The 67,500-nt window shown below is 42.9% G+C and overlaps 3 protein-coding genes across 3 annotated transcripts in view; 2 read left to right on the forward strand and 1 right to left on the reverse strand.

Annotated features, from left to right (window-relative positions):
• Positions 1–20,980: 20,980 nt before the first annotated feature.
• LOC310777797 (zinc finger protein 654-like) lies at positions 20,981–46,472 on the forward strand (the record flags this gene model as incomplete). The annotated part of the gene is made up of 12 exons (XM_083638156.1): positions 20,981–21,106; positions 23,929–24,074; positions 25,829–25,910; positions 28,613–28,748; positions 29,185–29,387; positions 30,554–30,690; positions 33,563–33,704; positions 34,321–34,605; positions 37,946–39,154; positions 40,813–41,636; positions 44,296–45,413; positions 45,992–46,472. 12 exons carry the CDS (start codon positions 20,981–20,983, stop codon positions 45,994–45,996), a joined length of 4,413 nt encoding a protein of 1,470 aa, XP_083494282.1. The 3' UTR covers positions 45,997–46,472.
• Positions 46,473–53,152: 6,680 nt separating this feature from the next.
• On the reverse strand, positions 53,153–61,354 carry LOC310778064 (alpha-aspartyl dipeptidase; the record flags this gene model as incomplete). The annotated part of the gene is made up of 8 exons (XM_083638384.1): positions 53,153–53,275; positions 53,909–53,991; positions 54,939–54,998; positions 57,922–58,095; positions 58,537–58,616; positions 59,125–59,199; positions 60,441–60,529; positions 61,260–61,354. The coding sequence occupies 8 exons, from the start codon at positions 61,352–61,354 to the stop codon at positions 53,209–53,211; spliced, it is 723 nt and encodes a 240-aa protein (XP_083494510.1). The 3' UTR covers positions 53,153–53,208.
• A 3,422-nt stretch (positions 61,355–64,776) lies between these two features.
• Positions 64,777–67,500, forward strand: part of tgfbr2l (transforming growth factor beta receptor-like) — a gene marked incomplete at its 5' end in the record, with an annotated part of 26,206 nt that continues 23,482 nt past the window's right edge. Inside the window, one exon of the mRNA XM_083638157.1 lies at positions 64,777–64,816. Within this exon, the coding sequence (XP_083494283.1) occupies positions 64,777–64,816 (40 nt within the window). The remainder of the gene's footprint in view (positions 64,817–67,500) is intronic.

The raw sequence follows: 67,500 nt of genomic DNA on the forward strand, positions 1-67,500 counted from the left end.
ACATCATAGACATACAGTACAGTATGTACAAATGACATGACAGTGAACAATGTCCAAGCCAAATGACAGATGTGCAGTTTATATCTGCAACTGATTTTTTGCACTTTACTACTACAATTACTATTTACATTGCTGTATATATTACTGTTTGAGTATTTTGTACATATCTTACATATTTCATACTCTCTTATTCTATAGTACTTGATAAATATTGTAGAATAATTTGTGTATTTAAGACATTTCATTCATTCTTTTTTTACATATTTTTTATTTGATCTTATTCTATTTTTACTGCTTTTTATGATTTCCTTATGCCTATATTATTTCCCTACTTGAATATGAGCAACTGCAGCATTATTTCCCCTCGGGGGTCAATCAAGTATTTCTGATTATGATTACAAGAATACAAAATACAAGAATACAATTCTAGGTTTGGGGACACTGAATAAGTTTTGTGTAATTGATGGCCTGGAAATTGTCTGAAATGTCAGCTATCAGCAGCATTGGCTTTTAAAAAGCCCATATCAGTCGAACGTGACTTCAGAGAGCGCAGCCGATCATGTCATCACCAGTCAGTCACTCCAGGCCAAACGAGCAGATTTCATCATGTTTCAATCAGCTGATAGGTCACTTCTCGACAGGGGTTTGGAAACTGATCAGTGTTGGGCAAGTTACTTTCAAAATGTAATATACTACATATTACTAGTTACTTTCATTTAAAAGTAATAAGTTACTTTACAATATTACTTTCTGTGTAGAGTAACTCATTACTTATTACACTACTTTTGCATTACTTTCACCAAAACAACAGCAGCAGCAGAATGACATCGCCACCCCGGAACCATCCCGCAAAATAATTTCAACCGCCTTGAAGTCAGTGTAAACAATCCAACATTTGAAATGTTATTCTTTTCCTTTGTGATTGTCATCTATAGTGGTTATTTGCATAAAAACACATAGTTGATTAGATTAGGAAATGATTGTATCTTTTTAAAATATGTGCTTTGATTTAATAAAATGTAACTCAATTTGTAACTTGAGTTACTTGACAAAGTAACTGGTATAATATTACTGAAATCCTATAAGTAATAAGTTATATTACTGAGTTACTGCTAAAAGTAATATATTACATGTAATATGTTACTTTTGTAATGAGTTACCCCCAACACTGAAACTGATGAAGCCGCGTGCTGAAAGCTGTTCACTTCTCTTACCAGCAACACTTCTTAACAGCACATCAAGTTACAGTGTTTGCCCTAGAATTGTTTTCAGGCCTGGTGGTACCCACCAAAAACAAAACCTAAATTGATCTTCCCGCGGCGGGATGGCAAATTGGCGCATAGCGGTCGGCTTTGGTCAGATGGTGCAGCAAATTCAAATTTTGGTTCACTCGGTAGGCCTATATTCCACACATAAAAGAAAGTGATCACAAGGAGAGGATGACTTAATAAAGTGCATTTATTGCTCAATCAATAATAAGCTGTGTAACTTATTGCAAAACATTACAGGGATGCAAACTCACAGGCTCCCCACAAACAAATGCTTATTGAGTTGCATGAATGTATATTTGGCATTATTTAGTGCTCATATATTATATTACTGTCAACAATATACATTTTGTTGCATTGTAATATTAAAAGAGGAAAAAGGCCAGCACTCCAAAATGTCCTTTTAGATTTTAATACTGGGAATTTACAAGCCGTGAACAATGAACGCATTTCAGCAAACATCCTTCATCAGCGTTGTGACGTTGTATTGTAATATGCCATAAAGATTTGTATTGAAAATTGTAAAAACATTTTTTTCTGGCCTGGCGGGGGTGCTTGTTGGCCTGCGGGCCTGCCAGGCCTGTAAAATTGTAGGGGAAACACAGTTATTTTCATGAGCGTGGACATTAATTTTGATCGTGCATCATTCAGTTGATTAAGTGATCCCATTTGAGTTCACACCACAAAGTGACCCAGTGATGAAACTACCTTCATGATACAAATATGTGGAAACCATTGGTGATCACTCAGTCACAGCAAGGGAGAAAGGTAGTATTATGCAGTTTGCAGACAGACTGAGGGCATATCTACACCGGGGAAAGGTTTTCAAATACTTGGACGACTGGATTTCATTTGGCACTGGAATAGTTTGAAAAGAGACACATAACACACATCAGTTAAGTTAAGTTAAGTTATCCTTTATTTATCCCCATGGGGAAATTCATCCTCTGTATTTGACCCGTCCTATAGGAACCTTCCTAGAACTAGGAGCAGTGGGCAACTGCAGTGCAGCGTCTGGGGACCAACTCCAGTTCTTTTGCCATTGCCTTGGTCAGGGGCACTGACAGGAGTCTTACATACATGTATTTTGGTGGTGGGAGGAAACCGGAGCACTCGGAGGAAACCCACATGAACACGGGGAGAACATGCAAACTCCACACAGAAAGGACCTGGGACGGACCAGAGTTCGAACCCAGGACCTTCTTGCTGTGAGGCAACAGGGCTAACCACTGAGCCACCGTGCCATGAGCCACCGTGCCATCCTGATAAAATAAGACCCTCACGCTTTTCAAAAATGTCCACCAGCTATGCACAGACCTTGACAATCAATTTAGATGTGGCAACATTCAATATTGGTAAATTCGACCAATTTCATGCCGAAAAATTCCAAGGGTTTAGAACTTTTTTTAAAGCTTTTATCCGAGTTAAATGTTCTAAACCAGGGGTTTTCAAATTGGGAGGCAAGCCTCCCCAGGGGGGCTCTAAGCAGTTTAGGGGGAGGCTCAGTGAAAGGAAGTGAAAAAATATATTAGTTATTACATTCGATATCAAAAGGAGATCACAAGCAGTTTCGGGGGAGCCTCAGTGAATGGAAGTGAACAAATATTAGTTAGGGTTAGTTTAGTTACATTCGTTATCAAAACGAGATCACATGCCTAATGTGTGTGATTTTGTTAAAGAGATACAGTGGTTGTGTTATATCCCACTTTCCCAGAGTCAGATACTAATAAATGCCTTCAGACAGACCTTTTTTATGTATTTGGTATAGTCTCAAGTATGTAAATAAACAGCAATATAAGGCTATCTTGGCTAAATTGTCGAGTGTCTATCTATGGCATCAAATAACATAATCATGATCCCATATAGGCTTTGTCTGGGGGAGGCCCTAGACTTTGAAAACCCCTGTTCTAAACTGGTCTCGCCTGATTCTGAATATAGCTAGCTAGTAAAAATCTCTCTACTTTTGTAAGGATTTTACAAAATGTCTACTCTATCTTACCATGCTGAACCCGGAAGAGGGTGTGACTTTGGCACTCTACAGTGGTGGGAGACAATGATCATGGGCCGCATTTTAAACATATTTGACTCGCCAAATCTGAAAGCAGGTAGTCCAGAACAATTAGCAACTGGCCTAACGTCTTTATCTTCACAGCCAGGAAAGCAGCAGCACCCACCATTTCACTCAGTGGATAATCTGCTGTCAAACTCTACTGTTTACAATCTGACCTGACCGTCTAAACTAGATCACTCTGCCAGTAACAAGCTTTCACCCTGCAGCAGTCTGTGCTGCAGCTGAGAAAAATAGTTCCATGATTTCGTCATTAGTGAAAGTGTGCGTAACGGAGGTATTGTGTCATGTTTCCTCTCAGCTCCCCTGTGGAGCTAAACACTATCACAACTTTTTTGACACTACAACTACATCTGGACTCATTGTGAGCAAACATGGTGTTTTGTCTGACAGCTCATTTTCGAGCTAATATTCTCTGTATGGGTCCAATAGTACTATAGGTATGTTAAGAGAAATTATATGTACTGTGCGTCCAAATTGCCAAACTTGGTCCAGGCTGGACGGCTCTTATTGTATTAAGTGGACCTTTGGTTGCCCAGATTGATTGACCCAGATGTCACTTTTGACAATTTAACTTATTTTCTTTGCTTTTGTGGGAAGACTTCTGCACAAGCAACAGTGTGCAGTTGCTGGCAGGTGACTTGTTGATAAGATGCTTTCCCCACATGTTGGTTTTTGCCTCTCAGTAGAATTTACTGTCTATGTGTGGTTGTGTTTTGTTGTGAGATTTGTGTATTTTGAGGTACAAGCTGAGGTACACACTTTCCCAACGGCAAAGCCAAGGCTTGCTCAAGACAAGTCATTTAGCCTGAACCAGTGTTGTAGTCGAGTCGAGTCCTGGCCTCATCAGGACTTGTGACTCCACTTGGCCTTGAGCACTGATGACTCGGACTCGTACTTGAGCATTCATGCAATTGGACTTGGAAGTTGGAGACGAGGACTTGATTACATTTTTTGTTTTTGTTTTTTTGTAATAGAATTTGGCATAAGATTTTGATAGCTATATTACTTTAATACCATTACAATATTCAATTTTGTGCAGGCACGTGTGTTCCACATACATATGGATTCATGCTCATGTTCAGTAAGTCTGGATTGGGACTCAGGTAATGGGGACTCGACTCTGACTCTTCTTTGGTGACTCGGACTTGGACTCGGACTCGAACACTGAAAGCTGTCTAGTGTTATATTTCTTAGCTTTTGGGTTTGGTTATTGTGTTTATTGCCGTCAAGCTATCAAGGACCACAATGAAAACAAGTCTGTGACTTTGTGTCGTAAATTTTAAAGATGTATTTGTCTATTTGCTTTTTCATCTTTGTCAAAATAAACTAAACTAAAGACTCAAGACTCGACTTGGACTCACGATATAGTGACTGGACTACAACACTGGCCTGAACAGAGCTTTGACCTAAGCTTGAGCATCTCCCTCAGCCTCTCCTCCTGATCGACAGGAGGAAACGTTGTGATAATGGTTGCAAAAGCAACCTGCCCTTCGGCCAGCAATTTTCCTTTTAACCATAAAAGATGTGGATATCTTCAGTTTGGAGATGTTCTGAAGTGATCTTCAGTCTGGAGGCGTTGTAAATGGTTTCTATTGGGATGTGGGAGGTTGGGTTGTTGTACTGTCCCTTTAGGGACCAATTAGGTTTTATCTCTGTTCATAGTTATTTCAGGGCACATCTCAGACTGGGAGATGTCGTAGTTATTTCAGGGTAGAGATGTCGTAGTTATTTCAGGGTTCTCCTCAGACTGGGAGATGTTTTCATCTCTGGTTATAATTATTTCAGGGCACTCCTCAGACTGGGAAATGTCGTAGTTATTTCAGGGCACTCCTCAGACTGGGAGATGTTTTATCTCTGCTCGTAGATATTTCAGGGCACTCCTCAGACTGGGAGATGCACACAGAGGAGAACGCCAGCACACTCACTCCTGCTCTCCCAGGAGCCTCCTGCAATAGAATGCAACCATTCCATCAGAATCATCAGACTCATCAGCATCGCTGTGGGAATGATATTATGTGATATAATGTGTGTGTGTGTGTGTGTGTGTGTGTGTGTGTGTATGTGTGTGTGTGTGTGTGTATGTGTGTGTGTGTGTGTGTGTGTGTGTGTGTGTGTGTGTGTGTGTGTGTGTGTGTGTGTGTGTGTGTGTGTGTGTGTGTGTCTCCCCCCATCTCTCTCTCTCCATTTCTGCACCCTTTCTGCTTAAAGGGACACTCCACAGAAGAACAATGCTGATTTATTTTGCACACAATCTCACACATATCTGAAAACTGTAAACAGTTTTGCAGGATTTCATTGAGTTTGACAGTTATTGAGAGTTGATTTGAGTGAAGTTGTGGACCGGTGATGCATTCATGCACAAATGACATCACTGGTCCACAACTTAACTCAAGATTAGAGCAATCTGGGCATCCAGAGTCGATCAGTCTGATAACTAATAAGACTTTTTCGGGGGTTTCCGGTGTTGAGCGGATATGTCCGCGCCAAGACATCCTCTTCCATACGCTGCGTCCATTGTTTGTAGTCCAGTTGACGCAAGAACGGAGTTGGAGCTGATCGATTGTAGGTGTTTTAGGTCCAGACAGCATGTCGGCTGATAATATTATATAGCTGCATATGAGACGTCATCGCACTGTAAACAAGGACAGAAGCAGAAGTCTTGGGGTGGACATATCCACCGCTCAACACTGGAAAACACAAAATCTTGGCTCTCTGTCCCAGAGTCTCGTGAGTCCTCAGACTGATGTGTGCGCACTTATGTGCACGCGCTTGCACAAGTGTGTGCATGAGCGCGGGTGCGCGCGTGTGTGTTCTAAGCCTACTAGGCCTGCTGCTCCCGCGTCCCTGAGAACGAGGCCAATCAGACAGACAGCAGCGCCTGGCAGCAGACAGACATTCCAGACAGACGTGAGGCGGGGGAATGAAGCGGGATCGAGTCGTTTAAAACACGACATTCCCAAAAAAGGCCTTCAGGGCCCTGAGACTACCCAGAAACATCCCACATGACTCAACCCTGCTGGAATTACAGCGCTACAGGGTCATTGACATAGTCTCTCTCTCTCTCTCTCTCTCTCTCTCTCTCTGTGTGTGTCTCTATTTCAGTCTTTCTGTCTCTCGTCATCATTCTTTCTCACTTATGAGATAATCCTGTGCTGAAGTGTCTGTGGGGTGTTTCTATTGCTTTTTTATATGGAGCTGGTATTGTCCTCAGCATCACTGTCAGTCAGTGCCATCTACTGATGGATGTGATCAGTTTGTTTGATTGATTACATATTGTAGAATATGCCCTGCAGCTCGCATATACAGATCAGCCGCTGCACGCCTCACCCTGGCTGCTCCTTGATGGCATACAAGGGATGCTGGATCACCTGTCGTGGAGCTGAGCTGGCAACATACAGCTGTCCATGGCTGAAGATGGGAGTCTGCCCACTTCTTTCAGTGTCTGGCCCTGGGACTTGATTTAGCTCTTATGACATCACCGATGACATCATCAGTGGGACTCTTATGACACAACCTCTTATCACATCACTGATGATGTCACAATGCCTCTGACATCACTGATGATGTCACAATTTATGACATCACTGGGACTGTGTGTGTGTCTGTGTGTGTGTGTGTGTGTGTGTGTGTGTGTGTGTGTGTGTGTGTGTGTGTGTGTGTGTGTGCGCGTGTGTGTGTGTGTGTGTGTGTGTGTGTGTGTGTGTGTGTGTGTGTGTGTGTGTGTGTGTGCGTGGGTGTGTGTGTGTGTGTGTGTGTGTGTGTGTGACTGACTGATGATGTTATGAGTGGGACAGACAGAGAAACAGAGAAACAGACAGAGCCCGAGCTCCCTTTTATACACCACTGAGGTGCCCTTGAGCAAGGCCCTTAACCCCAACCGGTCCAGCGGGCCCGGCGCCACAAGGGGGCGAAAGGGGGCAAAGCCCCCTCAGTTCAATTTTCTGCCCCCTCACTTGGATTTTTTTTTTTGATAGAATAGTTCATCTATAAATAGTCCAGTAAAAATGTCACTTGACCTCACACTAATTGCAACAAAACCAAACTCAACTGATTTTGTATCCTCAATATGTCCTCAATGAAGGAAAAAAAGTGTTAAGGAAATGTATGAAGGGAAATTTTTGAAAATGACCCATATGATGCAACCAAAAACGTTTTTTTATTTATTTTTTAACATTTTTATTTATTTATTTATTTATTTATTTATTTTCTCTCCTTGAAGCAAAAAACACATACAGCATATAAGTGATGAGATTTATGGCACATTAAAAAAAAAAAAAAAGGCTTCCATAGGCTTCCATAGGCTACCATCATATTTAGGTAATTTTCAAAACTTTCCCTTCACACATTTCCTTAACACTTTTTTTCCTTCATTGAGGACATATTGAGGATACAAAATCAGTTGAGTTTGGTTTTGTTGCAATTAGTGTGAGGTTGACCCACATATTTGCGTAAAATGCCTGGACTAAAAGGCCAGTTAGGCAATGTTTGTACCTGACATGTTTCGGCTGCTGTTTCTGCAGTCTTCATCAAATTTGATCAGTTTAAGTTGATGTAGGCTATCCCCTATAAACATAGCTCTGTTGTTTCAGAATTGGCAGGGAAGCGCTATTTGCTGTGCTTTGGTTGTCACAAGGTGTCAGAGATGTAGCTATTTATTAAATTTGAACCTCACTGCATGCTGTAGTGATCATGACGTGATTAAAACACACACACACACACACACACACACACTTGGGCTCACTTTGGACTCCACACTCTCTTTCAAGAGTCATATTAAAAGGGTATCGAACACTCTAAAATTCAATCTCTGCAATTTTAGGCAGATTAGAGCATCTCTGACTGACAGTGCGGCCCTAACCTTTCTTCACTCAATGATTTTTTCACATATAGACTACTGCCTCACGAGCTGGTCCTTCTCAGGAGCAACCACCTTGAAGTCCATCGAGTCTCTATATAAAAAGGCCCTGAAAATTTTGGATAAGAAACCTATATCTTACCACCATTGCAATATACTTCTAAAGTTTAAGCTCCTCAGCTTCGACAATTATAGAAAATTTAAAATTGCTTGTATGATTTATAAGGTTCTTCATGGGCTAGCACCACCTCCTTTAGAATGCTTTATCAAACGGAGAGCTACCCAGAACGTCACGCGAAGCTCGTCGAGAGGCGACTGTGAACTACCTCTGAGACGGTCCTCTATCGGACAAAATGTTTTGTCCTATGGGGGCAGCAAACTATGGAATAGCCTACCACTGTCAGTCAGAGAGAGTAGCAGCTTTCACACCTTTAAGGGGCTGTTAAAGTCATGGCTCAGATCAAATCAAACCTGCGATCACATTTAAACCTTTTTGTTTTATGTGTTGTTTTTGTATGTCCTTGAAAGTCCTGTGTCCACCTTGGTTAATATCCCTAATGTTCCCTGTTTTTGTTTCATTTGTGTTGTGTTGTTTGTGTTTACCCTATGTGTATGTATGTGTCATTTACATTGCTGTATGTCTATGAATGCCCTACGTATGCACTAATTTTCTTATTTCTTCTTTTAAACTTTTCTGTACCTCACCTGTCGAGGGACTGCGGATGGAAATTAGCTAAGGCTAATAATCCGGCACATTTACATGAAAATGTTCATTAATGTTGCACTGTCCCTGAAATAAATAAATAAATAAATAAAAATAAATAAACACACACACACACACACACACACACACAGAGAGAGAGAGAGAGAGAGAGAGAGAGAGAGAGAGAGAGAGAGAGAGAGAGAGAGAGAGAGAGAGAGAGAGAAATCAGCTGCACCCAAGCACACAGCATGCCATGAGCAGAAAGATGGAGACAACGCATCTGATCACTTTATTTCTTTAACTTAATGAACCTGGCACTGACTGGCTATTATTTTGTTTATTTTTTTGTCGATTTTTGCAGCAATTGTTTATTCTATGACTTTTCATATAGACATATATGTTCAGAGTGCTCCAGACAGGTCCCGCATTTCACGTTATGCAAAGCTCAGCTCTATTAATGCCTTAATCTGCTGCTGTGAAAGAAATGTTTTATTTGATTTTGAATAGTAGTCTTTCTTGTGTTGTTATTGCGCTTTTCAGAGGTTATTATGGTTAAAAAGTCCAGAAATAGGCATAGCGGGTTTATATCCTATGTTTTACGATATAAAAACATCATATTAAAAAAAAAAAAAAAAAAAATCAGCCCCCTCCCCAGTTATAACCGCCCCCTCAGTCATTTCATCGTGGCGCCGGCCCTGCGGTCCAGTGGAGCTGCTCATTGGCCAGCAGATCAGACTGTGGTTGTACTGGTCAGATTCCAGGTATGAATGTGCGTGTGAGTGTAGCAGGGTGCTTCTGAAGAGAGCATTGCTCAAACCCCTGTATAAATAAAGGTAAAACAACAACAACATCAGAATAAGAATCAGCTTTATTAGTAGCCTGTGTGTGTGTGTGTGTGTGTGTGTGTGTGTGTGTGTGTGTGTGTGTGTGTGTGTGTGTGTGTGTGTGTGTGTGTGTGTGTGTGTGTGTGTGTGTGTGTGTGTGTGTGTGTGTGTGTGTGTGTGTGTGTGTGTGTGTGTGTGTGTGTGTGTGTGTGTGTGTGTGTGTGTGTGTGTGTGTGTGTGTGTGTGTGTGTGTGTGACTGACTGATGATGTTATCAGTGAGACAGACAGAGAAACAGAGAAACAGACAGAGCCCAAGCTCCCTTTTATACACCACTGAGGTGCCCTTGAGCAAGGCCCTTAACCCCAACCGGTCCAGTGGAGCTGCTCATTGGCCAGCAGATCAGACTGTGGTTGTACTGGTCAGATTCCAGGTATGAATGTGCGTGTGAGTGTAGCAGGGTGCTCCTGAAGAGAGCATTATACCTCTGTATAAATAAAGGTAACAAAACAACATCATCAGAATAAGAATCAGCTTTATTAGTAGCCTATGTACACATACAAATAATATGGCTGTATGTTGTTGTTGTTGTTCTTGTTGTTGTTGTTGTTGTTTGTTGCTGTTGCCCTTAATGTACTTACACAGAATGGACATACAGCTAAAAACAAGAATAATATATTCCTGTGTGTGTGTGTGTGTGTGTGTGTGTGTGTGTGTGTGTGTGTGTGTGTGTGTGCGTGCGTGCGTGCGTGCGTGTGTGTGTGTGTGTGTGTGTGTGTGTGTGTGTGTGTGTGTGTGTGTGTGTGTGTGTGCGTGCCTGCGTGCGTGCCTGCGTGTGCGTGCGTGTGAGAGTGGGAGTGAGTGAGTGGGAGTTGGGGTCAGAGCCCACTGTTAATGTATTCAGCTCCTATAGAGGCTGATGGCTGCTGTGTTTTTAACAGGGGGGATTGAGAGGAGGGCAGGGGCTTCACACAGGGGGGCTTTGACTGACTATGTCGAAGTTTCAGAGGGGTCCATGAACCTGACCTACTCATTTCCACTGTTTCCCCGGGAGGTTGCACATATCGTCTCAGAGCAAGGGTCATTCAAAGCCCCCCTCCTGTGTCTTTGGTCATTTTACTGTAAGGATCATTCCATTCCAGCTATATGGGGGTGCTGAATGTCTGATTTTACACAGAATTGCTTGGTTTCTCCCAATAGATCATGATATAGCCTATTCTGGTATATAAGTATCAGTATATTACCGTAAAACCAACTGCCAATTAAACAAACAAATCAAACAAGCTCATGCCAATGGATTTTCTGATTGCCAGAAAGTCTTATTAAAAAAGAAGAAATTATTGTCAAATATTCTTATTGAACAGCCAAATCTAATTTGGTACAGCCCTATAGTCCGGAAAATGCTAGTCTCGCTGGCCAGCCTCGCCTCCCTTCCGGGAGAGGAGTCTGGCTGCATGGAAACAGGCTGCTGGCATAATAGCCCTCCCCTGCTCTACAGCTGCTCTCCCATTGGAGGCGTCGATTTCAGACGCTTCCGGTCCCCACTTAAGAAGCTCTGTCATTGGCTCCGATCATGTCAATCAGAGCGGCTTCCCCCCCCTTCTTTCCTTTCGTTCAAGGCAACAAGAACAAGTGTTCCTTTCACTCTCGCCTCACACAGCAAGAAGGTCCTGGGTCTCGATTCCTGCCTGGGATGCTGACATGCTGTTGACACTGGGAGTATGTCTCCCCATGCCTTCAGTACCTGGTGCCCACTGCCCAGGTGGGCTATCTCGTGGAAAGGGCCTTTCTGTGTGGAGTTTGCATGTCCTCCCCTGGGGTTTCCTCCATAACATCAATATGAAACCACACTAAAAACATGCAGAAGATGGTCGTCAGCGGCGGTTGGAAGAAGTTGGACCCCGGGCGCTTCACTGCAGCTGCCCCCCACTCCTGCCCTGACCATGGAGGAGGACGAGCTAGGATGGGGCAAATTTCACAGTGCCTCCAATTGCATGGGTGTGTGTGCGTGTGTGTGTTTGTGCGTGCGTGCATGCGCGCGCGCGTGTGTGTGTGTGTGTGTGTGCGTGCGTGCATGCGTGTGTGTGTGTGTGCGTGCATGCCGTGCGTGTTGTACTGGCTGCCGTGCACGTGTGTGCATGTGTGGTGTGTCGTCTGTGACTAAATAAAGACGGGGTTTATCCGTCCGGTTTCTTCTTCCTTAATTGTGTGCTCAGATTCAAAAAATTAAGTTAGATGACATATGACTACTAGTCATATGTCATCATTGTCAGAACTACTGTATAGTCATACATAATGACAATTGCATTCTGACTGAGGATGAGGTGGCATGTTAACTAGCTAGCTACCTGTCAGCTATGTTAGCTAAGCCTGCTGCCTACTGTTGTAACACAAAACACTAGTCACGCTGATTCAATGGGGCCATCACTTTTGAAATCTGTCACCCGGTTGTTGAGATCTCAGCAATAATGTGGCTATTCCTTGCAGCCAAGCTACGAAGCGAATACTGTTTCCGGTGTAACTTATGTTCTTTTTACAGGTGTATCTCCTTGGTGTAGCTTAGTAGCTTACGCAAATACCGTATCACAGAATCAGGTATGGTCTGCATTTAGATCGAACACGAGACTGAGACTGAGAAAGAGTGGAAGCACGTGTCAAGCTCATTTATAACGGCAGAAATAATACTTCACTTTTATTGCAGCCCAGCACATTACTAACCTTGCTTGCAAGATGGATAACCTCGCGAGATCAAAAGAGATTCTCTCGACGTAATGAAACGTAATGTGAAGCTAAACCGTCCATCTGGCAGCGTCAGGTTAGCACATTACCACTACAAACAATACAACAATAATAACAATTCAAAAACCTTCAGTCTGCAATACGATGCCTTCCAAAAGCTGTAAAAACGTTGCCACTGTTATTCTTACCCAGTTTAACAAAGTCAGTAAATCTCATTTATATTTCAGCACTGGCATGATTACTCTAATCTAAAAGCCATTGAATAATTAAGACATTTTCAGACATTTTCATTGCAAAAAAAGGGGGGGGGGGGGGTTTGAGGGCTTTCTTAAGAGGATTGACTTTGCCCGCTCTCCCCGTATCCCCAAAGGCCTTGTACAGGGTAAGGGCTAAACATTAAAATATTCATGTATCAATTAAATCTATACAAATTAACCCAATAAATATAAGCTGACAAAGCTATTATGCCTCTTAAACATTGAGGGTTATTATGAGGATAAATCGTGCAGGGCTCCAGTGGCGATGCTGATGCTATGAGTAGTTTTGGGACAGGTAATACAGCTTTTTCTACAATATAATAATATAATTACCAAACATCCAAAAATTGCATTCAGTTTAACATCATGTCATTAAATGACACAGTCACCCCATGAAGTAACGGTATTTGTTTTTTTATCACATCTGTTTATTCTTATAATAATCCTCATGGAGGCTATACACATGTCCTCGTAATGTGTTTTATGATACCTTATAATGCCTGTAATGTATAGGCTTAATACGACTGGCTTAAGAGTACAGCTCATAGCCAGTTGCCTAACATTTTTAAAAGCCTATCATATAGTGTCATGGTTTGGTTAGGTGCCATGTTTGTTATATGTTTTGAGCGGATGATTGGCTGAGTTGACTTGAGGGCGGGCCTAGTGCTCAGGGGTCATTTCCAGCAGGAAGTGAGCGGTGGCGAGTTGGGCGTTTGAGAGTTTGGCAGAATGCCACGCGGACGCTGACCTCTAAGCCGGACCCCAAACCGAAGACAATGGCCTAATTAATGGACTATTGACTATTCACACACACACACACACACACACACACACACACACACACACACACACACACACACACACACACACACACACACACACACACACACACACACACACACACACACACACACACACACACACACACACACACACACACACACACACACACACACACACACACACACACAGACAAGGTGAAAACAATACCAGCCCCACTGTCGCAGCTGGTAATCATCACCTCTGACCCAATATACAGTATTTTCCCTACAGTCAATGGTCCCGGAGTGTCTATATTGACTTTATTGTGTTTGTTCCTGAGACGCATGTCTGTATTTCATGTGTTTTCTTTTAACCAAACAAAATAAATCAAATCGCCTTAACTGTCAGTGTGGTTCTGCCAAAGTTCCCTTGAGCAAAACACTGGAATCTTCCTGCCTTCCTAGCAACAGTTGTGCCTTGTGGGGCGAGGGCACAACTGGTGGCTAAAGACTGTGATAGGTGGAGCAACATTATCGATGCCTTAGGGCGTGTGTTGACATAGCACCTGCTGTCAGCATCTTCCTGGAGTGGAAAAGGCACTGCCTGGAGCAGATGGAAGCAGATGATAACGCCTGCTGACAGAGGCACCGCGAGGCAGACCTCCGCAGATTGCACGCAAGGTCCGTGCAGGCACCGATGTGTTCATGGTCAGAGCTGCAGCCAAGTAGAGTCTATAATCATCATGTTACCTTGTACAGTGATAAGTGAGAAACGGCCCATTAAAGTGACAATGAAAAGCTATTATGTGCAGTACTGCAGTTTCACTCTGAAGCTACCGTAGCACGATGACGTCATTTTTGGCTCGCACCTGACTCACTATATTCACCTTATTCTTTGCCCATACAAGGACGCTTCTGCATGACGTCATTTCGTAATCGTCTTTCCGGTTTTAAACACGGAAGTAGAGTACGCCTACCGCAGTCAGACTTGCCAAAAAGCTGTTTCCAAGCTAAAAAAAAAAAAAAATGTTTTAAAGTTTTAATATTTGTCGGGTGAGAACGTAACATATATGTGACCAGTTTATCAGAATAATGCCTATTGGAAATCTTTAACGAGCAGCAAGGGCCGGGAGCGCTGGCTGTGCTGACACCGGTCGGACTATATCTGTCAAACCCTACTGTAGGCTACTGGCAGTGAGAAAACACTGTCGACGTGCTTTTGTAACTAACGTTAAATGCTGCAGCAGTAACGTTATGAACATGTAACTGAAGTTGGCCGCAGTGTAGCTTAATTCTGAATGTTGCCAAACTTCATTCATACTGACGTTTTATTTTGAAAATGGCCGCCAACTAGCGCTGAACCGGAAGAACAAATACGTTGCGTCGAACGCGGAAGAGAGAAAAAGTGGGCGTGGTGAATAGTGACCATGAATTGGGCCTTACCAGCCGCACTAACCACCTGGTTAACGTTAGCCCTTCTAGCAGTAACGTTACTAACAATGCAGTGTTGTAGAACAAGCAATTACTAGATGGCAGATGATAACCCATATAGTGCCTTTATGATCGCAACGTCAATTCAGTGATTAGTCTACAACGTCCTATTTCTCCATCGCCCAACTGGAAAAAGCGGTTCACGTCAGCCAGTGCTTTTCTGATTTCTTTTTACATTCTCAGCTTTTGAAAGCGCTCTGCTCTGAGGGGGGGAAACGCCGGCTGCAGCGCTTTTCTGGAGCGGACGCCTTTCCTGCACCTTGCAGACACTTCCTCTTCCTTTTATGTCACCTGCTTTCATATCAGAGCTCTGATGAGTTGGAGGAGGTGGTGTCTAAAAGGCATGTATTGAGTGATGTGTGTAGTTCTTCATAGATCTAGCTAGCCTCTTAATCTTCCCCTCAGAGTGCACCAAATTGGTGCATTTTACTTTAAAATGTAAAAAGAAATCTTCCGGGGGGGCATGCCCCCGGACCCCCCTAGAGGGTCAGCGCTCCACATTTTATTGTGTCCCTCCCACTTGTGAAACTAGGTATTCGCCCTTGCATAGTTGTGCAACTCAAACAGGCAGTTATACGCAGTTCTCTTTGCCTTCAATCAACCTTGCCCAGTAGCCGATCATTCTTTTTTGACAGTGACACAGAGTGGGTATCTCCCCAGCTACACGTTGTCGTTTTTACTTTTAAAATGTACTTGAGAAATCTGAGGTGTAGCTTTTCCAATATATCTATTTTTTTAAAGCCCCAAGCTTCCATTTACCGGATACGTGTGCGCCAGAAAAATCTTCCGTGTAGCTAACATTAATTAGCCAGAGCCTGATAACACGATTGAGGTGACTAAAAAGTTACATAGTACATAAATGTTTTAAAACAAAACGTTGATGCAATATGGCATCGCCGCCACCGTCGCCATTCGTGGTGACTAGTGTAGCCTACACAACTCGAATCGGCGTTTCAACAGGGGAACGATAAAAATGTCTCACGTATCCGGTTTGCATATTTCCTGACCTCTGATAGATTCACATTGCACTGCATTGCATTTGCAAATGAAAGATGAGCTAGCTGACAGATTCATTGGGTTCCCAGGCTCGACTTCTGACCCCTCTGCTAAAATATCAACATGTACATTATCTGTCTGTCAGAGAGATATGCATAAGAAACAAATTCCCAACACATTTTTAATAAGAGTCAATAACAGCTTTATATAATGACAAGCTAATGTCAGTCTAACCCTAAGGTAGTCATCGGGCATATCATTTTTACAGGCTTATTACTGCAGATAAAAATAGATTTTCAATATGAAAAAGCTTGTAAAAGGCATCAGTCTGGGGGCTCGTGGCACCCAGGAAGGGGGTGTCTTGGCTCTGAGGCAGTGTAATTGCGCAGGGGCCCCCGCTGACCCCCACTGACCCCTGGATCCGTCTTTACACCTTCCATTAGCATACATAAGACCACTCTGTGGACTCACAGAGTCATTTAGCATACATAATATCACTCTGTGGACTCACAGAGTCATGCCAATTGAAAAGCAATCATTTTCACAGCGGAGCCCCCACCATCGCCACTTTAATTGAGTGTGTGAGGGTGTTTGCATGTGTGTGTGTGCGCGCGTGGCTTTGTATCAAAAGACACCAGATAATTGCTTTTGCGGATGAACGTAGCAAGATGTTGCTAATTCAACGATGGGACTTGATTGCTTTTGTCTACTTGGATGGATCCCCCGGGCCGGTGCAGCGGGCTCGTGTGTTTGTCGTGTTTGTCAGAAAGCAGAAGGCACAGACGATAACTGCCGACCACACACACACACACACACACACACACACACACACAGGCATGCACGTACACAGAATCAGTTTAACTGCATGCTAAAAACAGGGGCCCTCGAGGGTCCATAAAATCTCTGCTACAATAAAGGGGAGAATTGAACTTGATATGAATGTCCCACCGCTCAACGATGATCAAATCCAATTATCTTATCTTATCATTGCTGCTTCTGGATTTTGTCAAATTGCTATGTGGAGAAACAGACATGTTTGTACTCTCAACCCCTTTTCATCTAGAGGACCCCTAACTAGACCCACAGAGCCGCCCATTTGACGAGATTTTGTCTCTGAGAGTCAGACCCAAATCTGAGAATATATTTATTGTTTGATATGATTTAGTCCAGAAGTCCGTGACTGTCTGTATTGTAGGAAGAGAGATAACAGAGAAACTATGGTCAAAATAGTCATTCTTACATTCTCTATTCTGTTAACTTATATGAAAATGAGTACCGCAGGAATGAGTCCTATATGACCTGCTTAAGACCGGATGTTAGAAATGTTGAGGAAACAAGGAACAATTTGTGTTCAGCAAGATCATCTTCACAAATGAGGACCACTTTTATGACTTTTGAAGCGTTTTCTCAAAATAGTGTTTAAAAAATGCATTTACGCTTCAAAAGTCATAAAAGTGGTCCTTATTTGTGTTTCATAAACTTTCGTTAACCACAGACCTTACTTCATGCATTTAACCAAAGTTCCCATACAAAAATCCCATTGCCTTTTACACAACAGTAACAGCTGGAAGTGCACATCCAGGTCTTCCAGACTCATTCCTGCAGTACCCTATAGCAGTAGTTCTCAAAGTAGGGTCCGGAGACCCCCAGGGGTCATTGAAGGGGAATCGTTTATTTTCAGTACAATTCCATCCAAAAGTAATACAATGACAGAATATAGGACTATTTTGCTCATGGGTTTCATACACTTTCGGTAATAAAACATCCAAATTCTTATCAGATGGGGGACCCTGGTACAAAATTTTATCAAATGGGGGTCCATGGTCTTATTTGTGTCAGTTTAATGGTGCTTCATGTGAAAAAGTTTGAGAACCATTGCTCTGTAGGATCACTATAAACTCTATATTAGAGGTTATAGGGTTATTATAGGATTTTTTTTTTTTGGGGATATCCAGAGATTAACCATATTGCAGCCTATCCCAATCTAGCACATTATTTATTTCAAGGTAGGTTTGGCAGCAGCAAAGTCACTCTAGACTTGAATAGTCTAGAGCTTTGGTTTCAAGATGAATTCCCTTTCGCTAATTAGCAACCACTGCCATTAATATGCAGCTCTGTCCCTGCAGGCCTAGATGGCTGTTAGCATCTGTCCCTGCAGGCCTAGATGGCTGTTAGGAGAAATTAGTTGATGAGCATACTAACACTGATATCCATTACAGAGCTATTTGCTTTGTCCACTTTGCATGGAAATTACTGTTCTGTTAATTGAGTGCATACTATACTGTCTACTGGAGATAGGGCAGTGCCATTCAGAGCCACACTGCCACCTCTGGCTAAAGGGAGACAGTGTTGGACTGTGCCATGAGCAGTGACTCTGTGTGTGTGTGTGTGTGTGTGTGTGTGTGTGTGTGTGTGTGTATGTGTGTGTGTGTGTGTGTGTGTGTGCGTGCGTGCGTGCGTGTGTGTGTGCGTGCGTGCATTTATGTTTAAGGACATGGGAGGGGGGGGGGGGGGTGCATTGTCACTTATTCCCAAAGTTAAAAAATAAAATAAAAAATAAAATCTGTAGTACCCTCTGGAGGTAGAGGGAGTACACAGCAGGAGGTAGAATGTTTGAGGGCGTACAGGACTTTAAAGTTTAGGAACCACTGCAAAACAAGCCAATGATGGAAGCCTGACTGAGTGTCTGATGAGGCACTGACACCTACTGGCTGATCGGTGTAATTCCACAGTGGCTGACAGGAAAAGCACTGGATCCATCTATCAGAAAGACAAGTAATGAGTTTCCCTCTGAATGTCTCACTCATTTAATTAATGTATCTATTAAAACTGGGAAGTTTCCCGATGGGTGGAAAAAAATCCAGAGTTATACCCATCCTCAAAACTGGAGCGGCTGATCAAACCTGTAACTATAGGCCGATTAGCATCCTCTCTATTTTCTCCAAGGTTCTGGAAAAAATAGTGGCCTCACAACTAACTAATGCAATATCTGGAGATACATAACCATTTACACCCTCTACATTTCGGTTTCCGCTCTAATTATTCCACCGAGAGCGCTAACTGTTTCTTTGTGGATCAACTTAAAGAGCATGGTGCAGGTAACCCCCCCACCCCCCCCCCCCCCCCCCCCCCCCACAGGCCCCCAGGGTATAAATATGGAGGAAAGGGTGGCATTTTATAAATGGGCGTGTGACATAACAACAGGAGTGACATCACAAGAGAATGTTCTGCTGGAGCTGACACAGGGATGCAAAGTCATGTAGAGTGAAAAAAGGTGACAGATACCAGGGCAGACATAAAACCAGCCCTGACTTCTCTCTTAATTTATTTTTGCAGGTTACGCAATTCCAGGGTATTCCCCCTCTTTAAAAGCTTTGTTTTTCCTCTGAAGGAGTGTTTTGAGGGATTTTGAAACCCACGGTTTAGAATTGGGATAAACTTTAACATTTTTAACAGGGATGACAATACTTTCACAGTATGATATCCAGCTTGTAACGACATCAGTCAGTTCATCAATGTCAGCAGATGATTCAGTAAACAAATCCCAGTCTGTGGAGTCAAGGAGGCCCTGGAGAGTCTGGCAGGCATCTTCATCATCCCAGTTCTTAATGTGGATATTCTGCACTTTACCTATTTTTAGTGCAGTGCGGTATACTGGAATGAGGTGTACACAGTTGTGGTCGGATGCACCCAGGGGCGGGAGGGGGAATGATTTGTAAGCATTTTTGACGTTACCATAGCACTGGTCTAAGATCTTGTTGCTCCTGGTAGGACATGTGACTATTGGTTAAAGTCTCTTAGTGTTTTTTTCAATGAACAATGATTCATGTCACGAGGATAAGGTTCGGTACGTCCGGGGAGATTGATTGGAGCTTCTGTGTAACTCGGTATATTTGCTCACAGGCGCTACTTATATATAATATATAATATAGCCTATATATAATGCAAATAGCAGTTAACTTGCTTTATATAGCCTACCTTTGATCGCAGTCCTTGTTTGTTGTTTTAGCTTGTATGCAAACCTTTTCTTTTCCTTTGAAAGTAGGCCCTGTATCTCTACATACTTGGCCAATAAAGCTGATTCTGATTCTGATCATGTCTGATCATTTCTCCCTGTACCAGCGCTGCGGAATGGCGGTGGACAGAGAATACATTTTTTATCCCGTTTGAATTGTGCCACGGGGTGCCAACGCTAATTTTGTCAATTTACAACATAACTTTGCATGTCAAGAAAGTCGCAGTTTGTCGCCAAACTGTTGCACTAGCAGTTATAAATCAGAAAGACTATACTGTCGCCTAAGTGAGGTCACTTTCTCTACCGGCAAAGCTGAAGACCGGCGACATGCCACGAGCTTCCACAAGCTATGTAGTTTTTATACAAAACTAACCCCTACGTTTCAGTTTGATGACAAACTGTGACTTTCTTGACATGCAAAGTTATGTTTTAAATTGACAAAATTAGCGTTGGCACCCCGTGGCCTAATTCAAACGGGATCAAAAAAGTAACCTTATTCTGCGTCCACCGCCATTCATACTTTTTGCAGCGCTGGTACAGGGAGAAAGCAGGAAGTGACGTTTCACTTTGGCTGCAATTTCATTTCTGGCTACGCCACTGGGTTGGCTGGGCATTTCTGCCTTCAATACAACTTTGCCATCTGAAAGCATAGGCAATCAACCCCCCCCCCCCCCCCTACTTAATCTTCAGATCAAATGAGTTTCGATGATTCAAACAGTCACAGATACAGATCAATGTGTATTTATCTGTAGCATTATATACAATCAATGTTTTAAACTACAATGTTTTAAACGCGAATTTTCCCCAATTCCTTTGTAAAAAGTTGATCTCTCAGCAGCTTTGTGAATAGTAGCCTGGGACGCGAGGTTAATACACATTGCAAATGGCAATATAATCCCGACCTGTGCGAGGCAGCAATGTGCCGCAATGCATCCAGTCTGCCGGAAAGTCAGAAGAAAAAGAAAAGCAGCTTTGAGTATGCGCTGGATGCAGGAGGCAGTATGGCGGACAGCGAGAGTGATTGTGAAACAGACAGGCTGGAGTCTGCTCTGGACGCTTTGTTTCACACACACTGCAGCGCGGGCTCCTCTCTGAACAGCAGAGACTACTGCTCTGACTTTTGTGAGGTAGGTTAGTCCAACATGTCGCGTCATAGTCTTTGTTTCATGGCCAAGCCGAGTCGGTGATTGTTAGCTTAGCTTGCTAGCCACCAAACTAGCGTTATGTAGACAGCAGCTGTTGTTGTAGCATTCCACATCAAAAACAAAGAAAGATTAAGTAATGCAGCTAGATGTTAGCTGGACACATAGCGAATTATGTAAGGTTAACCTAACCTCACTCTACTTTGCAATTGTGTTTAGTTACGAGCTTTCACTTAGCTTAGCTATTTGGTGTTGCTTAACGTTAGCTTGATGGGTGAGTGAAGCTAACGTTAGTTAGAAGGTTTTCTTGAATTAGGGAGCTGATCCTAATCTGTTTCGATTGCTAACGTAACCTAGATACCATTAAAACATAACGTTCGGTTAGAGTTTCCAACTTGGGAAAACACATCAGAGCCTGCTCCCCAAAAGGCCAGTATTTCAGCAGGGTAACTGACGTAACGTTAACGTGACGTAGTAGCTGTGATACGTGCCATTATTCTCTCATGGTTTGGGGAATGTCACGTCATGTAACGTTGCCTTGTGCCAACCTCTAAACAGTCTAAAGCAACACTGAAAACCTCCTTTGACTCCTTTGAACCACATTTGGCTCGTATATTGTAACCCACAATATTTTTCTGTCAAAATATACTGTTGGGGGCGGCAGTGAGCTATGTAAACAAATTCAAAAAGTTTTGATTTTATTGCAGCAAGTTAAAGAGCTGTTTGGTGGATCAATTGTATGCCACATTTACCAGCTTTTAACGTTTAATACAGACTCAGAAAAGTTACCATTTTACCTTTACAATCATACAGGGAGAAGTCCATGGTATATAGGCAGATATACAATTTTCTCAACCCTCAATAGCCCAGAATGAGAATCCAATGTAGCTAGTTGGCTAAAGACATGTTGCACTTAGGGTGCCATGGCACGAGTCCGATACCTCACGAGTCCGACACCTCACGAGTCCGAAAAAAGAGGCTAACTTCCCCCAGACCCTAACCCAAAACCTAACCTCTCCCACCCCCACGCCTAAACCTAACCTCCCCCAGACCCTAACCCAAAACCTAACCTCTCCCACCCCCACGCCTAAACCTAACCTCCCCCAGACCCTAACCCAAAACCATGAGGTGTCGGACTCGTGAGGTATCGGACTCGTGAGGTATCGGACTAGGGGGCAGTCCCCGCACTTAGTAGGGCACAACTATTTTTTTCTCCACTGGAAAACCTCTCACTTAGCCCCATATGTTCTGCTGTTCTCCGTTCCTCTATGATCCACTTTGAAAGAGCGTCACACAGCGTAGCATAAGGAAATTGGTGGGTCGAGCATTCAAAACGCTCTCCTACCCGTCTCCGACGTCCGATCGCAGATCCAAATATATTTAATATCCCTACGGAAGCCAGTAGTTTAGGCGGCTGAGTTAAAATGATATTCTTGTGTGAAATAACCGTTTAAAAGCAGTCTTTCCACAGCCTGTGCCAAATTTAGGAGAGGAGAAGCTTCCTAGTGCCGACAGGAACCTTGGGAGTTTGAGTATTTCATGACATGTTTTGCTTCCCAGGTGCGCTGGATTTGATGATTTGATCACTGTGCCGCCATATCCGTGTGACTGCAAAGTTGTTTGCTCGCTGCGTGCAAGCGGTGCACCATGATAGTGAGATCAAACACACCCTGCTGTAAATTTGGCAGAGAAGCTACTAGGCCTGTGAATCTTCACTGGCCTCACGATTCGATTCGATTACGATTAATCTGTCTTCGATTCGATTCCACGATGCATCTCGATACAGCTCCAACAGTATTGCAGCTCCAAGTATCAAATCCTTAATTTTCTGTACTATTACTGCACATGGCTACTTTTTCATCAATTAATACAAGCAGTCAGATAAATATCACGTCCCTTTTTTACTTTAAAGTGCTTTAAAATCTGAATGTCAACAGAAATTTAAACAAACGATTCAACGATTCGTCTGTCAACGATTCGATTCACATGTCCGCATCGTGATGCATCGATTATACGATTCATTTTGACACCCCTAGAAGCTACTAGTCCGCTCAGCTCATAGAAGCTGAGGTAGCAAGTAAGTATGCACGACGTGGAGGCAAATAACCACCCAACACCGCAAAGTGCATTAAAATCGTATAATGCAGACCTAGGAGTTGATCATTTATACCATGGTAATTTGACAGTTTAGCAATCAAAATCATAATTTTTTCACTAGGCATAAAGCCATCAAACTAACTAACTCTGTTTACCTAGCAACACTTGGGGAACCGACTAATACCTGGAACAAGGCAAGCATAACCATCCTGTCGGCATCTCATGCAATGGAAACATTGTTTGCTGTTCCAGTAAATAGGACAAACCTAGGATACCAGCCGGTATGGTGCAGGGAAGCTAGTCCACTCAGCTCATAGAAGCTGAGGTAGCGAGTTGAACAAACTACTGTGCTGCTTAATTAAACAGCTTTGCAGGTTGGGTAGCGGATTAATTTACAACATGTGATTAGACTTGAGCCGGACTACGTGTGCATTATACGGTTTTAATGCACACCTGCCGGCCAATCAGAAACGAGTATTCACCCAGAGACCATGCATGGTATAAATGAAAATACCCCTCAGGAATGCTGGTTTGCGCTGTCCCTGAAGTGAAACTTTTTACAGTCGGGCCAGCGCAATGTTGTTGTAATGTCGTAGGATTCCCCCTTAGAGTCTCTGCACAGCTGGTTGAGGAGCACACAGGGCGGTGGCAGGTTAATCTCCCCTAGCTTAAGGTTATTTCATGTTGTTGTCTGTCTTGTCTCTGCACAGCTGGTTGAGGAGCACACAGGGCGGTGGCAGGTTCCTCTCCCCCAGCTGAAGGTGCTGCGGATAGCACTCTGCAGTTTCACCAGAGCCACTGCTGTCTTCCCCGATGACTGTCAGCACGTCCACTACGCCCTCAGCAGCCTGGCACTGTAAGTTGTTTGCTCAAATAATAGACACATTTTATTTCTGCTTTTAGTTCGACCAGTAACAATGCTACACACCGCTATCAATTCAACCATTCTACCAATCACCGCTATATCAATTCAAGAGCAATCATTGTAAGTCTGTACATAACCTACAACCAGTCTAACCACGGTCAGTGTTGATGCCACTGGGATGATGCCACAAGTGCATACATTTGAAATTGAGAATCACTTTTATTGCCACAGTAGGTAATCAGATTACATACGAGGAATTTGACTGAGTGTAAGTATGCAGCGTAGCGGTCACATCAATATTCAGAAGATAAATCAAGAGATAAATTACTAAAAAGATCAAAAAGTGCACTCTAATACATATCCTCTCAAAATATATATATATATCATGGAAAGTTTTTTTTCCATAATTCCTTTCAAAAAGTGAAACTTTCATAGATTATAGATTAATTACACACAAAGTGAAATATTTCTAGCCTTTATTTGTTTCATTTTTCATAATTTTGTCTACAACTCCAGAAACCCCCCAAAACAGTATTTCAAGAAATTAGAATAGTGTGAAGAAAATCAGCAGTTACTTCTCAGTTATGACTGACTCCAGCCTCAGTCCACTTCCTCGGAATCTCCGCCAAATTTTTGAATGGTCTTTGCTTGACAATCCGCTGAAGCCCATGGTTATCCATGGTATTTCCACGATATTCTATTTTTTTGGAAAGGATCTGTATATACAATAGAGTACCGCAGGGATGACATATTTTTGTAGGCAGAAGTCACGGACATGTTGGAGCTTCAGGGGAAAAGTGAATGGGGTTTTAGAATTGGGATGTCGCTTAAATGCATAAAATAAGGTCTGTGGTTAACAAAAGGTTATGGGAGTGGTAATTTGTGCTCAGTAACATCATCTTCACTTTTGAAGCGTTTTCTAAAAATTGGGTAAAAAAATAATTTACGATTCAAAAATCAAATATAGCATAACATAGTTTATGCAGTCCAGGTGCAGCTACTTTAAAGTAACATATGGAGGCCTTGTTACTGCCTTGTTCATCATGGAAAAGATCGCTGCAGCTGAATATTTGAGGTACACTGCCCATCGTCAGCAATCACCTACCTAACGACCCACCCATTCCTGTAAAATGGGCTTAAGAGAATAACAGAAGCATTTGACTGAAAATAACTCTGGATGGCTTCTTGCGTAGTGAATTGAATTTCCCAATGCTCCTTGTCGGTTGTGTAATGAAGTTGACTCTTAAGTGTTATGTGGTTAAATTAATTGTAGTCGCTGTGGTGTATGTATCCATTAAAATACATGTGAAGGTGATGGGTTTCCAACTGGTCTTAATTTAGTGGCTGTAAGTAGTGTGGGATGTGGTTTCTGAAAATACTAAAATAAACAATGAGAATAACAGAAAAATATGGCACAACAAACCAGCCATTAACTATATTGTTTTGTAATTCCACTTTTAGCCACAGGGTAGCAGTGTAACATCAATTATACAGACTGACAATTACTTCCAAATTAATATAAACAAAATTATTTATGGGGGGCAAAGTGTGACTCAATTTCCCCTTGGATCAATAAAGTTTTTATGATTTTCTGATCTGAAATATTTAACAAAGGACTGTGCCCAATAGTATGGTCATTACAGTCAATTAAGCATGCAAGCCATTTCTACAAGTTGTTAGGACACTGTTTCCAGCTGTTATGATGAATGATTTGACAGACTCGTGCTTTGGGTCTTGTTGTGCAGGAGCTTCTTTGAGCTGATGCTGTTCTTCAGCAGAGAGGAGTTTGAGGAGAAGCCTTTGAAAGACATCCTTGATTGCTTTCAGGTGAGGAAAACCACCCACTGCTCGCTTTTCTCCTTGAGAAGGCGAGGAGAAAGGGAAAGGAGGATAAGGCACCATTTACACTACACTTTTTTTTAGAAAGTGCACTGAAGTGTGCTGATTAAAAATGAGTCTCACGGCTAGAGCTGTGCAATATACAGATATATTGATATCTTCATGTGAGAGTAGATATCGTCTTAGATTTTGGATATCGTAATAGTGTTGTTCTTTTCCTCGTTTTAAAGTCTGAACATACCAGAATGTTCTAACTGTTCTATTATTTGCCTTTACCCACTTAGTCATTATATCCACATTACTGATGATTATTGATCAAAAATCTCATTGTCAATATTTTTTTGAAAGCACCAATAGAGCTGTTGTTTTCGCCATACTGTTTATTGTAGGGATGCACCGATCGATCGGCACGTGACCGGAAATGGCCGATTTTCACGTGATCGGCCTCGATCGGTGATCTGCGCCGGTCACTCTAAAATGCCGATTCTGTGAGCCGATTTTCAAGTGACGTGTGCGCACACGAAAGCAGCGAGACCGAGACGGATGAGTTGCAGCCAAAACAAAAGCTGCCACTACAGACATGCCACAGCATGTCTTCGTCGGTGTGGAGCCGCGGAGGGGCAGGGTAGGTTGGAGTCCACGTCCAGTCTGAGCGGCTCGCTTCCCCTTCCTCCTCTGTCTCTCGGCACACGCAACAGTCAGTCAGTGCCATGGGCACACCCCACTGCAAACGCTCTCTCTCTGACTGTCACTCTCTCACCGTCCCCTCTTCCCAGACCAGCGTCCACATCACCGCTGCCTGCTGCTGCTATCTGTCACTCACGTTGTAACGTGCATACAGCCAGGAGAGGACTTTTGTTTCGTATTGCGAATAGAACGACGAACATAATAATAAAACGCATCCGCCACTCTGTGTGTAAACTACGATATTCAAACTGAGTCAACTCAAACTCATTTCCTCATCTAGGCTACTCAATAACAGCCAAATCCACAACTGTAGAGTGGGCATGGCTTCGAAGGTCTCTGGGCTCCAGAGCTATAGGCTATAAACTCCTTGTCCATGGATAACATTTTGACGTTTATTTATTTTAGTTTATTAGTTTATTTGGCAGGGACATATACAAAAAAAAAACATTAAACCCCATAGGGGAAGATATGCTTTGTAACAGATTTAGCCATAGGCTACTTTCCATCTGAAGCCCCTGTTCTGTTGCACCTTTTTTCTTTTGGAAAAGTAAATGCATGATAGCTGTGGGATATACTGGAATTAATTGTTTTATATTCATTGTATTTACACAAAAAAGAAAAGCTCTGTCCAGTAACCCGGAACACTTTTATTTTGAGATGTTTTTGAGTGAGATGTCCTACCTCATGCAAATGATGAGAAATGTGACATGAATGTTAATTTTCTATTAAAGCAAAGTAAAAAAAAAAAAAAAAGTAAAAAAAAAATAACCCGCCAATTATTGTTCTTAGAAAAAAAATCGCAATCGGCAAAAATCGGTATCGGCAAGTCAGACTATTCAAAAATCGGAAATCGGAATCGGGCAACAAAATCGCAATCAGTGCATCCCTAGTTTATTGTTTACAACCGGAACAAATTCATAATATAGGCTACCAGCTGGCATCTTGCCCCGTGTTCAAGCTCCACCCCCTCTCCACCGCGAGACCCATTTTTGCAGCCTTTCACACAATACGGCCGCCCTACCTGCCAATAAAAGGAATCGAGCGTGAAGAAATTACTCGAACGCAAAGAAAACCCCAGCGCAGACATGTGTGACAGCAAAGAATATGGCGAAAGTGGGTGAGTCTCCAGACACTTGACATCACATTCCTGAGGACAATAGTCACCCCCACAATATTGATGCAATCGTTAAGAGGTATTTGGTAAAAAATATTGTGATATTTGATTTAGGGGTGGGTGATATATTGAATATACTCGATGTATAGAGTACCACGGGGATGACGTATTTGTGTAGGCTTAACCAGAAATCGCCGTCTCTCGTTGTGAAACAATTTCTCCGAACTGGCGAGTGTTGGACGGTAAAGAGTAACGTTAATTGATACTTTTCAATCGTCAATTAATTAGAATGCTTCATGTCTGCATCTTTGGAACACGGTAAAAACAAAATTGTTTCACACATTTCATCATTCAGTGCGCATGTATGCGTGCGTGTGCACGATGAACAGACAGGCAGGCAGGGAGAGAGAGAGAGAGACCGAATGAGCCAGTGAAGAATAAATGTTTTACTATCAACCACAATGATGCACTAATGTACCCGTACCTGAGGATTGGAGGGAAACAACAACATGATTATCAGGCACTTGCCCCTCCAATGCGACCCGTGACATTTTTACTTGCATTTGCGCCACCCACCCACATGGTATGGCATGTGTGTTAAAGGGCACATGCAACAGACTGCTTTTTTAAAAGAGTTTAACTGATAATATTAATCGGTTAATTTTGAAACGGTCGGTTATCGGTTGACATCCCTACCCCCAACCCACTCCTCTAAGAAATTGAACTTTTCTCAAATGAAACTGTTATGCTCTGACTTAAAAGAAGCCAGGTTCAGTGTCCCCTTTTGGTCCATATCGGCCAGCTTGACTCACTCCTCAGTTTTCTGTTGACAAGAGTCTGAGGAGAGAGGATTTGCCTGAGTCCGTCTCGTCCCTCTCTCTCTCTGTAGGAGTGCCAGACTGTGCTGCAGAGGCACAGGAACGTCTACCTCCAGCAGGTGAAGCATGTCATCAGAGCAGGAGGCCCCTGGGAGAGTCCAGTGCTGCAGAGCATCATGAGAGAGGCTGCCCTGCTGCCAGCAGAGGGTAGGCTCAAAAACATACTCAAGTCCCAGTCCTGGACTTATTTTCAGGACTCGACTTGGACTTGAGCACTGATGACTTGGACTTGGACTTGAGCACTGATGACTTGGACTTGAGCACTGATGACTTGGACTTGAGCACTGATGACTTGGACTTGAGCACTGATGACTTGGACTTGAGCATTCATGCATTCAGACTCGGAAATTGGAGACAAGGACTCGGACTTGTTAATTGTTATGACTATTTTTTGTTTTTGTATCTATATAATATAGATACACCAGAAAACCAGAAAACAGAAAAAGTACCGTATATATAATAAATATCTTTTTGTAATAGGCCCTAATAATTTGGCATACGATATTGATAGCTATACTGTGTGTACAGATTTGTAATTACTCCCTATCTTTCACATTAACCTACTCACTGCTCTCCCATGCAGTTGATGAGTACTTGAGCTCAGAGGCTCCAGTGTTCCTGGAGCTGCGGCTGCGCTATCTGCAGGCGTGTGAGCGCGTTGCGGAGGCCACGGCCCTGGCTAAGAGCTGCCTGGAGAACCGCACGGCTGGGAAACATCTGTACTTCCACCAGGCCTACCTCACCTGCCTCTACAAGGCCTCGCTGCCCCAACACCTGCACAAAGAGGTAGGACATGCAGGAGATGGGAGGAGCAAAGGGAAGCTTGGCAAGGCTGTGTACATGAAAGTTCCTGCCTGACGATTTTTAATAATTTTTAGTGTGCATGGCAGCCCTCCTTTTTCCTATTATTATTATTATTATTATTATTATTATTATTATTATTATTATTATTATTATTACTATCACTATTATTACTAGGCATCTCGCGCGCTCGATGCCTGAATGAGAGACTAAATTGCTATGCCTTTTGTTATTGTGTTTTATCTGCAGGTAAGTTTAAAAAAATCCCCCCCAAAGTCTAAACTCCCCCCTATCTGAAGAACATAAGGGGGAATCCCCCTCCCATTTTGCAAAATGAATTTCAGGCCCTGAAGACTCCACTTTACATAGCAAAAAAACTGTACTTGCCAGAAGCAGATGGTGGTTGTCCATCGAAATGGGCCATTCGTGTTCTTGAATGTTGCATAGTTTTCAATACCGAGGGGTTTTTGTCAGATAATATCCACTAGGGGTGTCGAAATTAATCGTATAATCGATGCATCGAGATGCGGATGTGTGAATCGAATCGAATCGAATTGTTGACAGATGAATGGTTGAATCGTTTATGTTTCAGATTTTAAAGCACTTTCTAAGTAAAAAAGGGACTGATATGTATCTGACTGCTTGTATTAATTGAGAAAAAAGTAGCCATGTGCAGTAATAATACAGAAAATTGAGGATTTGATACTTGGAGCTGCAATACTTTGAGATGCATCGTGGAATCGAATCGTTGACAGAAGAATCATAATCGAATCGTGAGGCCAGTGTAGATTCACAGCCCTACTATCCACTCAATTGGAACAATTTTCAGCTCTTTGCACGACCATCCGAGGCAGAATAATCTTCCCTTCCATAGGAAATCATGCCTTTATGAGCGGAAACCACTCCGCAATGGTGGGGTGTTATGTCGCTGTCGTTCCTCTGCCCCCCCCCTTCCGCTCCCGTTTGGGAACCTCTGCTATAACCCTTGTGTGGTGGAACCTCTGCTATAACCCTTGTGTGGTGGAACCTCTGCTATAACCCTTGTGTGGTGGAACCTCTGCTATAACCCTTGTGTGGTGGAACCTCTGCTATAACCCTTGTGTGGTGGAACCTCTGCTATAACCCTTGTGTGGTTGTATGTTTCTCCTCAGATGGCAGAGATAGACGGACGTGAAGCAGTGGAGATTATCTGCAACACAGAGAGTGTGGAGAAAGATGATCTGCTGCTGTCCCTGTGTAAAGCTTTCCTCACACAGCAGCTGCAGAATGGAGACATGTATTACATGTGGTTAGTATGAACCAGACCTTCAGACATGTATTACATGTGGTTAATATGAACCAGACCTTCAGACATGTATTACATGTGGTTAGTATGAACCAGACCTTCAGACATGTATTACATGTGGTTAGTATGAACCAGACCTTCAGACATGTATTACATGTGGTTAGTATGAACCAGACCTTCAGACATGTATTACATGTGGTTAGTATGAACCAGACCTTCAGACATGTATTACATGTGGTTAGTATGAACCAGACCTTCAGACATGTATTACATGTGGTTAATATGAACCAGACCTTCAGACATGTATTACATGTGGTTAGTATGAACCAGACCTTCAGACATGTATTACATGTGGTTAGTATGAACCAGACCTTCAGACATGTATTACATGTGGTTAGTATGAACCAGACCTTCAGACATGTATTACATGTGGTTAGTATGAACCAGACCTTCAGACATGTATTACATGTGGTTAGTATGAACCAGACCTTCAGACATGTATTACATGTGGTTAATATGAACCAGACCTTCAGACATGTATTACATGTGGTTAGTATGAACCAGACCTTCAGACATGTATTACATGTGGTTAGTATGAACCAGACCTTCAGACATGTATTACATGTGGTTAGTATGAACCAGACCTTCAGACATGTATTACATGTGGTTAGTATGAACCAGACCTTCAGACATGTATTACATGTGGTTAGTATGAACCAGACCTTCAGACATGTATTACATGTGGTTAGTATGAACCAGACCTTCAGACATGTATTACATGTGGTTAGTATGAACCAGACCTTCAGACATGTATTACATGTGGTTAGTATGAACCAGACCTTCAGACATGTATTACATGTGGTTAGTATGAACCAGACCTTCAGACATGTATTACATGTGGTTAGTATGAACCAGACCTTCAGACATGTATTACATGTGGTTAGTATGAACCAGACCTTCAGACATGTATTACATGTGGTTAGTATGAATCAGACCTTCAGACATGTATTACATGTGGTTAGTATGAACCAGACCTTCAGACATGTATTACATGTGGTTAGTATGAACCAGACCTTCAGACATGTATTACATGTGGTTAGTATGAACCAGACCTTCAGACATGTATGACATGTGGTTAGTATGAACCAGACCTTCAGACATGTATTACATGTGGTTAGTATGAACCAGACCTTCAGACATGTATTACATGTGGTTAGTATGAACCAGACCTTCAGACATGTATTACATGTGGTTAGTATGAACCAGACCTTCAGACATGTATTACATGTGGTTAGTATGAACCAGACCTTCAGACATGTATTACATGTGGTTAGTATGAACCAGACCTTCAGACATGTATTACATGTGGTTAGTATGAACCAGACCTTCAGACATGTATTACATGTGGTTAGTATGAACCAGACCTTCAGACATGTATTACATGTGGTTAGTATGAACCAGACCTTCAGACATGTATTACATGTGGTTAGTATGAATCAGACCTTCAGACATGTATTACATGTGGTTAGTATGAACCAGACCTTCAGACATGTATTACATGTGGTTAATATGAACCAGACCTTCAGACATGTATTACATGTGGTTAGTATGAACCAGACCTTCAGACATGTATTACATGTGGTTAGTATGAACCAGACCTTCAGACATGTATTACATGTGGTTAATATGAACCAGACCTTCAGACATGTATTACATGTGGTTAATATGAACCAGAGCTTCAGACATGTATTACATGTGGTTAATATGAACCAGAGCTTCAGACATGTATTACATGTGGTTAGTATGAACCAGACCTTCAGACATGTATTACATGTGGTTAGTATGAACCAGACCTTCAGACATGTATTACATGTGGTTAGTATGAACCAGACCTTCAGACATGTATTACATGTGGTTAGTATGAACCAGATCTTCAGACATGTATTACATGTGGTTAGTATGAACCAGACCTTCAGACATGTATTACATGTGGTTAGTATGAACCAGACCTTCAGACATGTATTACATGTGGTTAGTATGAACCAGACCTTCAGACATGTATTACATGTGGTTAATATGAACCAGACCTTCAGACATGTATTACATGTGGTTAGTATGAACCAGACCTTCAGACATGTATTACATGTGGTTAGTATGAACCAGACCTTCAGACATGTATTACATGTGGTTAGTATGAACCAGACCTTCAGACATGTATTACATGTGGTTAGTATGAACCAGACCTTCAGACATGTATTACATGTGGTTAGTATGAACCAGACCTTCAGACATGTATTACATGTGGTTAGTATGAATCAGACCTTCAGACATGTATTACATGTGGTTAATATGAACCAGACCTTCAGACATGTATTACATGTGGTTAATATGAACCAGACATGTATTACATGTGGTTAGTATGAACCAGACCTTCAGACATGTATTACATGTGGTTAATATGAACCAGACCTTCAGACATGTATTACACGTGGTTAATATGAACTAGCCTGGGTAAACCCATCCCCCACGTGACCTGCTCTCAGACCTGTTCTGACTGGGAACTGAGAGAGCAGGTCACGTGGGGGCTGGGTTTACCTAGGCTAAATATGAACCAGACCTTCAGACATGCACTAATACTACACAAGTTATCTTCTGGATTTGCATGATATTTGAATGCTACTGTCACACCAATGACCCCAGTGTTTGCACAATATTAGTAAGGGGAACAGTTTTGAAAAAGTGCGACTTGAATACTTTAAAGTTGACAGAGAAAATCCCTGAATTCAGTACTGACTTCTGAATCTTCACAGTTGTCGCTTGATTTCTCTGCAGAAGGAATGTGTGTTTTGATGTCTCGTCCTCTGTCCTCTTCCAGGGACCTGGTGTTTGTGTGGAGCAGGCTGCACCTGAGGGCCCACCCCTCCACACAGGCCTTCCTGGCTGAGTGCCGCCAGCTGGCCTCCTCTGCTACCAACGTCAGAGCCATCTTCCCCTTCATCAAAGTGCTCACCACTGAGGTACAGCTCACATCACAGCATTTAGGGCTGTGCAGATACTCAGATTTTAATTACAATGTTGGCCTCCAACAATTATGACAACAAGATAATCAGATAAAACAAATATTTTTATATATTATTTATTTGAGTTTAGTTACGGTAGTTATTTAAAGTTAAAATAAATCCAGTATTAAAAAGACAAGCTTTTTCAAGTTCAATAAATGTGTGATTTTGCCAAAGTCAATGAGGAATCGCGTTAAATAATCGTGATTTCAAGATCAGTCAAAAATAATTGTGATTATGATTTTTGGGGGAAAAGCAAAATGTGGCACAAGGAAGCTAAGCAGGCCAGAAGTGAATCAGAAAAGAGAAAAAAGGAGCTTCTTGGATACTTAGAGACAGATTTTAATTGTGAAGTAAAGTACATGTCTACTGCAATAGTTAAACAAACAATGTACATCTTCAAGAATAGACAGGGGCACAAACGCAACGCGTTTCAACCTCTCTGGTCTTGGTCAGGCTGTAGGACGAAGACCAGAGAGGTTGAAACGGGTCCCGTCGAGCTCGTGCTGAAACTGAGAACTCTATTGGCCTTATTTTACTGGCTGATATCTGGTCTACTGTGTGTTTTTGGCAGCTGGGTGGTGAAGGGGTCCAGTTGTGCTTGGAGCTGTGTGCACGGGCATTGCAGCTGTGTGACGTGGGGGTGGACCCTGTGACCCGCTCGCTCATCTGTAAGACCATGGCCTACCTGCTGCCCCATGACCTGGAGGTGTGTCGAGTCTGCGCCCTGCTGGTCTTCTTCCAGGAGCGCAGCCTGCAGGCCTACCGCACCGTCTGCCTGCTTTACAAGCTGCCGGACCAGGAGCCCGATCCCCACAACAGCCCTGTCCCAACCAACGTCCGCTTCCACATCCTACAGGTTGGACAGGGACGGAGAGGGGGGAAGTCATTTTGGGATCCACGGCTATCCATTTGTATCATGAGGCTTACGGGTATTAACACATTGACTGCCAGCCGTTTTTTTCTTGCTGTAGGTAGCTTCTGCCAAGCCGTTTTTTGAGGATTGTGGCTCATTTTACAAGCGCCGAGGATTATTTTCTGCTTGGAGTTTGTGAACATACAATATCTCAAAAGTACTAATAGAATGTGTACTTTCTCTGTCTAAAAGAGTTAGTTTGTAGAGTTAGTAGTTATGTAAGCATTATCAGTTGAATACAGCATGGTTTTAGCATGAGAAAAAATATTCAGAGATAAACGGCTTTTTGTGAAATTCGATAGAGCTGTCACTTTAACCATTCATTTTTGGCTCTCTCTCTCTCTCTCTCTCCCTCCCCCTCTCGCTCTCTCTCTCTCTCTCTCTCTCTCCCTTCCCCTCGCTCTCCCTCCCTCTCTCTCTCTCTCTCTCTCTCTCTCCCTCCCTCTCGCTCTCCCTCCCTCTCTCTCTCTCTCCCTCCCTCTCGGGAGGGAGACGCACTAGGTTTAATCCTAGTGAGAGGGGGAGAGGGAGAGAGAGAGAGAGAGAGAGAGAGAGGGAGGGAGGGAGAGAGAGAGAGCGAGAGAGAGAGAGAGAGAGAGAGGGAGAGAGCGAGAGGCAGAGTTGCTCCTCCCTCTTCTTGGCTGCCGCGGCCGTCACAGTCTCAGTGCTTTTGCTGCTCTCCTGTGCCTGTCTGCAGGCTGCTGTTTGAGGAAGTCGGCATGGACTCGCTCGCTTCTTGGGAGTTTTGGTTGAGAGAAGCTTTTGCGATTCTGGTCAAATTTATGCTGCGTGTTTCAAAGTGTGTTCCACCTGTAATGTATTATGTAAATTTGCAATCCCGCATCGCCAGCAATCAGTGCGAAAACGAGAGCGTTTTCCCCCAACCATTTTCATGAGAATGTAATACTGTAAAATCGCCTCGCCATTTCCTTGCTCCCTTTTTCTTTGATTTCGCTCGTCTGGGGGAGCACTGTCAACACTTAGTGGGTCGGTAAAATAGATTATACACATTCAATACCTCCAATAATTGTACAGGAGACGTAAAAGGGATTGATCAACGCCCCACCGTCAAAAAAAAAAAAACGATTTTTTTGACGTATCCATACGTCGCTGGCAGTCAAGCGCTGGATTTTTTTTGACGTATGCATACGTCGCTGGCAGTTAACGTGTTAAGTCAGGAATGAGGCCTAGTTCAGCTTTTAGGGTATGGATCCACCTTAGGCATCTTTTTTTGAAGGGGGCTTATTTGCACATTTCACCGTGGGAGGTCCCTCGCAGAGGTATGCTCTTTAACCATACAACCACCCTTTTTTAAACTGTCAAGTTGTGTCCTTTTCTAATTAACACATTCACTGCCAACAGTTTTTTCAATACAGTAGGTAGCTTCTGCCAAGGTTTTTTTTGAGGATTCTGGCTCATCTTTCAAGAGCCGAGGATTCTTTTCTGCTAGGACTTTGTGAACACAAAATATCTCAAAAGAACTAATAGAATGTGTGCTTTCTCTGTCTAAAAGAGTTAGTTTTTATCATGTTCTGTTATGTAGGCATTAGCAGTTGAATACAGCATGGTTTCAGCGTCTGAGAAGGAAAGCTGAGAAAAATGCATTTTTGTGAAATTCGATAGAACAGGCAGAACAGTCACTTTAACCATTTATTTTTGGCATCAGTGAGACATCAGACATCTAAACAATATAGTTCTGAACAGTAATTTCCTCCATAACAGCACCCCCACCCCCCTCTCCTTCAAACTCCTCCCTCCGTGGGTGTGTCTCTGGTGGCTTTGCAGCGTGTGTCACAGGCGAGTCTCTGCTGCCTGTCTGTGCTGCCTGGGTGCTGGCGGCCGCTCGTCGGGCGAGTCTGGATGGGGCTCGTTCGTTTGTTGTGAGCTGGGATGAAGCTGCGTGCGATTCTGGGCTTTCTGCTGTGTGTTTCAAAGTGTGTTGCACCCAGAGTCTATTTTTGGAATCCCCCACCGTTGTGCGCCAGCTCCCAGCGCCAGCGCGAAAGCGTTTTCGCCAAACCATTTTCATGAGAATGGATTCCTCGCGCTTTTTCCTGCTGTTTTTGCTCGGCTTTCTCTAGTCTGGAGAGCACTGTCGCCACTTAGTGGGTCAGTAAAATAGGTTATACACATTCAATAGCTCCCATATCTTTATAGGAGAAGGGTTTGATCCACGTCCCACCGTCAAAAAAAAAAAAAAAAAAAATTTGACGAGTTAACTCGTCGACGGCAGTCAACCGTAGTTTTTTTTTTGACGAGTTAACTCGTCGACGGCAGTGAACGTGTTAAGGAATAGATGAATGAAAAAAGAAATAAAAATAATTGGCAATTAATAATAGATACTCAAAGTGCTTTGGGGATTGGGGGAGGGGAACTCGGCTCACCCACCCAAATACTCAAGTACCGTAAATTCCGCACTATAAGCCGCACCGGAGTATAAGCCGCACCTGCAAAGTTGACTGTTTTTTACATATATAAGCCGCACCGGACTATAAGCCGCGGGTGTTTTAATGGTATATTTTTTTTTTTTTTTTTTTTTTGTGTTTTAATGTTTAATTACCATATGTAAGGGTTCATGCACAGAGGGGATTGTCGGGAAAGAGATGGCTGTTTGAGGAAGCTCCCATTTATTAACATTTCAACAAAACAACATAACACAACACCACCTGTGTTGTGTTATGTTATGTTATGTTGTTAAAAGAGGGCAAGAGAGGAAATTAAAACAGAAGTGGATTTATAGTTAGAAAGAGTGCTAAAAAAGAGATTTTTTTTTTTTTTTTTTTTTTTTTTTGAAAAAATCCATAGATAAGCCGCACCGTTATATAAGCCGCAGGGGCCAAAAAAGGCCAAAAAACGGGAAAAAAGCCGCGGCTTATAGTCCGGAATTTACGGTACTATCCTTTTATGAATGAGTAACCGGGTACTCATCTGTTCTTTTATTTAATTACTTTCTTATGTTATCATTATGTTTTCAGGTTGTCCGTCCGTACGTATGTACATACGTCCGTCCATCCGATAATACATCCATGGTGGAAACACAAGCAAAACACTAATAATGAGGGTTTCCAAATTCCAATCATGGAAGTTGGAAACCCTCATTAGTGTTTTGCTTGCACCTGTCTTTACCCTGCCTTTCCGACACAAAATGGCCCCAGTGAGAAGGGTCTATTGATCCCTATAGAAATTGTCTTTTGTCTTACCCTTCCGCAGGTTAGAGCTATAGAACAGGATGCTGGATCATGGGAGTTATTTGTGCTTGACATTTTACTCTGTTATTCCCCAGGTACTAAAGGAGCGCCTGTGTTTTGACCCAGAGTTTTGGAACCTCCTCACCCTGAGGACCCACTGCTTGGAGTTGATCAGTGACAAGGCGATGAAGGCTGCTGTGCTCAATGAAATGAAGGAGGAAGAAGAGAAGGAATACCACGAAGAGCTGAAACCAAATAACACAAAGGACCTATGCACTCAAAGCTTGAACTCACTGCCCTGCGTTGACCCGGTCCAAGTTCATCCAGAAGAGCAGGTAACAGAGGCAGAGACAGCCAAGTTAGCAGCACCGTCAGATGATGTTCCACCGAAGAAGAGGAAATGGAGGAAGAGGCAACGACGGAGACAACCATCTGGGTCGGACAATGAGGCAGACCGCGGCGACGATCCAGAGATCAAATACATGCTCAAATCTGCTCGCTCAGACAACAACGCCATGTACTCACTAAGACGCAATCACACCGATCAGGAAAACTCTGCTCCTGTCAAGCTCCCGCCGAACCTCAAGCTGCCTCCGAATCGCAAGAGGGAATACTTGTCTAGATGTGTGAAGAGCCAAATTTTGAAAAGGAAGGGTCGGAAGAAAAGATGGTTGCAAGGTCTTCCTGAGTTGGAGCAGGTGCAGGCAGTTAAGGAGACAAAGGTTAAAGTGACAAAGGTTAAATATAAGGGGAAAAAACGTGGACGGAAGCCTTTACAAAAACTGGAACTGTCTTATCCTGAGAATGAAGTGTCCATTGGAGAGGAAGAGGGGTTGCTGCTCGAGGTTAAAACTGATGTAGAAGACGGCAAAGAGCATGATGACAAGGAGAATGAACTTGAACGACAGAGTGGACTGAAAGACATTGAGCTTGAGCAGCCGAATGAACTTGAAAAGGAGAGTAGACTTGAGATTCAAACTGAAACGGTCCCTGGTAGCAGTCATGGTGAACATACCCAAGAGGAGCCTCAAAGAGAATTATTTTCCGAGTCTTGTGAAGGTCTTCCTGGCGAGCCTCAGCCTCTTGTCCCTGCTGTTGAAGGCGATCCGCAGCTTGACGGCACAGCTTTAGAGTTATTAGATTGTCCAATAGAACTGTTACACAACTACTCTCTGAAATCTAAAGAGCACGATGCTGAGGAACCACACACCCCAGAAGCCTCAGCGTCAGACAAACTTAATGATGACCCAGAACAGGAGCTCAAACCCTTAGTGGAAATATTGGATGGATCAGCAAATACTCAGGTTAGTCTCTATAACAGGGTTTCCCAACCTTTTCCGACTCATGGCCCACTTGAAAAAATCTTCGTGGCCCAGATCCGCCCGTAAACAGGTACAGAGGCAGAATAATGTGTTCTCTGAGCACTTTGCATTAACAGTAAAGCGAGCTGTCCATCAGCACCACACAGAAATCAGAAACTAAGTGAGTGGCTGTCTGCAATAGGCTAAATAATGAATAACTGGTTGCAAATTAAATAACGGTATCATTCAACAATGGAGAAATGGATTCTCATACATAATAATACATTATGCATATATCTATATATACTAGACGCGCTTGGAGTGCTTGAGTGACGTCACTCGGCACACAATTATTGGCATGTGCAGCGCACAATTTCTCAACTTCACATCACTGATGACATCACTCACTGATGACAACACAATTGCTCGAGTGATCATCACCGATGACATCGAGTGCAGCTACTCACGCTTGATGCCTAGGCTCGGCCGCTGCACTGCCTTGCCCGTAGCTCGGCCTCACCTGCCTTATTGGCACGCGTGTCTGTGTTGCTCACTAAATGTTATTGCATCTGTGATGTCACAATGCCTCCTTGTGTGTGTGCGCGACCCATTATATCACATCACTGATGACCTCATAAATGTGTGTGTGTGCCCACCTATGACATCACTGATCAGTCTTGTCACAAGGCCTCCTTGGGTGTGTGTGACATCACTGATCAGTCTTGTCACAATGCATCCTTGTGTGTGTGTGTGTGTGTGTGTGTGTGTGTGTGTGTGTGTGTGTGCCCTTATGACATCACATCAATAGTTAATTAGCCTAATTAAAAAATCTGGCTCAGTTAGGTCACCTACAAGTCTACATATCCAATTGTATAGATTAGAGGCTCAAAGTCCCTTGGTGAAAACGGGTGACGACGTCAGACATTATGGTTGTCTTAACGACTGACGTATGATATTCAGATAATAATTACAGTATGAGTTACAGTAAATGGCTGGCGTTAGCTAGCGGTTAGCTATGTTAGTTACATGGCAGTAAAACGCCACTGAATGACTAGTTTAATATAACTGTTAACCAGTTCGAGTCACGCAGTTTCCATAAAACCCACCAACTTTGGTGTCTGTTGGCTGTAAGCCTTCGGCTCTTATCAATAAACGATATTTGGCGCAAATCAGATATATTTGTACGTCATCTGATGACATTTTAAATCGCCAACGGTTATAGAGGCAGGAAAACTGACTGGAAGGGGGCTTTAAACATGGTCAACTCCACTACTCAACCAGGATGCTGAGCAACTTTAAACACAACCCATCATGGGAGAAAAAACATTTTCAAAAAATATTTGTTTTGTCTTGTTTTTGACAATCATCCTGACCCCCAGGTTGAGAACCACTGGTCTAGAATACCGCCCCATTCATTTCAGAACATGTGGGTCTGTAGTTACTGTCTATGCAAATCAGGAGAGTGACTCTATCACCTTGACTTAGACACAACCATAAGTGCCCCCCCCCCCCGGTATAAGAAAAACATCAAAAGGAAAATTCAGGCCGCAGATAGAAATAACCTTGGTGTAATCCAAGACAAAGTAAAAAGAGTTATGGTTGTGAAATGAGGACTATTGTCTGTCTCTTACCACCTGTTATTGGCTTGTGTTTTTCGGCAGGTGAAAGTCAAGCGGTCATGGAAGGACAGAATGCTCCGTGCTCAACTCTATGGCCACTTGACGTATCACTGCAGCCTCTGCAGCAAGGACTTTAAAGGCTTGAATGTTCTGAGGCATGCTCTCTCCCACCTAAAGAGCAATAACCTAACATGCATATTATGTGGGAAACGCTTCAAACAGTTTCTTTCTGCCAAAAAGCATGTTCTGGAACACATTGCTAAAATGGGCAAACAGAAACCCAGTGACAACGAGCCGTGCACTCCAGAGGAGCCTCCAGCTGTTAACGGAACCGAGGAAGTCTTGGAAAATGAGCACAAGGAACAGCACGTAAACCAGCCTTCCGCTTGCGAGAAGGAAGCAGAACAGAAGCCCAAACAGAAACCTGAAAAGAAACCTGGAGTGAAAAAAAATAAGGTGCCCACACTCAGTAGGGAGGGTAGAATCATTAAAAACCTCCGCATCACCATCAAAAAGACTGCGATCCTTCACAAAAGGTACAGGAGCCCTGATGGCGATATATCCAAGCATTTCGACTTCAAGGATGAGCAGGTGGTTATCAAAGATGGCCTGGTGATTGTGAAAGATAAAGCTGTGGCAGTGGAGGAGCAGGGAGGAGAGGAGGGGAAGGAGAAACCAGCAGGAGAAAATGGATATGGTGTGGAGGACGTGACGTACCAGCTGTGCCCAGCAGAGGGCTGCGATAGAGTCTTCATGAAGATTGGATCCACTCTGATAAAGCATGCCATCAGTTGCCATCTTAGCGAAGAGGTGGTTCTGGAGAAGACGTTTGTTTGGGCCAAGCACAAGTGCTCCATCTGCATGAGGTAATATACATCATCTATATCAATGATCAAGCATTACAGATAGATGATCATAGACATGAAACACGCTGCACAGTGGAGCAGTTTTGCACCGAGCACTGAGCAGGCAAGTAGGGATGGTCAACAGTACTTGAGTACTCGTTCATAACATTATGTTATGAACGAGTACTGAATGAATATGTATAGCAGTGGTTCCCCTAGGGGAAAAACATGAACGAGTACTGAATGAACATGTATAGCAGTGGTTCCCCTAGGGGAAAAACATATGAACGAGTACTGAATGAACATGTATAGCAGTGGTTCCCCTAGGGGGCACTTGAGTACTCATTCATAACATTATGTTATGAACGAGTACTGAATGAACATGTATAGCAGTGGTTCCCCTAGAGGAAAAGCACATGAACGAGTACTGAATGAACATGTATAGCAGTGGTTCCCCTAGGGGAAAAACATATGAACGAGTACTGAATGAACATGTATAGCAGTGGTTCCCCTAGGGGAAAAACATATGAACGAGTACTGAATGAACATGTATAGCAGTGGTTCCCCTAGGGGGCACTTGAGTACTCATTCATAACATTATGTTATGAACGAGTACTGAATGAACATGTATAGCAGTGGTTCCCCTAGGGGGCACTTGAGTACTCATTCATAACATTATGTTATGAATGAGTACTGAATGAACATGTATAGCAGTGGTTCCCCTAGGGGGCACTTGAGTACTCATTCATAACATTATGTTATGAACGAGTACTGAATGAACATGTATAGCAGTGGTTCCTAGGGGAAAAACAGGAATGCCAGGGAGGGAGGCGCCACATACAGTAATGCCCCACCACATTACGGAGCAGTTTCCGCCTGAAATCAGCCAGAATTTCATGCATTTTCCTTCCGTTAGTTCGGTCAATTAATCGGTTAATCATTAACGCTGCATAACGCAAAAAATCAAGTGTGCTTCTGTGGGGAAACAGATTGATTGATGTTTGGCTGTTTGATGACTTGACATGGTTTCTAGAAAAAAATAGAAAAATTAAACAAGGACACAAAGGGCATTACAAGTGAATTGCATATTCAACAACTGAGAAGTCTTCATAGTGCTTTGTCTTCATATGGTGTCTCTTGGGGTGAAGAATTGGAAACGTAAAATGGACAAAAGGCCAGCACTCCAGAATGTCCTTTAAGCGTTTAATAAGGTAAAGTACAGCACAGCAAACGTACGCGTTTGCAAAACAACTGTACCAGATATCTCCATACAGCTACTGGTCAGTGTTCAATAGCACCCTAGACAACTCCGTAATGGTATATTTTTCAGGGATTTCAGTTTTTCTGATAAATGAGAGAAAAGTGATAGAGTCCTATGTTCCTATCACCACAAATTACAATTTCCGCCTAAACTAAAGCTATATTTAGAGGACTATAATTCATTATCTTTTTAGGTAAATCATTTTTTGACTATTTGGTGATGTAGGGCAGCCACCTGGTTCATACCTCAGCAAATCTGATGAGGAAAAGAGTGAGCATTCTCAAGTTATTGGCTTTTTTGTCACCTTTCCCCTATTCGGACTGGCCTAATTTGGCTCTTTTTCAGGGATTGGGGTAGTTCTAAAGAACAGCCAAAAAAACATCTTTTCCCCCAATTTTTTTTTTGACAACAATCAATTTCATTAATGGGAGACCCTAAAGATAAGAAAAATCATTGTTGTCATTTGTTCTACCTCGGGTAGGGGTATCTCAAAAACTAAAGCCTTTTTTGAGGACTTGCTGCTAGACTATAAGACCTTTAGGATGTTCAGTCTGCAGCGTGTCATCCACACAAGTAAAGAAGTATGATGACACAGTAAGCCCACATCAGTCAGGATTAGTTTTTTTCTTGCACACTATTCTCTCTCTCTCTGATTCTCTCTCGCTTTCTCTCCCTGTCTCTCTCCATCTCCCCTGCTTTTAACCTGCTGTTAGAAGATGGCAAATCTAAGTTTATGCATTTTTTCTAAGTTTCTAAGTAAGTTCATTGTAAAATTTGAAGTTAATTTTACTTTAAATGTGAAAATATTCAAGAATATTTACAAGAAATGTCAGAAAGCAATCTACTGTAGTGTATACTATCCAATCCAATCTCATAAAGGTTTAGGAACGAATGATGTACAGTATGTGTGGACTGGGTTGCTTTGTAGACCCATGCAGTGCTTTGAGTGGTATTTACAAGTTGTAAATACCATTCCGTGTCTGTGAATGGTGCATTTTAAAATTAAGGGAGGGGAAGTGGAGGGTTTGTTCATTGGCACATCCCTGGTATTGGTGCTAGTTATAGAGTTAAACTCATCCAGATTCCCATTAATGTTGCACCCAGGGGCTTGGTATAGCAAAACACTCTACATAACAATAACAACATTCCCGTACAAAAATCCCATTGATCTCCCGACAAGGGAACCAGGAAGTGCATGACTTCTGGGTTGACAAAATATGTCATCCCTGTGGTACTCTATTAACGATCAAACCATGCAAGTGATTTTTGAGATTTTTTGGGACACTAAATGAGTAAGTGTATAAGGTTTCTAACAGACACTTCCACTAATTGCAATTTTTTAAAATGTCTATCCAATTCCTGTTCCCAAGGATAATTCCGTATTGATGCTCCTGTGCTGACTGTTCGTTCTTTCAACAGGCAGACACAGTCCCTCCAGCACTACAAGGACCACATGAAGCTCCATGATGCTCCTCTCCGCCACTTCTGCTACCACCTAGAGTGCACCCAGCGATTCTCCACCCACCCGGAACTCAAGGACCACGTCAAGACGCACACGCCCTTCAGACCCAAATGCCCCTACACAGACTGCGAGCAGATATTCCAAGGCACACCGGGTCTCTATGAACACGAATGGAGACATTATATCCCTGCGCCACAGAGAGAAGAACTGGAGTTGAGAGCTAACAGGCAGAAGAAGAAGCAGAGCGCCGAAGCTCCCTGGAAGCAGAGAGTGAAGATCGAGGAGATATGGCTGCAGCGTAAAAAGGGGCAAAAGGAGAGTCCTAAAGACCATCGTATGGAGTCCTCGAATCTTGAGCATCTGGGGGAGTTGGACAAAATTGAAAATCAAGGTCAGGAAGCAAGTGTCTCAGACAGTGGTCAAAACCTGGACAAACCAGATAGTTCTCCAGAGAAGACGGTCAGTTCTGAGCGCGGGGACATCCACAAAACCATCATCAATGGATACGAGGATGTGGAGGAAGAGCAATCAGAAAGAATACCAGAAGGAGAGGTTAACACTTCCTGCACGGTTGCTGCAGAAGCAGCTCCGAACAAGAGGTCTCAAAAGAAATCACCCGTCAAGGTTCAGCTCGACCCCTTGAACGTCAAAGACCTCGAGGAGAACGCCACTTTGGCCGAGGGTGTCCAGCAGAGACTGGGAGAGCCGCACATCACCGAGCACAAAAGCTTCAAACCCGAGGATCCCGTCTACGCAACTTTTGTCAAAGCTCCTTTCATCCGGCCGCCGCCCTCCACCTACCTGAGTGAATCTGTGCTCTCAATGCGTAAGAGGAGGTCCAGCGAAGAGCCGCCTCCTCTAAAGAATGAACTAAAAATCAGAACATGTAAGAAGTGGAACAGTAAGAAGGATGAGTCAGGGAAGGTGCAGTCGGGGAAGGCTGAGGCGTCCCAGGTGAAGACCAGGCACCGCTGCAACAAGTGTCTCTCCTCCTTCAACAGCTCAGAGGAGCTGCAGAAACACCAAGACCTCAACACCTGCTCCTCACTCTTTGGCTTTGATTCGGATGATGAAAGTGAGTATGCTGGATGGTGTTAATTTTGTCTGCTATTTTTTAACTTCGTCTTAGTCTTAGCCATGTGTCAAATGTCCTTGTTAGTTTGTCATATTTACCGGTAGTCAACCTCATACAGGTTTTATTTAGTCAAGTTTTAGTAGACTAAAAGTCTGAGTGTTTTAGTCTCATGTTAGTCAAAGAAAACCATAACTATTTTTGTCTTTTTTTGTCTTTTTTTTAATCTTCAGATTAGTCAGCAGAAAGTGTCTGGTAGGGGCGTAGGGCCCTACCAAATCGTTTTTTTATCAAGTGATTCAATATACAGAGTCAAAGCAATAAAAAACAGTAAGCCACAAAGCCCGCAGTCGAGGGGAAGAGGGAGGGAGGCTGGCTGCGCTGTGTGGAAAGCGCTCGGACCTCTCTCCATTAACGTAGACAAGCAAGTAGCTGCACATTTTGTGAAGACAATGCCTCAATAGTTGGATTATTGCAGTCCACGTAAACATAGACTTTGACTCAAGTGTACCACGCCAAACCTTCTCTAAATGTCTTTATGACCCAATTGAACCATTGTATTTTTGTCTTTCCATTCCTAGGTTAGTAGTGAGTGAAGAGGAGACTTGAGTCTGCTGGCCTGGCCTAGAGCACGTCTTGAAGAGTGATGATCATGGGGAACATTTCTCCGGTAGAACACTGGGATTTAATACTTACATACGTATCTAATACTTAGATACCAATCTGTAATCTAAGGGGAAAACTGACAGCAAAAGACAAAACATTCAATTGGAGCATGTTCTTTTCTCTGGAAAATAAATTGATAGAGCTTTTGTTATAAGCAACAACAATGTGACAACTGTGTAAAAATGTATTTTAGATACATTTTTGAGCTGGAAAATCAAATGTAATCAGTGTGTAATTTGTCGCAGGAATATATTTGGGTTTTATTTGGTATACACTGGGGGGTAGTAGTAAGGAAGGCTGTGTATGTATTTATTTAGCTTTTTCAAAGAATATTGGTTATGTAAATTGAATAAATTATAATTTTTTAAAGCTGTGAAGAACAATGGCCCTGGTCTTGGGTGAAACCAGATATGACCTAAAACAACCTCATAGAATAACAAACATGCTGAATGTACAGAACAACATTAGGGACATCTTGATTATATTATAGACCCTTTTGACAATCCACAGCTTAAACATCCTTCTCTATCTTGCTTCTCTCTCTACATCTCCTCTGTGATTGGTTTAGGATGGGATAATAATGGCCTTGTTACCATTCTGTCATTCAGCATGATTCCGCTGTATTAGGAACCAGTTCTTGATGCACAGGCCTACAGTAGGCTGGAGCCTATCCCAGCAGCATACTAGCACCCCCTACGATATTTACTTTCAGCCACTGTTCAGATATGCTGCGTACATTTTTTTGTATCTAGTTTGCACCATAATGCTATTGGATTGCAAAAATCATGCAACCATATCCGATGCAATATGTCAGAATTAAACGTTTAACAGAGGGAGAGCTCAATTCCGTGTTCCATTTGCACTGGGAACTAGGAATTTCCCAGCTGAATGACGTTCCAGTAAAACAGTTGGAAAACTGGCCAGGTTTAGCTGTAGCCAGGCTAGCCATCGTTGGCAATAACACTTGATAACAAGGCATTATGCGGTACTTTGTGCATACAAACACCGCAGAAACAGCTCCACAGATAGAACTTAGACAGTACTGTGTGTAGGGATGGGTACCGATCACCGGTATTTAATTGGTATCGATAAGGTCCTGGACATTCTGTGCTGCTATCGATATTTTATTGTTTTTTTCCTTTACCGTTCCCTAACAATGATGGAGCAGTACCATGCATTTGACGTTGCGTGTTTACACTCCTGTCATTCACTACACTTGTGACCGGTTTAAAAGAAAACTACTTTCATGATACGAGGCATCGCGCTGTTGAATCACACAACAGCGTCTGAAAGATAAAGTGAGCGACTGCCCTGTGATGATTGGGAGGGAGACGGACAGAAAACTCCGCCTTGCGTTGCAACAAACGTCACGGTGCTTTGCTGAACCTGACTTGTTTTCCGACACAATATTATGTGGAGTCGCCAACTCTGAATACAGCGATGTGTTAATTTTACCTGTAATGTTACATCCAGATCCATCCATTCAGCAAGTTGGTCCACAAACCATGTAGCGTAACTGAATCCATCGCGCTGGTTTGTTTCATAATCCTTAGAAAATGGGTGCGATTCATCCATCCTCCATGAATAAAACGTTTTGTAAATGAAAATACGCCTCGGTATTGAGATTTAATGCAGCCATCTTGGTGTCGAGTTTCTACTCAGTGACGTGCGCAATGCATTCTGGGTGTTGTAGAATGATAGTTCCCCCTTAAAAGTGATTTGTCGAAAACTACAGCCGTTTTCTGTGGCCAAAGGGCTCATTTAAAAAACAATTGCATATTTCTACTACATAGGTGACCAAAATCATCATATTCAGAGTGGGGAAATAGGCCTTCTCAGGAATTTAACTTGTAATGAGTAATAACAAAATAACTTGAATCTTTTATCATGTTTTCAGGTCATTTATTTATTTTTTGCACCAAATTATGGAGAGTAGTATCGGTATCGATAAAATCCAAATGATACCCATCCCTGTGTGTATGACTGATTTAATGAGACACAAATAAGACGGAAGTCTGTGAACTGGGAAATCCCAGTGCAAATGGAACGAGGCTAAAGCATATCCCCACCATTGACTGCGTTTACATGGACTTGAGTATCCCGGTTACTGTCGGGGTTTTGGAGTATCCCGTTTTTGTGTTTGCGCATGTAAACATCATATCCCGGTTTCAGAAAGCTGGATAAGCCCTTATCCCGGTTTTGAGAAAGCCGGTTATGCGAGGTGGAGTACTCCGAAATAACCCGGGATACTGCTGCATGTATACACCTTATCCTGCTTTCTGACCGCAGCAGACTACCTGCGCAGGCGCGGCTTCAGTTCAGTTCATCTCCAAAAGGCAGCAGACTTGCAGGCATTCCCCCCCCCCCCCCTCCATTTCATGACCAAACAACGCGAAACACACCGTGAACACCCTCCAACGCGAGGGGCTACCGTACACAACACAGCTTGCGCAAAATGACCCGTTTCAGAATTTCGTCAAGTAACATTAGAAAGTATAGAAGTGCCGCACGATTAGGCTACTTCCTCATCAGACCGCCGTCAGACTCCAGGCATTTTCCTCTCTAACCTCGCTGCTGTAGGTCCCGCACATACCTAATCGTTTTACCTGGAAATACTCACGCGCAAATGTCAGTGCAATTCGACTTAAAAGTCTCACTTCTGAAGCGATGAGGAAAGAGTTTTGCCGAGTTTTGTATTTCGGTGATGAAATAATTAAATGCTTGGCAGCTTAGATAGGAGAAAGCATCAAAATGCTGCCCTATTCAAGTCTGTAGTATACAGACTACAGGACGAAGGTGTGACTCAAATTAAAGCCAAAGCCGCGCGCTGCGTGCAAACAGGGACACTCCACCATGAAGACGGAATCCAAGGGAATCCCACGTCTTTGCCCAAAAAAGGTGAATGACGTCACGTCACACGCACCCAATATAAGCAAATAATAATAATAATGACCCCGGTTTGTATTGTAACGATCACAGGCGCCTGCGCAAATAGCATGCAGTGATCAGTAACCGGGATACTAGTACTTATCATGTATACAGGGATATGAGTAACCTGCTTTCTCTCTCTTCCATGTAAACACCGTATCCCGAATATGATCAAAACCAGGATAAGCCTCATAACCGGGATACTCAAGTCCATGTAAACGCAGTCAGTGATGGAGTTTAATGGTCACTGGCAGTGACATAAGGAGCATGAGAAATCCCCTCACCCGCCTTGGCAAATGGCACCCTGATTACTTGGTAAAGCTGGAAGAAGCTAAACTTATCTTCAAGTCATACTTTGCAAAAATCCTTCTTTGATAATGGCTCCTTAAGATCTGGAGAGGGTTATCAGAGTATTTGAGAATTAAGTCCTGGTTTGCTGCTAGTTTTCCTTCCTTGATACATGTCAATCACTGTTTGTTGTTGTTGTCTTTCAGTTGGTCCAGTTGGCATTTTGTATGCGCCACATCTCATAAATGTTATGCTGAAGCCCTAAATAATGAAAGCATAGTGAGCCTATCAGGCTTGAGAACGTCACAAGGTCATCAGCTGGCAAAAAACAAACTGACAAGTACCTGCCAGTTAAAGGATCAGTTCACCCAAAGATGAACATGCAGTCTTTATCTACTCACCCCCATGCTGATGGAAGGTCAGGTGACGTGTTTTAGTCCACAAAACATTTGTAGAGTTTTCCAGGGAAACACAGTTACAGAATTATTCTCTTCAACAATTGAAGTGGATGGTGACCAACTTTCAAACGTGAGTGAGCTTGCCCCCCTGGATGTCTCGACTGTTACCAAACTGTTTTTGAGGAAAGAGGGCAGGATAACGAAAGTAAGCTAGTTCTGCTTGTCAGCCTACCTTTATGAGCTTTAAACTATATTTAGCATTCAAATTTAACAATAATCTTTACACAGAATTAAAGCCAAGGCTTTATTTTGATGAAACCCCAAAACGGCAAAAATCTATTTTCTCATAAAATCACGTTTCTACACAAACACGCCAGCGCAACATCAGACTCATTTTGATGGAACGCATCACATTTTACAAACTCCTCATTAGACTTGTAAAAAGACTATTGGATATGTGGTGGTTGTCTAATTTTTGCATTTCACTGTTCGTTATTATTTTTAATACTGTATACATCCTTGTTTGTGGGTTTTAGCACTAAATGGGTGTTGGCCATGTTTAACATCGTTGAGGCAATATGAACTTCTTGGCCAGTGTTTTGGAGGATCACTATGGATTTTTATTTTAATGCATTCCATCGTGGGGATTGGGTTTGCCCTCCAGCCTGTCGTGTGCTAGTCATTTTGTACCCGCCTGAATCAGATAATCTGAAAGCCCTGAGTAGTCTGTCCTCCTCTGGCAATATGGCACTGTACAGTATACAGACTATTCAGGCACTTTCATTATTGCCAAAACTCAGTCACACAAAGACTGAGACTTTAGACTAGAATGAACTAGAACTAGATGAAGAAATGCACTGTAACTGAAAATACAGTATTTCAAAAGTACTCCTACCATGAATTCACTATGTTTGCTTTGAATTTCAAAGGTCTTTGTTTTTCTCTCTGTAATAGGAACAGGTGTTTCCCTACCTGGAATATTTGACATTATCATGTATGTGTCTGTTATGTACATTCATTCAAGATGTTCAAACTTATCTTTTTGATGTAATGTTTTTATGAGACTGTGCACTTAAACACATGCTTATTTATATGTACAAATGTTAATAGATTGGATTTGTAATGATAATGACTCCCCCCTTTCTATTTTTCTTAAAGAAAAAGTCAATTTTGTTTCAATAAACAAGTGATGAATCTGAGGATGTCTGCTGTCGATGGTCGTAATGTCACTGCATGACAATTTGCCTTGCTTCAACGTTTTCAGTTGCACACATTCACTTGCATAGGCTACATGGTCATTCTGCACTTTTGTTTTCTAATCCACTTCCCCCCATTTTCTCCCCAATTGTACATCTTTTCACCCGACGGCAAGGGGTTTCACCAGCAGTTCTTAGCACGTGGGAAGATATTCCCCACAGTTCCCCTCCCCCCCGAACAGGCGCCCCGACTGACCAGAGGAGGCGCTGTTGCAGCGAACAGGACTCATACCCCACCGGCTTCCCACCCGCAGACACGGCCAATTGTGCCTGTGTGGACACCATACCAAGCCGGAGTTAACGGGGGCTCGAACCTGCTGAACCAGATGATACAATGTAGAGGAGTTACATGCAGTGAGATGATACAATGGGAGAGGTAAACTGTCAGGGACCTCTACGCCCTCGCCAATAGACCCTTCTCACGGGGGCCATTTTGTGCCGAAAAGGCAGGGCAAACACAGGTGCAATCAGAACACTAATGAGGGTTTCCAAATTCCAATCATGGAAGTTGGAAACCCTCATTAGTGTTTTGCTTGCACCTATGTTTAACCTGCCTTTTCGGCACAAAATGGCCCCCGTGAGAAGGGTCTATAGGGCAGGCAAGGCCACACAGAAGCCCAGCTGCGGGCAAGGCCGAGCTGTGAATGCGAGCTGCAGGACGGAATCTAGCGCACGAGATGCCTAGTTTATTATATAAGCTACTATTCAAAACAGGAAACCCAGAGATATTACTCTTGGGGTTGATGCAGGCAAACCGCACATTTTTCAAAGGTAGAAGGGAGACACGCACATCCCAGCCTAGTAGGGCAGGTGCAGAACAGTGATAAATGCAAAGAAAATTGTAAAAAGTTTGCACACTGCAAAGGGCTCCAGTTAGGTTTTTTATTGCAACACCGTGGGTGCTAACGTTTCGGGCAGCACCCTGCCCAGTGTGCGAACTTTTTACAATTTTCTAAACCGCACATTTTTCTCATGGGGCATGGAGTCAGAATTTCTGAGGAGAAAGATATTGCCTCAGATATCAGATTAGAAGAAACTAAAAAAGTTGCACTAAGAAAAATCTAAATGTGTTAGGCAGCGCGCCGCTGAGCTTCCATGCAGGCTGAGGCCTTGGCAGTGTCAACTTGTCAAAATAAATCCTTGTCCCATTGGCTCATGTGAGCATGGGTGCCTGGCCAATCCCAGCACTTGACTGCTGTGTAGGCGGGCACAGGGCGTGGTTTTGCACATATGGCTTAAGGCGGAGTCACCAGCGTCGTTGAACGGCCGCCATCTTGCTACAGTATGCTTTCTGGTACGTTCTATGGTAGCTGTTGGAGGGTGAGTGACCTGCACAGACAAAAATACTCATAACTCGCTGAAATCTTGACGGATTTACAAACGGTTTGGTTTATTACAAGCATATTCCGTTCCCGAGATACGGCAAAAAAAAACAAAAAAACACTAAAAACACTATTTTTTGATGGGCTCCAAATTACACCAAAATTTAACCGAAGCATCTATGCCATGAGAGGGATTCAGGCACAAAGTTTCATGCAGTTTCATCCATTTTCCTAGGAGTTACAACAACGACAACAGATAATACTAACCCAACAACAGATGCTCATAACTCCTAGGAAAATGGATGAAACTGCATGAAACTAGGTGCGTGAATTCATCTCATGATGATGATGCTTCGGTTTAAGTTTGGTGTAATTTGGAGCCAAAAATAATAATAAAATGTTAGCGGTTTTTTAACCCATAGATATATATAAAGCTGAGCTCCCTGTAGCAAGATGGCCGCCATGCGACGACGTCGCTCTCCGTTGGCCGGCAGCGCGGGTAAGCTATCTAGCCTTTATATATATCTATGGTTTTGCACGCCTGTGAGACACCAACTAAAATGGCGACAATGGGTGGGTCTATTTGTGTGGAATGATTGAATTTATTGAAGTTGACACTCATAAAAATCAAACTCATGATGCTCTTACTAAGTTTTTATCCTATTAAAACCATATTGCATTGAAAAGTCCTAGACATTTAGTTTTCTTTAAGATAATAAATTGATACTGGGTAATGTTTACACTTGAGTTAATAATGACATGGACTTGACTTTTGTGCTCCATGAATCGGCAGCAACGTCTTCACAAAGACGGACCCACTTTGCTGTAAAATGTATTTATTTGTAGGCAGAAAAACATCTCAGCCTGTCGTCATGACAACAGAATCTCCCCCAACAGACAGGTAAGACAGTGGCCACACTTCCTGCTTCCCTCTGATTGGTCAGTGGCCACCTGTCAGCAGGAAGCTGAGGTCGCTGCTTGTCTCGTATTCCACAGTGGGCTTGCCCCTAAAACACACACACACACACACACACACACAGTCTTGGTCAAGTCTTGCCTGCTTGTGTTTAAACAGGGTTCCCACAGATCCTCGAAATCCTTGAAAGTGGGGAGGATGAAGGCCTTGAATGTTTTTGAAAATAGGCATTGGTCATTGAAAGTGCTTGAATGTATATATGTTGTGCAAGAATAGAAATGTGGGTTCTTTTGATTATTGTTTCTTTCTTTTTTACTTAACATTCATAACTAGGTTTAACAGCACAGTTGAGAAGTGTGTATTCAAGCCTCTCACCTATTAGTTCTCATGATTATTCTTAGTGTACCTAAAAGTATTTATCCTTGATCCATGTCTTGAACTATGCCGTGTTGAGTACTTGAATTTGAGGGAATTGGCCTGGAAAGCCCTTGAACAGTCCTTGAATTTGATGTTTAAAAGAAGGCATGGGAAACCCTTTCACTGAGTGTTTGTTTCTGCTTTTTTTTTTTTTTTTTGCATGAACAAAAACTATATGAAAGAAAAACGTAAGTAGGCTAATAATAAAATAATTATAAGAATTTAAGTGTGTGTGTTACCAGTTTTTACTTAATTTTACCTAATCTGAGAACTTGAATGCTTTCCAAAGTCAAAAGTAGCATGTTACCTGGTAAAGAGCCTGGCCTTGCCAGGTCCTAGCAGTGTAGCTGTCTTCCCGTCCACCAGCAGCAGGGATCCTTCTCTCAGACCCTGAACACACACACATGATCTGTATGATCGATAAATCATAACAAATCACACCTATAATCAGAGAGGGGGTTGGCGCGGCGCGCACAATAGCTGGCGAGGTGCAGCCGGCGACCTGTGTATGAGTCCGCGTAGCAGGCGAGGCCCGGCGCGCATCTGTGACCTCAAGGGGAAACCAACGAGGGACAATATTGTGACAAAAATTCTACAACGTTTCTCTGGAAATGCGGGCAACTGTCATGGCGCCGACTGTTGCCGGTGTCATGCTGAGTTTTGCACCCCCGCCGAGAATTGCACCCGCCCCATATTTTGGGGCTGTTTTAGCTTAAAAACAGGGATGCAAATCTCTGATCTCTGAGATTTGCACCCCCCTCCATAAAGCCAGGAGAGATCCCCAGGCCTCGAGGTCATCTGTACCTGGATTTTAAGCACCAAAGTCGGCTTCCATGAGCCAGAAGAGAGCCCCAAGCATGGAAGTCACCTCCACGCGGATCTAATGCATCAAAGTCGGTCTCCATGAGCCAGGACAGACCCCCCTGGCTTGGAGATCACGTCTACCCAGACAATTAACGCTGTATCATTTTTAAACAGTTACGTTTCCGTATAAATCATTACACTATGCTCCCGGAAGGTGGGGATGCAATTCTCGGCGGGGGTGCAAAACTCGGCATGACACCGGTATTTCCGCTCTGGAAAAGAAAAGAGTTGAACAAAGAGGGAGCAGACACACAGAGAACAGCGCTGCTGTCTATGTGCTGCCGTGGAACAATGAGGGATGGTAGAGAAATGAGTGATGAGGATGACGACGAAGAGGCACGGTAGGCTAGAAAGGGGCGCTTCTAGCCTATCGTGCCTTTCTAGTCAATAATAATCACATGCCAATCAAATTCTCAGCTTTGCAATCCTTCCAAGCTTCCCTAACCCCCCCACCTCCCCTCTCTCTTTCTCACCAGGACAGGGGGCGTGTCTGGTTCTTCATGGTACTGGGTGATCCTCTGCTCTCTGGTTTCCTGCAAAATAGCAAAACACAGAGGTACGGTCAAACCAGGGGCGGAGCGACCCTATCAGCCCAGAGGGGGCGAAGCTCTTAGGGGGGCCCCATCAAAAAAAAAAAAAAAAAAAAAATTTTTTTTTTTTTTTTTTTTTTGAAGGCCAGGCCAGGCCGCAGGGCCGGTTCCAGAACAAGATGACTAGGGGTGCATCCTAGATAGGAAGGGGTGCAGATGCCCGGCCGAAGGCCGGGCCCACTCGGGTGGCCGGCCAAAGGCCGGCCGGCCGAAAAATTTGACATGTTATTTTACTAAAAATAATGCATTTGACCATCATTTCAAGTAGAATGATACCACCCAAGCAAGAATATTTCAAGTGTTTCAAGTGCTTTACTGAAATATTTGGACCATATAATGATAATACAATTATCTCAACCTTAAAAGGTTACATATAGGTGCCAAAAAGCCATAAAATCACATCAAAGAACAAAGAAAAACAACAACTATAATTCAAGTTTAAACAGTAAGTGTGCAGCTGTAGCATTTATACATTTTTTTACTTTTCAACTGAGCATGCAGACAAATAAGGGTGCAATGCATGCTTTTGCACCCCCGTAGAACCGGGCCTGTCAGGCCGCGAAGGAAAATGTGCCTTTTTTGCATGTTTGAATCGGTTTTAGCCATATTTAGTGGAATATCTCATTTTAAACACACCAATGTTATTGTCTATTGATTGAATTCCTCTCAGACTCACACCACTAACTTTATTAAATAAAGTCATTTTAAGTCACAACTGTAAAATAGCTGATAGCCCCTATATCCGAAAACACAATTTGTCACTCACTGAGCCAAGTAATATTATGTCCAAGAAAGACTACAGTGAAGCCACTTTACAGACAAGCTTGTTCTGAAGAAGAAAAATAAAAACACAGGTTGCCAGCCAGGTGGCCTGGCCTGCAAAAAAAAAAAAAAAAAAATTTTTTTTTTTTTTTTTTTTTTTGATGGGCCCCCCTGACGAGTGGGCCCTGGGGCGACCGCCCCCTTGCCCCCCCTCTGGCTCCGCTACTGGGTCAAACCCTCAGTGTTTTTACATCACAAAACAACACTGAGGTACGGTCAAACCCTCAGTGTTTTTACAGCACAAAACAAAATAACAGCGAGGTACGGTCAAACCCTCAGTGTTTTTACAGCACAAAACAAAATAACAGTGAGGTACGGTCAAACCCTCAGTGTTTTTACAGCACAAAACAAAATAACACTGAGGTACGGTCAAACCCTCTGTGTCTTTACAGCACAAAACAAAATAACAGCGAGGTACGGTCAAACCCTCTGTGTCTTTACAGCACAAAACAAAATAACAGCGAGGTACGGTCAAACCCTCAGTGTTTACAGCACAAAACAAAATAACACTGAGGTACGGTCAAACCCTCTGTGTCTTTACAGCACAAAACAAAATAACACTGAGGTACGGTCAAACCCTCTGTGTCTTTACAGCACAAAACAAAATAACAGCGAGGTACGGTCAAACCCTCTGTGTCTTTACATCACAAAACAAAATAACAGCGAGGTACGGTCAAACCCTCTGTGTCTTTACATCACAAAACAAAATAACACTGAGGTACGGTCAAACCCTCTGTGTCTTTACAGCACAAAACAAAATAACAGCGAGGTACGGTCAAACCCTCTGTGTCTTTACAGCACAAAACAAAATAACACTGAGGTACGGTCAAACCCTCTGTGTCTTTACAGCACAAAACAAAATAACAGCGAGGTACGGTCAAACCCTCTGTGTCTTTACAGCACAAAACAAAATAACAGCGAGGTACGGTCAAACCCTCTGTGTCTTTACAGCACAAAACAAGCCCTTCTCAGTTCTCACTGCCAACTCCTCAAATACTGACGTTTTGTCCGGACCCCTTGGCTTAACTTTTTAGCGCACACATTTTGGCAAGTAAAACGGATTTAGGTCAGGGTTTAAGGTTATGGTAAGGTTTAGGGATACGGTTACACAAACAGAGGGGATTGTGGGAACCGTAGTGCTGCTGTCAGACACTGATGGAATATAAGTGCTGTTCTAGTTATTTTGTCCATTGAGTGTGGACTGTGTGTGTGTGTGTGTGTGTGTGTGTGTGTGTGTGTGTGTGTGTGTGTGTGTGTGTGTGTGTGTGTGTGTGTGTGTGTGTGTGTGTGTGTGTGTTAAGGTGACCAGACGTCCCCGATTTTCGGGGACAGTCCCCGTTGTTGGTGACCTGTCCCCGGCTGGAGCTGTCCCTGAAAATGTCCCCGATTTTCTACTGGTGACTGCGGCCGATATGACTCTAGCTCTAGCAGGCTCATTCTTAAATCTAGAGTGAAGATACTTACAGGGTATGACTAAGACCTACAGCATCCATTGGGACCAACAATGCCATGCTACCTTGTCGGGAAGGGGGCTAAATAATGAATTTTGAAAAACCGGCATATAAGGTCAATTTCAAAGGGGACCCTTGACCGTTCTCATCTCAAGATATCTGAATGAGAATGGATTCTATGAGTCAATGTTTTGATCCAGGCATCCAACAAGTGTTTACATGTTCTGCTGCAGCTCTTTCACTAGATCTTGAACAATGAAGAAGCAATTAGGACTCCACCGAAAATACTTTTTGAGATCTGAGGCTTTTCATAAAACATCCGGCGCTGTAGGTTCAGAAGGCCAGGCCAATGCTGCTGGGGAACACATTGACATTTTGTAAAGGGGCACAGTGAATGATGTGTGTGTGTGTGTGTGTGTGTGTGTGTGTGTGTGTGTGTGTGTGTGTGTGTGTGTGTGTGTGTGTGTGTGTGTGTGTGTGTGTGTGTGTGTGTGTGTGTGTGTGTGTGTGTGTGTGTGTGTGTGTGTGTGTGTGTGTGTGTGTGTGCGTGTGCGTGTGTGTGTGTGTGTGCATGCGTGCGTGTGCGGTCTCACCCCCATGTGCCTGCTGCCTGTGTCCGGGTCCAGGTAGTGAGGGTTGATGTTGAATGGGAGGAGGCCGATGGCAGAGAAGGATGGAGGACAGACGATGGGCATGTCGTTGGTGGTGCTGATGCTGACCGTGGAGACGTTGGTGCCCGCACTCGAACCCATGTAGGGCACTCCATCCTGAAAGGGGAAACCCCATACACATGAATGGCAAAAGTGAATATTTCCTAGGAATAAATGTCATTGTGGATATCTGCAATGTTACTTTTGATGAGGAAGAATTGAATGACAGATATCTGTGATACATATCCAGTCTAGCTGTGTGTGTGTGTGTGTGTGTGTGTGTGTGTGTGTGTGTGTGTGTGTGTGTGTGTGTGTGTGTGTGTGTGTGAATGTATAATGTTCGTGTAGGTATGTATACCGTATGTGTAGTTGTAATTTGGTTGCGTGTGTGTGTGTGTGTGTGTGTGTGTGTGTGTGTGTGTGTGTGTGTGTGTGTGTGTGTGTGTGTGTGTGTGTGTGTGTGTGTGTGTGTGTGTGTGTGTGTGTGTGTGTGTGTGTGTGTGTGTGTGTGTGTGTGTGTGTGTGTGTGTGTGTGTGTGTGTGTGTGTGTGTGTGTACCTCCAGCACTCTCCTTTTGATCTCTGTCAGCAGCTTGTTGTCATAGAGACACTTCAGCAGCCGGAAAGTGTTTCCTCCTCCTGGAGACACACACACACGCACGCACCCCCCCCCCCCCCCACACACACACACACACACACACATATTCGAGTCATACATAGATTACAGATAGAAAAAAGTATAAATTTGATAGTTTAAAGAAAACTAAGTATCTAGAACTTTTCAATGCAATATGGTTTCAATAGGATACAAACTTGGTAAGAGCATCATGAGTTTGATTTCTATCATCAGTTTCAACTTCAATAAATGCAATCATTCCATACAAATTCATAAAACAGAATTTACATTCATTTGCTGGAACAAATCTAATCACCCAAACACAATATCTCAAGTCAAGACTTTATAAACCTTTTCAAATCATCAAAGTACAAGTCAGGTCAAGTCTCAAGTCTTCTCTTCGTGCATCAAGTCCAGTCTCAAGTCAACAGTGGACCAAACGGCTTCACAGCTCCATCAACCAACAGGCGGCTGTGTCTCACCTATAAAGATGCCCTCTGCCTTCCTGACAGCAGGCTGGCTGTGTCTCACCTATGAAGATGCCCTCTGCCTTCCTGACAGCAGCGACGGGGTCTGCAGCCTCATGGACGCTGTCCAGCTCGTAACCTGCACCACACACACACACACACACACACACACACACACACACACACACACACACACACACACACACACACAACATGGAGTCGCTCAACATCTGAACGGCACTGAGATCAGAGGCTGTAATGTGAAGCGTAGTTAAAGTCTGATGTAGACAGGAGGTGTTTTTATTACTGGGCATGAGTCATGACATAGCATCTAAAGACTTACGCACATCCACTAGTTGGTGCTGAGCTCAACTGTACCAAACAGGAAAATAAACGAAAAAAAGGGCTCGCAACACAATTTTAGATAGCTCCCGTGGACAACACACCATAATGTCTCCCAACTCAGATACGTGGGCATCGAACATGTTACTGCCCCTAGACGCGGGGGAAACATGGACAATCTCCTCCTAAAGAGAGAATTATGGTGGATTGACTTTTTGGGCACCATGGCACCTATTGGACTCAATGAGGACTTTGATGTTAGGCCTTACTTGTGAGACCTCTGTGCTGCACATTCATATCCCAGTTGTTTTTGCCTTTTATTTCCTTTTGATACAAGACTGCATGGATGAATGTTCTCTGTGAGATACTTAGAGGGCCGAGCTGACTGATGGCGTTCAGTTCTAAAATATGTTCTAAAATATGGCTTCCACCGACATGTTTCGGCCAAACTGGCCTTTCTCAAGGTGATTTGGTTTGGCCGAAAAATGTCGGTGGAAGCCATATTTTATTAAAGGCTTTTTAAAATATTCTTGAAGAGTTGCCTTGGACTTCCTTTGTTCTTTCTACTGAATCTTCAACCCTATGGATCCAATGAGCACCTTCTGAGAAAGCCTACACTCGACAGAACACCGTAGCCCTCTTTCCCCATTTTCTTCTCTACATGTTCTAAAATATGTTCATACTCTATAGATATACTGCAGTGATTGCTGTGTAGAGCTATTGTATGTTGAGTTTTATTTGGAGAGCTGAATAGGTTCTGCCACCATTTTCCTTAGACTGTGATTTATGCTTTGTGAAAGTCCTCTGAAGATTGTACCTGGGTCTGCCTCCACACCACTAGGCGGAGACAAAGACCCATGAAAACGCTATTTAAGCACTTCCTTGTAAATGTATTTTTCACTTGACACTGACGAAGGCCCGAACCAGGCCCAAACTGTTTGTCCAAATAAATGTTGTCCACGGGAGCTATCTAAAATTGTGTTGCGAGCCCTTTTTTTCGTTCATGAGTCATGACATAACACACACACTCACACCTACCCAGAGTTTTGAACTTGTTCCTGGCTGTCTTGGTGTAGGCGTCTCTGTCATGGAGAGCGTAGGGAATAAACAACACCCGCTTCACATCTCTGAAACACACACACACACACACACAATATAACAGAATAGAAGCAGACAGTCACCAAGTTTGCCATAGTAAAGTTCATACAACAAGTCATTCAATTGAGGCTGGCTGTATACTTTTACCCAGCCCTCAAATTATCTGGCAATTATGTAATCTTGCTCATCGGCAGAAATGCAATCCTGGTAGTAAGCCTAGCGTTACATGACTTAGGACATTTAACAAATCAGTAGGAGCCACACTTATTCAGCACACATCCAATAAGACAAGCAGCACTTATTTCAACAAAAGCTCTACTTTTACAATTAAATTGTTTGCCTGTTCCTCACCATCTTCTTCCACTGAAATGCACCATGGTGGGAAGGAGCGAGCACTAGCTACCTCAAATATATATATATATATATATATATATATATATATATATATATATATATATATATATATATATATATATATATATATATACAGTATATATATATATGTATATATGCCAGCTGAATTTATCAGAAGATCCTATGATTTCATGGAATTACTTCAGTTGTGTTCTATGAAATATGTATGTTTGCCGATAGGCAAGAAAACATTAAATTGCAAATATATTGAATGAAGTTTGGCAGTGTGTTCTAGAAGAGAAAAGTGCATATGAGCTCAGGCTTTTGCACTGTATTCCACCGTCCTGTCCGTCCTCACCTATTAAGGTCAGTAGACTCCATTATTAGTGAATGAATTGAACTTACTTTCCAAAGAAGTCTTGGATGTGCTGCTGGCAGTGGTCCAGGTACCCGCTGCCATGCAGAGTGGAGTTAGAGACCAGCAGGAGTCTTCTCTTCATCTCTGGACAGAGAGGAACGACAGAGGAGGACAAGAAAAACGGTAAACTCAAACAGATTAACTTCTGCATTCATTAGACAAGCAGAAGAAGTCCAGAGGTCAAAGTTAGATCAGATATGACAGATTAGGAAATCTTTCCATCAATAAACCAGTTTAAAGCCTAACTATAACTTGCCTGTTGCAATCGCTCTTGTTAACACCGCCGTTTTGCCACAGTAGTAAACACACAGCTGTCATTCTATTCAGCTTTATTCCATTAGTAGATCCATGTTCATGTTTCCAGGCTGAGCTACAGTTTTTGTTAGTTTTAGTGAAACTTCTCACACAGTGTTTGGTTCCGCTTTGTGTCTTCAACTGATCGGTCACCTGACTACAGGCTGAGCTGTGACGCATGTGGCCGCTAGGGGGCAGCAGAGCTGGGTTTTATTTATTTATTTCCCTTCTTATATATCTGTACTGAGGTTTGCTCTGTGTCTTAATTTTCTCATATATGCACACTTTATTGTATTAATTTAATTCAATTGTGTTTATTACTATCCTTATCTGTTTCTTTCTTTCATATTTTGTAATAGGCTATTTGCTTTCCACCACACATCACGGAGTAGCCAACACCCACCAAAAATTGGGTGACATACTCGCCCTTTTGTTGCTCTCTCATGTCTCTTTCGTTGTTATTTTTTGAACACTCAAAGCTAACAGCACAATAACAAAAAATAAATTCACCTGTATCTCAATACAGGCTCCAAAATTAACTTTTTTTTGTCCACCAGCCAAATGGCTAGTATGTTCCAATTTTACCAGCCACTCAATAGACCATTGTTTTGTGACTGGTGAGTGAAGCAAATCTACCAACCACTTGCATTACCAGCATTTGGCTGGTGGCTGGTGCTAATTTTGGACCCTGTCTCAATAATACAGGATTTACAGCGACACTCAATTAAAGCCAAAAGCACAATAACCCTCTAATTGTCCATATACTTAATGGAACATTTTGTAAAAAATAATAATAAAGGTTTGGGGCCCGAAGGGATCATTTTGTCCCAGGCCCGGGCAAGATACGCGGTAGCCCTGTGAAGAGGCTCTGGGTTATTGCCACCCTGAGCTCTTGGGCCCCTTGGCCCGGTACACCCATTCAGTAATGCATCTCTGCTGTCATGTTTTTCTTTTCTTTCTTTCCATTTTTGGAAACCAGATTTGTGTCCTGAAACAAACCAGCTGATCAGTCGTGTGATGGTGCGTTCGGCTGCCAGGGGGCACCAGAGCTCTGTAGTAAAGTAGTTATGCTGCTGAATTTTTTTGTTAGTTTTTGTTTGTCTTAATTTTCTCATGCATTATGTATTTATGTATTTATTTATTTATTTATTTTGTTTTATCATGATCCTTTACCTTTTATTTCATTCTTTCCTTCTTTCTTTCTTTCTTTCTTTCTTTCTTTCTTTCTTTTACTTTCAAATGAAGCAGCGTGAGACAGCTTGTTCAGGGGCGGACTGGGATCATAATTCAGGCCGGGCATTAGATACCAAGCAGGCCAGGCCGATACGGGCCGACGCGCGTGCCGGCGTCCGAAAAATTTGGGCCGTTTAAAGCTCAATTTGGGCCGTTTGAAGCCAGATTTGGGCCGTTTGAAGCCCGATTTGGGCCGTTTGAAGCCCAATTTGGGCCAAGTCCAATTTTGCAATGAGATGCACCCACTTTAACCCTGAATAAAGTAATAAAACCACTAGTAAACCAGTAGGCGGCGCCTGGCCTGCTGTTCAGTGAGTGGCCTGACTGCGGGCACAATTTCTTTTTCTTTTCTTTTTTTGCAGGCCAGGCCAGGCCACCGGGCATTTGCCCGACGTGCCCGATTATGCAGTCCGCGCCTGATCTTGTCGATTCTTTTGTTTTTTGGTAGGTAGCTGAATGCGCGATTCAATTCCAGCGTGGCATCATGGCGGCTTTGTTTACACCTGATGACCTACTGACATACTTCCTTGTAGTGCAGGTTAATTAACTTATGAATGAACTCTTAGCTTGCTTATTAGCCACACGTAGTTCATGATAATGGGGTGCGAATTTAATAATAATAATAAAAAAATAATAAAAAATTAAAAAATTAAATATTCCAAAACATCTCGCGGGCCGGATGAAACCTGCCCGCGGGCCGGATCCGGCCCGCGGGCCGTATCTCTGACATCCCTGGTCTAGAACTCTTAGGTCAACAGGGTCCAGCTTATTAACTGTCTCTAGGATCAAATCAAATCATGGGAAGGCTGCATTTATCCACTATGCTTCTGCTAGCTGGAACAAATTGCCTGAAGACCTCAGATCTGCCCCAACCTTACTTACTTTTAAAAATAGACTAAAGACTTTTATGTTTACCGTTGCTTTTAACTGCTGACAGCTGTTTCTCAATCACTATTATACAATTGGTTTTAAAACATAGATGACTGTAATTACTGCTAAAGGCTGCAGATCGGGGGGATGGTTCTGTAATACGGATATACTCACAAGAGGGTGAGGTGATGCGTCAGGAGGGACACACGCGTAAGGGGAGCTTACTAGAGCCGTACTCGTTTTAAGCAAGGTTTAGAGAAAAAAAATGGCCTGTTTGTCGACGGGCAACAGATGACGCAAGGTACAAGCGGGGGTATGCTTGGCGTCCAAACTGCAGTATAGAGGAAAAGAGGACACCGTACGGCGTACCCAGACCTGAGTTTTATGTGTGTGTAGTCATGTTTATAGTCATGATGTCGGGGGACTCAATATAGATAAATTGATTTGTTCTATTATGCAAACCAAATTAGTCCTCTATAAGTTTTTAGCTCTTTTTGCAACTGCTGCGCCTGTTGCCTAATGCACATTTTATACTCTTTTTTTTTTGTTTTGTTGTGATGCTTTTAAATGTCCATTTTATTCTCTTCTTTTATTCTTTTATTTTCCTGTCATCCATTTTATGTGAAGCACTTTGAATTGCCTCTGTGTATGAAATGTGCTATACAAATAAACTTGACTTGACTTGACTATTTATTTATTTATTTATTTATTTATTAACTTTTTAAATTAATGACTTGACTGTTTTTGTATGTAACCTATTTAATGAGTTGTGTATTGTCTAACTATAATCATAACACATACAGTAATGTTAATAGAAGTCACAGAGATAAGAGAGTAAAGCAAAGTCACCAATCAGCTTGGTCCTGTTGTGCAGCAGCTGTGGGTGGAGCCAAGTCACATCTGGATGAAAAACATCTGGAGCTGCTTCTCGCTCTAGCTCTCTCTCTCTCTCTCTCTCTCTCTCTCTCTCTCTCTCTCTCTCTCTCTCTCTCTCTCTGTGTCTCTCTCTGTGTGTCTCTCTCTGTCTCTCTCCATAAATGAACGTCTCTCTGCTGACACCGGGGCCGAACACCGAGCTCTCTCTGTGGGGTCTGCTTGCCTCAGATCATGGCTCCTCGGCGGTGGATCTTGCTCCTGCTGGCTGTCTGTGAGTCTCTCTCTCTGCTTTCCCCCCGGCTTGTTTTCCATGGCTGCTGGCCTGGGACAGGGCGTCTGGTTTGGGCTGGAGAGGGGGGACGTGTGGGGGTGGGGATGGAGGTGCTGTGCTTTATTTTGCTATGAAACTTCTGCTTTGGTCGATATTTGTCAGTGGAAACACTTGATAGATTTTAGGGTGAAAATATCAAAATAGTTGGTGGGGAAAAGTGAGATTCGAGGGCTTTATGACTGCACAGATGTCACTCTCTTTCTTTTTTGTCTTTCTTGCCTGCTGTTACTCCCACATTTCCCCTTCAAATTCAGATCTTATCATCTCAGACTGTTGTAACACTGACAGGCCTGGTTGTCTCCTCCAGGCTTTAGATGAGTGTGAAGACACAGCTTGCCGTGTTTGTTGTCTGAAGGTTTCGGGTGCAGTTAACTGAACCCTCACATCACTGTGAGTTACGCCAGCTGCAATAAGTGGAATAACTGGATGTGTTTGTTCTAGTCTTTTGGCACTGGAATATGATAAGCCTCCAGTTATTTAAATCAGATATTCCAGAGGTTAATAAAAAAAATCAGCTTGTGCTCAAATCAGCATATCTGAAAAACAGGGGCATTAAAACATAGCCTATTATTAGTCTTATTATTATTAGCCTACAAAATCTTGGAAAGTTTTCTACCGCACACTGAAAGGCTTCAGACCGGCTTCCTAGTTTTCTACTCATTAAAGTGGAGATTTGGTCGCATTAAAGTTTATTCCACATCAGATTTGTGTTTACGCTGGACTGTCACTCTGTAAAATTGCTCCGTAATTGTGTTTTCCCCTCATGATCTATTTGGAGGAATTCATTCCAAGCTGAGGAGCCCACACTCTCAGAAAAACAAGGCACAAGAAGGGCACAGATGCTTGTTCCTGGACCTGAACTCTATCAGGGCTTGAATACTGCACTTTTAGGAAAAGTCCATATTTGTATATCTGTATGTAGCCTACTTTACCACTAGAGGCAAGAATGTACTTTAAAGCTTTGTACTAAAATGCACACATGGGAAAGGGACAGGTTTGTTTCTTTACCTTGTATGCGTCAAACTGTCAGCTGAAGTGAATGGGTGCCGGTTTTTTTAAATGCAGAGTTGGATGGACGTGGATGTGAACATACAAACTTCAGCGGCGTTTTGATGGATATAAAGACAGCGTTTTCATTTTGGGATGAACTAATCCTTTAATGATCACTAGTGACTAGTGTATTGAAATGGACCTTCACTGCACCCTTACTTCTGCCTTCTTACTAATTTCAGAGAACATCAGTCATATTATTATCATTATGCTTACTCTCATCGTGATGGCCCACTGGCAGATGCAGACATAAACAATTATTTTCAAAATGCACACAGACCAATTTGACTTTCACATACAGATTGTACGTATTTTTTAAAGTGGACACCCGTGTTATTTGTATGCCATGGGGTGAGACCGGGTTGATATAGAGTAGAACTGAGCAGAACTGAGTATGTGTCCGTGTTCACGGACTGGTGTTACTGGTTCAATTTCCTGTCTGAGATTTTCCCACCTGGACGCACTTCTCTGCGCTTTAGCCTCGAGGTTGGAGAAATGGATTGTGAACGGAGGATCACAGGTTCAAATGTGTAGTTTTACTGGTTTGCTCTCAGTCTGAATGTGTGCATGTGACGCAGGAGCTGAAATAGAGAAAGTGGGCATGGAGTATTATAGCAAAACCCTTCCTGGATAAGTAACAGTTTATAAAAAGCTGTTTTCAAAGCTTTGTGGAGTCGGGATTCCAGTTACCACCATTGTGCATTTGTGCTCGTAAAGCAGTGATTTGATCAAGTACTATGTCATTTGGCAACAAAACAAAAACAAAAACATCAGTTTATTCCACATTGGAACTTGGTACTGTTACAAGGCAAAAATGCTCCATAACTCTATACTACTAGCCTAGGCTACGCCATAACTTTCCCTCATGTACAAAACATGAGAGGATCAGAGTTGTACCACAAATTTCACTCTTTTCCTTTATTTGTGCATTCAACGACAGTGTTTCCTTTGCCTTCATTTAGTTGCATGTGGTTACCTCTGGCTGGAAAACTGCCACCACAACCACAAAAATGTACGGTAAATACAATGAAAATCCATCATTGGTCCTTGTTGCTCAGCTTGCCCCTGAAAAAACATGGCACTTGGAAATTTGGGCGTTGCTGTTGTGTCTCAAATCTGCTCCCAGTTTTGTCGCCATGATGGAGGAACACTACTGTAGAACTGTGTGTTAGTTAAAGGGAAAATGTGCCACTTTTCAGCCAGCTTTGTTACATGTTCATTACAAAATCAAACTATGGCTCAAACATTGGTGGTCACAAGGGTCAATGCGGCCAAGTGACATCACACAACAGACAGACACGTCCCTTTGTGAGGGTCCAATGCAGCGAGTTTTGAGTCGTGCTAACTACGCGGCCGCGGATGTGCAGACAAAATGGAGGATTTTCAAAATAACAGACTTTCAAAGTAATGGTCCCTCCGCGAGTAGAAGCCTGCATGGAGTATAAATGCTCCAAATGTTTTCTCGTTAGGATTCCCAGAGACACAGAGAACATTGAAAACAACTGTTGTTGACACTATAGAGATAAGGTTCAAAAGCAGCAAATAGTTTCTTTAATGAAGTGTAAATTGGTGTA

The sequence above is a fragment of the Poromitra crassiceps genome, assembly GCF_964638095.1.
Source record: "Poromitra crassiceps genome assembly, chromosome: 6".
Classification (NCBI taxonomy): domain Eukaryota; kingdom Metazoa; phylum Chordata; class Actinopteri; order Beryciformes; family Melamphaidae; genus Poromitra; species Poromitra crassiceps.